The 72,089-nt window shown below is 44.3% G+C and overlaps 1 protein-coding gene across 1 annotated transcript; it reads left to right on the forward strand.

Moving 5' to 3' along the window:
- Positions 1-2,577: 2,577 nt before the first annotated feature.
- On the forward strand, positions 2,578-30,386 carry plaua (plasminogen activator, urokinase a). The gene is made up of 11 exons (XM_084165048.1): positions 2,578-2,684; positions 3,689-3,794; positions 3,985-4,045; positions 6,902-7,058; positions 15,689-15,786; positions 15,863-15,931; positions 16,138-16,312; positions 16,421-16,572; positions 16,692-16,832; positions 29,424-29,572; positions 29,920-30,386. The coding sequence occupies exons 2-11, from the start codon at positions 3,738-3,740 to the stop codon at positions 30,112-30,114; spliced, it is 1,254 nt and encodes a 417-aa protein (XP_084021174.1). The 5' UTR covers positions 2,578-2,684; positions 3,689-3,737; the 3' UTR covers positions 30,115-30,386.
- The last annotated feature ends 41,703 nt before the right edge of the window (positions 30,387-72,089 follow it).

The raw sequence follows: 72,089 nt of genomic DNA on the forward strand, positions 1-72,089 counted from the left end.
CCCAGGCTCATTTGCTAGAGAGCCAACTGGCACCCCCTCCACACACACACACAGTTTTAAAGGGCCAATTTGTAAAGGGGCATTCTGCATTTCAAACAACAACAAAGAGGTAAACAGCTTAGGGTTGGGGCTGGAGAATTCAAATTGTAAGGACTGACCATCCATAAGATGAAAATGATTGTTTTAAACATGTTTTGAAGCTATAGGACTACAGTGTTTGTAAAATGTAATTGTTTACAAACAGTGGAGTAAAACAATCGTGTATTTTGGGCTCTGATGGGGTTAAACAGTTGAGCAATGATCATGAGGCATTTCCCAGCTAGCAAATTTGGTTCCTTGGAAGTTGTGGGAACGTATATGTTTTGAGTTTGACATTGGTTGTGGGAACGAAACCGTATGTTTCCTGACCAGTAAAAGGTTTTATTTTATTTTTGAGAACAGGAGAGAATAATTTGCCTGTTCTGGGTACTTTTATTTTTAGGTTGCAGAGAGTTTCTGAGAACATTTTACTCTGGAAGCTTATTTTGGGTTAACTTGTTTTAACTCCAAGCACAGATAGGACACATGGAAATTAATTTCCTTAGGAATGAATCATGCAAACACATTTCTTTTTTACTGTGACACAGCATCAGTGAGATTCAAACCTACAATCTTCTGTTCTCTATCCATGGAATTAGTCCACTGCGCCACCAGGATGGAGCTAGCATGCCATGTTTTTTTACTAATTCAAAGCTTTTCATTTTATTCTATTCAAACAGACCCCATTTCAAAGGAAACAAGTACTCTTTAAGATCAGGTGTGGCCAATTAGTGGGCATGGCCAACACACCTGAACACGTGTAACAAGATAGAGGATCGACAGTTTTGTTGATGCTGAGAACTGAATGTATTTGTTTTTAAATAACATTCTTAGAATTTCTCTGAATATTATTAAAGTTTTCTTGTGGTTTTTATGGAAAGTTTTCTTAACGTTCTCGGAAGTACTGAAATTCACACAGAAGAACGTTGTTTCTGTCACCACTTACATTTTAGTCATTTAGCAGACACTCTTATCCAGAGCGACTTACAGTTAGTGAATGCATACGTTTTATTTTTTTGTACTACTCATTATTTATATATTTTTGATTAAATTTTTTCATACTGGCCCCCCATGGGAAACAAACCCACATCCCTGCCGGCCAAACCCTCCCCTACCTTGGACGACGCTGGACCAATTGTGCGCTGCCCATGGGTCTCCCGGTCGCGGCCAGCTGCGACAGAGCCTGGACTCGAACCAGGATCTCTAGTGGCACAGCTAGCACTGCGATGCAGTGCCTTAGACCACTGCGCCACTCGGGAGGCTGCCTCCCCTCCTTGTTCGGGCAGGTTTCGGTGTTCGTCGTCACCGGCTTACTAGCTACTGCCGCTCCCATTCTCATCACTCCACTTGTCTTGTCAATCACACACACCTGGTGCTCATCCCCTAATTAGTCTGTGTATAAGTGTTCCCTTGTCTTTGTGAGTGATTGTTCTATGTGGGAGGAGAATAGCTCGGTTGAGATACTCTCTCAGTTATTTTGCCAGGGTTGATTTTACCCTGTGTCATTACATTTATTGTATTTTCTGAGACTGTGTTTGGTCAGGGAGGATTGTTTCCCCTGTACCTGTTTCGATTGTCGTTGTAGGCGCATTGTATGTCTGGAAGGAATAAATCTGTATCCGGTTATTTTACTCCTGCACCTGACTCCGTCCATCATTCACCACAGTTTCTTAACGTTCTCTGAACTATTTGAGAAAATTCCCAATGTCAAACCAGTTGGAGAACATTCCTAGAACTTTTAGTAGTAATTAAATACCAAGAAAATACGTTATTTTTTTGTTTGTCAAGTTCCTTAAATGTGCTGAGAATGTTCCCAGAAAGTTGTGGGAAGGTTGTATGCAAAATAACCATAGGACAACCACACTCTCACCAAGCTCTAAGAAACATATGGTTCTCAGAACGTTATGTGCTAGCTGGGTTATAAGTTATATTCTTCAAAAATCAATGGCTATAAATCGTTTATTAAAAAAATCAAAACATCGATGTAGCAATCGCAGATTATACCTTTTAAGTTACTTTAGTTGATGTTGTCATACATTCAGGCAATACTAAACCCATGAGCCATCAACTATGTCCAGGTGTTATGGGTCAACTATGAAATTGAAAAACGGTTCTGTTGTACAATAATTGCAACTATTTGCTATGTCCACTGGTATCACTGCAGTTGAGTTCTGGCTGGTCAGAGAGAGTTGTAAGTGACTTCATAATTTCTGATTTGAGGGTATGTCGGTGATTTCCATATTAGGACTGCTTCCTGTTGTGTCTAGCGTTCCACAACTGTGAAAAGTGAGTGCGAGTGTCGTGTCAGCGAGGGTGAGTCATTGGTTGAGAGGCATTCCACCACACATATCATAAACCAGCTGTCTGTCATTCATTAACACCTCCCAACCCCAGCCACTCCCCCTGCTGGTTTACTAAAGGAGGGAGCCTTGAGAGGGATGGCCAGACAGAGACATAATCAGATCCTGAGACAAAAAGAGCTGCAGAACATAATTCAAATCACAGGATCCTTCAGATTGACATTTAGACAGAACTCTAGGGCACAGACAGGAGACAGGAGACAGTAGCCAGTAGCCAACAGAGTAAAAAGGACTGAGCTGTGGAAGGTAAGCAGCAGATCTACTCTGGGTTTTTGTGTGTGTGTGTACCACGGGTGGACGGCTCATAATAATAGCCGGATCCGTGGAAATGGAATGGCATCAAACACATGGAAACCATGTGTTTGATGTATTTCATACCGTTCCACTAATTCTGCTCCAGCCATTACCACGAGTGGCTGGAACTACAACAAAGCGGATGTAACTACACCGTCAGGGGCATATTTAAGAAATGTATGATGATTGATTGTACATTAACAATATACTTATGCTGCAGCAAAGGCATTAGGTAAAAGTAACTAACTGTAGCACTTAATTTCCATTAGTTTTATAAAGGAGTTATGGATGTGGTGGATTCATATGGTTTATGGAATATGTGATAATAAGGGTTATGGATTATAGATTCATGACAGGAGGAGTGTTGGTGAGTCAGAGTTTATATAATCTCAAAGATTGGGATTCAGTCTGTGATACCGTACTTTCACAGGAACACAAGTTATGCTGTTCTTTTACATTGATACTGTAGTTTCCCACAAACACAGATATGATGTGCAGACGTTCTGTGTTCACACACAGTGTAGATATGATGTTGTAATTCAGTACTTTCACAAAGAGATGAGCCTTTATCATGTGGTCTTGGTCTTGAGATCACTCGAGACGGTCTTGGTGTTGTCATGGTCTTGATACACTGAGTCTTGCCACCAATGTTCTGGTCTGGTTCTTGGTCTCGGCACATGGTCTCAGACTTAAAAAACTATGGTATTGTCTATCAACTCATGTGGTCAAAACATACCGCTGAGTACCATCTCTTGTTAGTTATGTGACTAAGTAGGAGTGACACAACACAAATGAGCCAGGGTACCATTTTAAATGTGGAGGCTGGATGGGCAATGTTTAGGGAGAAAATGCGTTATGAGAATCAAAACCTCCAAATAAGGGAACAGAGTGTTTATTTCGGAGTGCTGTGTAAAAGCAGATGTTTTATTTCTAATTTCTGCAAAATGTTTTTTTAGAACAGAAAGCCCATTATAAAGACCCATATAAGGAGAAGAGGAAGCAAAGATGAACCTGTCACTCATCTTGTCGCTAGTTGCAACTGTCATCTCCAGCGCTGAAACGGTAAGCAGGAAGAGGAAATTGTTATCATAACTTCCTGTTGCTGTATTCACCATATGGCGCGAGGGAAGTAGGAGGATGGGCAGGCTTTAGTTCCTGCCAAGCACTAACACACACACCTTAGGAGAAGCTCAGTCCTGAAACCTGATCCTCTCTTTTTGGCCCTCTTTCTGTATATTTTCTGTCTATCTAGGTGTCAGTAGGTAGTTGGCCCTCGGCCAAACTGTTCCAGGCTGCAGAGGAAGTACGCAAAGGTGAGTTTGTTATCCTAACTCCATCTCATAGACTAAAGCCTGAGGGTTTTATGATATATTCATATATGTTACTATATAATCTATATGACCACCTGCTCATCGAACATCTCATTCTTAAATCATGGGCATTAATATGGAGTTGGTACCCCCTTTGCTGCTATAACAGCCTCCACTCTTCTGGGAAGGCTTTCCACTAGATGTTGGAACATTGCTGCAGGGACTTGCATCCATTCAGCCACGAGCATTAGTGAGGTCAGGCACTGATGTTGGGCGATTAGGCCTGGCTCGCAGTCGGCATTTCAATTCATCCCAAAGGCGTTCGAAGGGGTTGTTGAGGTCAGGGCTCTGTGCAGGCCAGTCAAGTTCTTCCACACCGATCTCGACAAGCCATTTCTGTATGGACCTCGCTTTGTGCACGGGGGAATTGTCATGCTGAAACAGGAATGGGCCTTCCCCAAAACTGTTGCCACAAAGTTGGGAGCACAGAATTGCCTAGAATGTCATTGTATGCTGTAGCATTAAGATTTCCCTTCATTGGAACTAAGGGGCCTAGCCCGAACCATGAAAAACAGCCCCAGATCATTATTCCTCCTCCACCAAACTTTACAGTTGGCACTATGCCAAACCCAGATTCATCCGTTAGACTGCCAGATGATGAAGGGTGATTCATCACTCCAGAGAACACGTTTCACTGCTCCAGAGTCAAATGGAGGCGAGCTTTACAACACTCAAGCCGACACTTGGCATTGTTGCTCCAAGATGTTTCCAAACGTTTCAAAATAACAGCACTTACATCTCTAGCAGGGCAGACATTTTACGAACTGACTTGTCATCTTATGACGATGCCACGTTGAAAGTCACTGAGCTCTTCAGTAACGCCATTCTACTGCCAATGTTTGTTTATGGAGATTGCATGGCTGTGTGCTTGATTTTATACACCTGTCAGCAACGGGTGTGGCTGAAATAGCAGAATCCACTAATTTGATGGGGTGTCCACATACTTCTGTATACAGTGCCTTTGGAAAGTATTCAGACCCCTTGACTTTTTCCACATTTTGTTACGTTACAGCCTTATTCTAAAATTGATTAAATAAATATTTTCCTCAGCAATCTACACACAACACCCCATAATGACTAAACGAAAACAGGTTTTTAGAAATTGTAGCAAATGTATTACAAATAAAAAACAGATACCTTATTTACATAAGTATTCAGACCCTTTGCTATGAGACTCGAAGTTGCATTCTGTTTCGATTGATCATCCTTGGTGTTTTTACAACTTCATTGGAGTCCACCTGTGGTAAATTCAATTGACTGGACATGATTTAGAAAGGCACACACCAGTCTATATAAGGTCCCGCAGTTGACAGTGCATGTCAGAGCAAAAACCAAGCCATGATGTCGAAGACAGGATTGTGTCGAGGCACAGATCTGGGGAAGGGTACCAAAAAATGTCTGCATCATTGAAGGTCCCCAAGAACACAGTGGCCTCCATCATTCTTAAATGGAAGAAGTTTGGAACCACCAAGACTCTTCCTAGAGCTGGCCGCCCGGCCAAACTGAGCAATCGAAGGAGAAGGGCCTTGGTCAGGGAGGTGACCAAGAACCCAACGGTCACTTTGACAGAGCTCTAGAGATCCTCTGTGGAGATGGGAGAACCTTCCAGAAGGACAACCATCTCTGCAGCACTCCACCAATCAGGCCTTTATGGTAGAGTGGCCAGACGAAAGCCACTCCTCAGTAAAAGGCACATGACAGCCCGCTTGGAGTTTGCCAAAAGGCACCTAAAGACTCTCAGACCATGAGAAACAAGATTCTCCGGTCTGACGAAACCAAGATTGAACTCTATAGCCTGAATGCTAAACATCATGTCTGGAGGAAACCTGCCACCATCCCTACGGTGAAGCATGGTGGTGGCAGCATCATGCTGTGGGGATGTTTTTAGCGGCAGGGACTGGGGTACTAGTCAGGATCGAGGCAAAGATGAACGGAGCAAAGTACAGAGAGATCCTTGATGAAAACCTGCTCCAGAGCACTCAGGACCTCAGACTGGGGCAAAGGTTCACCTTCCAACAGGACAATGACCCTAAGCACACAGCCAAGACAACGCAGGAGTGGCTTCGGGACAAGTCTCTGAATGTCATTTAGTGGCCCAGCCAGAGCCTAGACTTGAACCTGAACGAACATCTCTGGAGAGACCTGAAAATAGCTGTGCAGCACTGCTCCCCATCCAACCTGACAGAGCTTGAGAGGATCTGCAGAGAAGAATGGGAGAAACTCCCCAAATACAGGTGTGCCAAGCTTGTAGCGTCATACCAAGAAGACTCAATGCTGTAGTCGCCGTCAAAGGTGCTTCAACACAGTACTGAGTAAAGGGTCTGAATACTTATGTAAATGTTATATTTACGTTTTAATTTGTTTATAAATTAGCAAAAATGTCAGAAACTTTTTTTGCTTTGTCATTATGGGGTATTGTGTGTAGATTGATGAAGGGAAAAAACAATTTAATCAATTTTAGAATAAGGCTGTAACGTAACAAAATGTGGAAAAAGTCAAGGGGTCTGAATATTTTCTGATTACTTAAAATCCTTGAAAGTTTAGAAAATTCCGGTAGTTTAAGAAATTTACCGCTAACATTCCCTCCCTTTGCAACCCTATTTTTAGGTAATGCGTTCATATGCTAGTTGGAACTAGGAAACTCAGAAATTTTCAATTTGCTATCTGGTTGTAGTCATACACGTGCCACGTTCAACGAATCAGCAAGTCAGAAATGTCAGAGTTTCCTAGTTCCGACTAGCATGTGAACGTGGCGTAAGCCTTATTTTCCCTCCTTCATCTTGTCAATCTGTTTTGCAGTGAGGTCATCGGGAGAGTGTCAGGTTGGAGATGGAGGAAGTTACAGGGGTTTGGAGGCGGTGTCAGACAGAGGTCGCAGGTGTCTCCACTGGAACCGCTTTGAGAGGATCGGAGCCCACACGCTCTTTCTGGGACTGGGAACACATAACTACTGCAGGTATGCACACACACGCACCTACCTAAGTACGTACGCACACACACACACACACATTTTAAATACTTTATTTGAATCCACAAATCACATTACAGTCGAGATGGATTCAAACATTTCAAAGGACAAGGATATCTGGACACTTATGGATACAGATAGCACCTTCGTCTCCAGACAGCAAGGCTGCCCATGACTGTTGACATGGAGCAGTACTTCGCTAGCTGCTTTGCCTTTGTCTTATTCAGGCCTGCAATCTGAAGGCCACAACGTATTGTCAGCCTATGTACAGTGGGGAAAAAAAGTATTTAGTCAGCCTCCAATTGTGCAAGTTCTCCCACTTAAAAAGATGAGAGAGGCCTGTAATTTTCATCATAGGTACACGTCAACTATGACAGACAAATTGAGGAAAAGAAATCCAGAAAATCACATTGTAGGATTTTTAATGAATTTATTTGCAAATTATGGTGGAAAATAAGTATTTGGTCACCTACAAACAAGCAAGATTTCTGGCTCTCACAGACCTGTAACTTCTTCTTTAAGAGGGTCCTCTGTCCTCCACTCGTTACCTGTATTAATGGCACCTGTTTGAACTTGTTATCAGTATAAAAGACACCTGTCCACAACCTCAAACAGTCACACTCCAAACTCCACTATGGCCAAGACCAAAGAGCTGTCAAAGGATACCAGAAACAAAATTGTAGACCTGCACCAGGCTGGGAAGACTGAATCTGCAATAGGTAAGCAGCTTGGTTTGAAGAAATCAACTGTGGGAGCAATTATTAAGAAATGGAAGACATACAAGACCACTGATAATATCCCTCGATCTAGTGCTCCACGCAAGATCTCACCCCGTGGGGTCAAAATGATCACAAGAACGGTGAGCAAAAATCCCAGAACCACACGGGGGGACCTAGTGAATGACCTGCAGAGAGCTGGGACCAAAGTAACAAAGCCTACCATCAGTAACACACTACGCCGCCAGGGACTCAAATCCTGCAGTGCAAGATGTGTCCCCCTGCTTAAGCCAGTACATGTCCAGGCCCGTCTGAAGTTTGCTAGAGTGCATTTGGATGATCCAGAAGAGGATTGGGAGAATGTCATATGGTCAGATGAAACCAAAATAGAACTTTTTGGTAAAAACTCAACTCGTCGTGTTTGGAGGACAAAGAATGCTGAGTTGCATCCAAAGAACACCATACCTACTGTGAAGCATGGGGGTGGAAACATCATGCTTTGGGGCTGTTTTTCTGCAAAGGGACCAGGACGACTGATCCGTGTAAAGGAAAGAATGAATGGGGCCATGTATCGTGAGATTTTGAGTGAAAACCTCCTTCCATCAGCAAGGGCATTGAAGATGAAACGTGGCTGGGTCTTTCAGCATGACAATGATCCCAAACACACCGCCCGGGCAACGAAGGAGTGGCTTCGTAAGAAGCATTTCAAGGTCCTGGAGTGGCCTAGCCAGTCTCCAGATCTCAACCCCATAGAAAATCTTTGGAGTTGAAAGTCCGTGTTGCCCAGCGACAGCCCCAAAACATCACTGCTCTAGAGGAGATCTGCATGGAGGAATGGGCCAAAATACCAGCAACAGTGTGTGAAAACCTTGTGAAGACTTACAGAAAACGTTTGACCTGTGTCATTGCCAACAAAGGGTATATAACAAAGTATTGAGAAACTTTTGTTATTGACCAAATACTTATTTTCCACCATAATTTGCAAATAAATTCATTAAAAATCCTACAATGTGATTTTCTGGAAAAAGAAATCTCATTTTGTCTGTCATAGTTGACGTGTACCTATGATGAAAATTACAGGCCTCTCTCATCTTTTTAAGTGGGAGAACTTGCACAATTGGTGGCTGACTAAATACTTTTTTTCCCCACTGTACATTGCCAAGACTTCTGAATATCAGCACCACAATCTTGCACTGATAACGGCGGCTGTTCAGATGTGACACAATGGGCTGGTATTTCAGTAACTAATCAGCAAAGGCCTGCTCCATGAAAGAGTTAAAAAAGCAACCCACTTCCAAAATGAGCACACACACACAAACACACACACACATAGGCATTGTTGTGCACTGTTGGCATATAGATACTGTAAATGCGCACATATTTTTTTCTGGCCTAAAAATGTATTTTGTTTTCATTCACTTGAGTTCCATATCATTTATTGTGGCAAAACCTAAGAAGAATGGTTTTGTTCTGTTCATAAATATGGATTCCCCCTTTGAAGAAAGTGTAGAATTGCAGGAAATTGTTTAAATGTTTTATTTTATGATTTCTTTTGCAACCCCGCTTTCAGAAAAAGTCAGGCGCCCATGCACACATACACATCTATCATGATCTTACTGTCACTAGGGAACAGGAGTCACATGATGTGAGTGTGCATGTGCATGCGTTTTGTCATAAGGAAGTATGAGTGTGTTGTGTTCTCATCGTTGTCTGAGCTGATAATAGAGATTTAGGAAATAACTTCAAACCACAATCTCTACATCCTCTTCTGTAATTAGTAATTTCCCTGGGAATAGTTCAATGTTTACACAAATACGCCCTCCTCCTCGGATGCAGCACAAATGGCACCCTATTCTCTACATAGTGCACTTCTTTTGACAAGAGCCATATGGGTCAAAAGAAGTGCACTATATAGGGAATAGGGTGCCATTTGGGATGCAACCCTCGTCTCTCTCCATCTCCCCTAATGGAACTTGTGACTCTGTGACCAGTGGCGGTTCTAGACACATTTTACTAGGGGGGCCAAGGAGGGGCCAGTGTTTAATCAGGGGGGCACACATAAAAAAACTGGCAACACATGATATTCAAAGATTATAAACTTTATTTTACTTTAAAATCATATTACATTTATTATAACACGTATTTTGTACAAGAGTGCAGATGCAAGAGAGATAGTGCCATAAAAATGAAAAAATAAATAAATAAAAAAAAATTAAAAAGTACAGGGTACAAATACAGGGTTCATATTCAATGTGAACAAAACTCCAGGATACAACAAAGGGTACAACAATGTGCCATTTCCTATTTATGGAAGCCCCACTACTGTGGACAGTTGATTCCACATTTTGTTTTAAGAAAGAAAACTTTCTGAGTGATTTATAAACAAAACACACTACCCTGTATCCATTTAGGTAAAATAAACCAAATCAGAAAAGAAATTCAATTCAAAGAGGCTTTACTAGCATGACCATATTGACATACAGTATTGCTAAAGCACATAAACAGGGAAACGTGTTACACATTAACATCCAGTAGTCCAATAGGATGCAGACAATAAACATTAAGTTAACATTCGTTTAAAAGCAACAATCATGTCAACACAATGTAGCAATATGAACAACACTGATGGATATCAGCAACAACATGAAAACAAGAATATTACAGGTGTCTGTGTGTGTGTGTGTGTGTGTGTCTGTGTCTTTGTGTACTTCACTGTCAGTTGATGAGCAGGTGTACAAAAAAAGGCTTTACAACATATATGGGCAAGTCCATTTAGGACAGCACATTTCCACCATAGTTCACATTAGGAAAAAATGACAGCATGAATGCTCACTAAACAAACATATACTACATATACCTTTTTATACACATTTTTTTCCAGTAATTTTTTAAGAGTGAAAGGGAAGTAAGCAATCGCTCATCATAGGATCATACATATTTCAGTTACAATATTAGTTACAATATTAGTGTTAGTTAGATCATCATGTCAAAGCTGGACCTGCAAAGTCTGAACGACACAAGTGTGCAATGATTGGAGTGATTTTGTTTCTTTTTTTTCTTGCTTTGCTTGTTTTCAAAAGGAAAAATCATAGTTGGTAAAAAATAAAATAAACTTTCGTTGAAAGGTATCACACTGTATAATTTACAAATATCTAAAGAGGTTTAGTGGATGCCATAAAACATCTGTGGAGCTTGAAGATTTGTAGTACATAGATGTTTGGCAGAGATAATTCAAAAGAATGAAATCATAAACTCTATCTATCTATCGAGAGAGAGAGAGAGAGAGAGAGAGAGAGAGAGAGAGAGAGAGAGAAGTGTTTCCTTAGAGCAGTACATGCAGCAATCACTTAATGGAGTGATGTCATAATGGGCCACAAAACTTTGGGGATGTGGATGGAAAGTTACAGGCAGGAGAGGGGAACCAACAGAAGCAGGTCTTGAGACATGAGTTTGCCCCTTTTTGAAAACCTCTTGAGAGAGGATTGGTGGGATATATATACATACATACAAACATACATACACTCTAGTAGTGTGTGGAACTACTGGTACTGTGAGGAAAAAAAGATAGATGATGTAAAATGAAAAATAAAACAAGCTTCAGCTTCTTAAGACACGGTGGGTTCATCTAAGTAGACACATGTAACTTCATGTGGACACCAGACTGTCTTTGTCTACACATCTAACTTCATATGGACCCCAGACCGTCTCTGTTTACACATGTAACTTCATATGGACACCAGACTCTTTGTCTACACATGTAACTTCATATGGGCACCAGACTGTCTCTGTCTACACATGTAACTTCATATGGACACCAGACTGTCTTTGTTTACACATTTAACTTCATATGGGCACCAGACTGTCTCTGTCTACACATGTAACTTCATATGGACACCAGACTGTCTTTGTTTACACATTTAACTTCATATGGGCACCAGACTGTCTCTGTCTACACATGTAACTTCATATGGACACCAGACTGTCTCTGTCTACACATGTAACTTCATATGGACACCAGACTCTTTGTCTACACACGTAACTTCATGTGGACACCAGACTAACTCCATTCATTTTACCGGTGGTATTGAGAACAGATAAACCCACCGTGTCTTAAGAAGCTCAAGCTTGTTGTTTTATTGTTCATTATATCTCTTTTTCCTCACAGCGGCACTCATACGCTACTAGCGTATATATCATATAGATACACTACAGCAACAGGATACGGCGGTTGTGCTGTCTGGCAAAACGGTCCACAAATACATCAAGATCCAGAGCCTTGGCCCTTCTGGACTCTATGCTCAGGACACCAAGATCACTGAGTCTCTCATCACTAGTGGTGGACCGCAGGAAGGTTTTTATCAGTTTCAGTGTGGAGAAACTGCGTTCGCAAGAGGCTGAGCTTACAGGAAGGGTTACAGCAATCTTGCACAGTCTAAAGAGCTCAAAGAAAACTTCCCTGTATGGCTCAATAAAACAAACCAGCTCAACTGTACTGCATGGCTTTTTGACTTCACCACTCTGTATTTTTCTGTCCAAAACTCTCTTAAATTGATGGAGCTCATGCCCTAAATCATCAATGTCTGCATTATACAAACGGCCAAATGAAAAAACATTGCTCTCCTTTAAAAAGGTATCACTCTGGGGACTGAGAGACTGTATGCTTCTCATGAGCTCACAGTTTGTATTGGAGAAACGTCTGTTCAACTCATTGAGCATGCTGTCAATTACAGGATAGAAAAATGATGTGAGAAACATCTTTGTCATGTTCTACCTCCCTCTGACCAACAGTGCTTAGCGTGCAGTAGCCACTGAGTCTAGAGCTCAGCATTTTCTGACGTTTCGCCACTGACCTTGTTGCAGAATCACACTGCTCACAAATATTCAATGCTTCATCCCACAACTCATCAAAGAAAGACTCCTGCCTGTGGTCTTTCAATGTCAGGACTAAAGCATTTACTAAGTCAACAGCACTTGACAGATCAACAGTTTGTGACTGTAACATGTCAGACAATAGCTTTGTCTCCCCAAACAACTTACGCAGAGTAACAAGATGCACAACAAATTCTAGGTCAATTTGAGCAAGAAGACCTCGGGCCTCAACAGTTCTTTCACCATGACGTTCTTGAGCAATCTCTTGCAGTAGTCGTTTAAGGGCAGGTAGAGTGTCCATGATATTACGTAGGGCTAGAAATCGGCATGACCAACGTGTGTCGCTTAAACGTTGCAGCTCTCTGGTTCTGCCATACATTTCTCTTTGGAGAGACAGCCATTTTGGGTGCACATATGAGGAAGAAGTAAACATATAAAGACTCTGTAACAAAGAAAAAAACTCCTCCGTTTCTGGGACACTTTTGACTACATCAACTAACACTAAATTCAGACAATGAGCACTACAATGGACGTAGAAGGCAAATTTAGCCTGTTCTTTGATCCTTGCCTGAACCCCTGAATGCTTACCGCTCATAACGGCAGCGCCATCGTACGCTTGGCCTACGAGGTTATTTTTGTAGTCCAGGCCATAACGTTCCAGTAAGTGTACTATTTTTCCAGTAAGCCCTGCTGCATCTAACCTCTCTGCAGATTCAAAATGGAGAAAACTCTCCTTAATGGCCCCATTGTAATAGTACCTGAGTGTGAAGGACATCTGTTCTTTTTTTGAAATATCCTTTGTTTCATCTGCCATGACGCTAAAAACCTCACTTTTCTTCACTTCTTCTATGATTTCAGACCGAACCATTTCTGCCAAACAACCCAAAACCTCATTCTGGATGATCTTGCTTGTGTACTTTGCATTGTGAATGGAAGTTAATCTTCTCTTAACAAGTTGGTCGTGGTTAGCAACTGTGTTAAGAATTTCCCTAAAGTTTCCTTTGTTAGTGGACCCTTCAGATTCATCATGTCCTCTTTGTGCTATGTTTTGTGTAGCTGTAAGCAACAGCACTTCCCCAACTGTTTTAATGTATGCCTGATTTTCTTGTACTTGTTTAGTGTGTTCTTTGTCAAGGAGATCTGTTAGTGTTGCGTCAGTTCTAACAGCTCTTTGATAATCCCTCCATGCGATCATTGCACACTTGTGTCGTTCAGACTTTGCATGTAGTGAAAACCCTGCATTTCTCATAGTTGCCTTTTTCCAGTTTGTAAAACCAGGTGTTGAAACAAAAACGGTGTCTGGGGCATTTGGTGTGCTAAAATGTCTACATGCATAGCAACATGTAGAGTCCGTCATTACAGAATACTCAAGCCATGGATGAGTAGTGTACCAGTTTGGTCTGAAGCTTCGTCTTCTGTCCCCCATCAGTGTGGTTGGGAATATCTTCAAGTTCGGCTGTACTGGTACGTCATACTTAGACTTGCTGATATCTGAAGAAGATGGACAGTAAACATAGGGCACAACTACAACATTTATTTACTGTATATCTGCATGTATTTCAAAATGTAGGCAAAGTATTTACTTAAAAAAAAAACAGAGCCATATTGACACAAAAAAGAATTAACAGCAGAAAGCAGCATTTTAAGGACACCCAGCAGGCCTACCATTACATTGTAATTGCATTGCTTTGCAAATAGTAAGAACCTTCCTCATCACAAACCTGATGGTGCAGTACTTGATCCACATGGATCCACTTGCTGTCCCTCTGGCTGTTCATCTCTCTGTCCCTGTATGCTTTCTTCTTCATGCTTCTCACCCTCTTCTTCATTCTCCTCGCCCTCTTCTTCATTCTCCTCACCCTCTTCTTCATCCTCCTCACCCTCTTCTTCATCCTCCTCACCCTCTGGAATTTCCCTCTCTTTGTCAGACCCCTCACTTTCATCACATGCTGGCTCTCCCTCTTCCTCAACTTTCTCAAAACCTCGATTTGTTTCTCTCACTTTTTTGTTTGCTGGGGCAAAAAATGACTTTATGTCCCTTCCTCGTTTCATGATAACTATTAGAAGAAGAAAAAACGTAGGGGCATGCATTACATTTTGTTACCTAACCATCCCTCCCTACTTAACACTGGCAGATAACCTGTTGATTACTTTACTAAAAATGTATTTGTTATCGCGATGCAACAGCCAAGACGGATGAAGTTACGTGGTTAACATCACAACATTGTGTAGACCTAGCAAGGATAGCCTACTAACATTTGGATATTTGCTTCTGCTTCGATGAGTTTGATTAGATATGATTACATTTCTAAACAAATCGAGACCAGACATTTAAAAACTTGATTTGATTTATGTGTGAGGAACAAAAGGAACATGTAGGCTATGTGCAAGAACAACAAGTCACTTATGATATTAAATCGTTTTTCTTACCTTCGACTCCTGCAAATCGTAGCTCCTCTCGCAAATAGTAGTTGCTGAGCTCTCATTCACCGAAGCAGCACCACACGTGGCAGGCAGGCAGATGGCAGGATACAGTTTTTGGGTGCGCCACTCTAATTTACCCGTGTAGAACGTTGCCGTGTAGAGCGTTGCATTAGTTCCGCTTTTGGCGCTCGCGTGTAAAATAGTTATAAATTCATAATTTTTTATTTGGTCAGCACGGGGGGGCCACAGGGGTGGCCAGGGACATTTCCAGGGAGGCACGGGCCTCCCCCGGCCTCCGTGTAAAACCGCCACTGTCTGTGACTAAACCCACCCCCCCTACTATATGGGTCAGCATCTTTATTGTTTTCACCCAGCCCTCTGCAGATAAAGGAGAGGATATGAGGAAAGGGTAATTGTTTAGACTACTGAAATGCACCCAGACATTTTAGACCCCTTTACATTATGGTTCTTCTCAAGGTTTGTTCCATTCAGGGAAGATTTTCCTTGACACTGTCATCTCTACCAGCCTTGCTTTTTGATGGTTAGGCCTAGATTGCTGTGAAGCATATAAAAAAAATATGAACACCATTTGATTTGATTGATTGACAGGAACCCAGACCAGAGCTTGCGGCCGTGGTGCAGAGTGAGGAGAGGCAGGAAGATCGTCAGAGAGTTCTGTGACATCCCTCAATGTAATCCAGAGACTGGTGAGACACACACACAAACAGTTCTACGATTTAGTGGGCTGTAGGTTCTCAGGTTCTCATAGCTCTGTCCAAACAGGTTCTCCTACTGGTTCCCCAGGCAGTTCTTCAGAACCTAGAGCTCCTCGCTCCCCGCAGATGGACACAGGTGGGTTCTCCTTGCCCTGACCTCTAACCCTAACACCTAACCCTGACCCTATTCTATTTTTTACATGAGATTTAGTGTTGAAATGAAGTACAGTATGGACTGATGGATCTGTATAGTTCAGTACTGCTGAGGAAAGGGAGGAGAGTAAGAGCAGCAACGATATTGGCAGTGAGCGTATGTGTCTGTTTGTGTCTGTGTGTGTGTAGAGTCCACTTGTGGAGAGAAAGACGTAAAACGTTTTAAGGTGGTGGGCGGTGCGGTGGCGTCCGTAGAGTCCCAGCCATGGATGGCGGCCATTTTCCATCACGATCATTTCCAGTGTGGAGGCTCCCTCATCGCCCCCTGTTGGGTCCTCACTGCTGCTCACTGCTTCCCCGACGGGTATGTGTGTGTATGTGTGTGTGTGTGTGTGTGTGTGTGTGTGTGTGTGTGTGTGTGTGTGTGTGTGTGTGTGTGTGTTAATGTGTGTATTTTCTGTGTGTGTCGCAGTGAGACCACGTCAACTCGGAGTGTGTCAGTGTATCTGGGGAAGAGCAGCATCAATGAGAGCAACAGCATCAGAGAGCAGAAATTCATAGTAGAACAGCTGATTTTACACCAGGACTATAGTAACAACGCTGGGAACTACAACAATGATATAGGTACAGATCTGTGTGTGTGTGTATGTATAAATCATGTGTATATTTTGCAACCTTGATAAAGCTAAGGAGCAGTGATGATGTGTGTATGTATAACATGTGAGTGCATGTGTGTGTTTCAGCCCTGCTGAAGCTGCGGAGCAAGGATGGTGTGTGTGCGGTGCGAAGCAAATCAGTGCGGACGGTGTGTCTGCCCCCTCCTCTCACCATGCTGCCCCCGGGGGCCATCTGTAGCATTGCAGGATACGGCAAGACGAGAGAAGGTACGACCTCTAACTCCTAACCTCTGACCCCTAACCATAACCCATATGGTTCCTCCCGAGTGGCGCAGTGGTCTAGCTGTGCCACTAGAGATCCTGGTTCAAATCCAGGCTCTGTTGTAGCCGGCCGCGGCCGGGAGACCCATGGGGTGGCGCACAATTGGCCCAGCATCGTCCAGGGTAGGGGAGGGAATGGCCGGCAGGGATGTAGCTCAGTTGGTAGAGCATGGCGTTTGCAATGCCAGGGTTGTGGATTCGATTCCCACGGGGGGCCAGTATGAAAAATCTAATGATGTTTGCACTTACTAACTGTAAGTCGCTCTGGATAAGAGCGTCTGCTAAATGACTAAAATGTAATTGTTTACTGATGGCTTTAGCTTATACAGTGCCTTGTAAAAGTATTCATCCCCTTCGGCGTTTTTCCTATTTTGTTGCATTTCAACTTGTAATTTTAATGGATTTTTATTTGGATTTCATGTAATGGACATACACAAAATAGTCCAAATTGGTGAAGTGAAATGAAAAAGTGGTGCGTGCATATGTATTCACTCCCTTTGCTATGAAGCCTGTAGATAAGATCTGGTGCAACCAATTACCTTCAGAAGTCACATAATTAGTTAAATAAAGTCCACCTGTGGGCCGCCCACCAAAACTCACAGACCAGGCAAGGAGGGCATTAATCAGAGAGGCAACAAAGAGACCAAAGATAACAATGATGGAGCTGCGAAGCTCCACAGCGGAGATTGCAGTATCTGTCCATAGGACCACTTTAAGCCGTACACTCCACAGAGCTGGGCTTTACGGAAGAGTGGCCAGAAAAAAGCCATTGCTTAAAGAAAAAATAAGCAAACACGTTTGGTGTTCACCAAAAGGCATATGGGAGACTCCCCAAACATATGGAAGAAGGTACTCAAAATTGAGCTTTTTGGCCATCAAGGAAAACGCTATGTCTGGTGCAAACCCAACACCTCTCATCACCCCGAGAACACCATCCCCACAGTGAAGCATGGTGGTGGCAGCATCATGCTGTTGGGATGTTTTTCATCGACAGGGACTGGGAAACTGGTCAGAATTGAAAGAATGATGGATGGCGCTAAATATTATAAATACAGGGAAAATCTTGAGGGAAATCTGTTTCAGTTTTCCAGAGATTTGAGACTGGGACGGAGGTTCACCTTCCAGCAGGACAATGACCCTAAGCATACTGCTAAAGCAACACTTAAGTGGTTTAAGGGGAAACATTTAAATGTCTTGGAATGGCCTAGTCAAAGCCCTTAATCCAATTGAGAATCTGTGGTATGACTTAAAGATTGCTGTACACCAGCGAAACCCATCCAACTTGAAGGAGCTGGTGCAGTTTTGCCTTGAAGAATAGGCAAAAATCATAGTGACTAGATGTGCCAAGCTTATAGAGACATACCCCAAGAGACTTGCAGCTGTAATTGCTGCAAAAGGGGACTCTACAAAGTGTTGACTTTGGGGGGTTGAATAGTTATGCACGCTCAAGTTTTCAGTTTTTTTGTCTTATTTCTTGTTTGTTTCACCAAAACAAAAATGTTGCATCTTCAAAGTGGTAGGCATGTTGTGAAAATCAAATTATACAAACCCCCCAAAAAAATCCATTTTAATTCCAGGTTGTAAGGCAACAAAATAGGAAAAATGCCAAGGGGGTGAATAGTTTCGCAAGCCACTGTAGTTCTTAGTTTTCCTTTATAGACTATGAAGACAATTGCGATTCAGTCAAAATTACAAATTTTATCAAGCCAAGTCAACTAAATTTGCAATATTAGTTGAGTTGACTTCGACTCACAAAATGTCAAACCTTATTAAATCAACTTGAATCAGCTAAGAACTACGTGTTTACTTAGAAATTCACAACCAGGAAGTCAAATCAACTGAAGCAACATAACAGTAGTGTTGACGGAAAATGTCAAATTCAGATTACTTCAATTTATCTTTGGGGGACGGAGCTCATTAGAATAATACCCAGCATGCTTTGCAACAGTTCATTTTTGTTACATTTACATTTTGGTAATTGTCTGGAAAAGTGGGGTGTGCCCGACTACACAAGCAGCAATGAGTAAACACACAACAGAGTTCAAGTTTCAGATGCTTTTACTTTAGCTTTTAGTGTCTCTGGCGCTCTAGTCCACAAGCCGTTATGGCAAGAGGGTGGTTAAAGACCTGTAGACTCTTGCGGCAGTGTGGCCTCACTGGCAGAGTCTGTAACTCTCCTTCTGAGGAGTCTGCGGAAGAAGAGAGAAACCAAGTGAAAGTGGGCACGCTGTGTCTTCTTAACTGCTCCACTTGAGTGAGGTCCAGCCTGCACTTCTTCTTCTTCAGGTTTTATTGGTGAATCACAACCAACTGAGTTTGAGGCCGGTCACAACCTATCTATACCACTATATTCTCTTAACTAACCCTGAATTCCGAATAAAATAATTCCCTACAAACGTCACTACTCCCATCACCCCCACCCAAAATACCACCCACTCCCCATTCCCCTCCAACCTCTCTGACCCTGTCAAACAGCCTCTCCCTTTCTACGTCATATATTTCACAAAATAATAATACACGTTCAACCGTTTCCTCTACCACACAGCCATTACACATTCCAGTTCCATGTTTCCCTATCAATTTCAAAAATGAATTAAATCATGTATGCCCTAATCTCATCCTACAAAACATAACCTAGTCCCTTCCGTTCCCGTTATATGACACCTGTACAGATTTCCTTGTACTATAAAAATGTCTGCCCTAACTACTTTCATCCCATTGTCTCTGCCAGCAATCTAACCCATTTTTCAGAATCAATGTTTTAATTTCACCTCTACCCAACTGCACCTGTATATCCACAATATTATTTTCCACTGCTCATTTTGCTATTATAGCTACTATATCATCAATACAATTTCTTTGTAAGCCCAACAACAGCATAATTATTTCTAACCATAATCCTGACGTTCTGACTTTCCAGATCTTAAACGACACAAAGATCAATATGTGGTCTTGTATAAAACCACAGTGGCACATTTCCTATTGCCACGGATGGCCCTATTACAATATCTCTTAGTCCATATTCATCAACACTTTTTCCAATCTCTTGGCCAAAACACCTCTTTTCATATCATTCAAATTCCCAGAAGTCTTCCAATACTGTTAGTATAGGATGATCTACCATACTACCCTTCAGTCTTGCCCAGTATGCCAGGGGTAGTTTAACTCTTCTAAGGGATAGTGGCATTTCTCCAGTATCTACTTGTAAAGCCTCAACCGATGTAGTTTAAGAAGCACCATCCTGAGTGCCCTCGCTTGCATCCGATCAAGGCGCAACAGCGATTTAAAAGCTGCAGAACCATATACAAAGCACCCATAATCTATGGACGATCTCATCAAAGTACGATAAATATTCAGTAAAGATTGCCTATCTGCCCCCCAATCATGCCCAACTATTGTCCTCATAAGACTTAATACTTTCTTACATTTAGTCTCAATACATGTAATATGATGTCTCCATGTAAGCTTTTCATCAAACCATAGCCCCAAATACTTAAATTATGTTACAATTTCCATCCGTTCTCCATATAATTGAACAATATTTTTGTTAGCGAACAACATGTGGCAAGATTTAGATAAAGATAACTAGAAACCCAATGATAAGGACCATTCCTCTACTGCTACAACTGCACCTTGCATTTTCTCTATTCCATAAGGAATATTCCTTCCCCTTTTCCAAATGGCACCATCATCTGCATATAACGCAGCCCCTATACCCTGTCCAATATCCCCAAAGATATCATCAACGTGAATAAGATAGGACTAATAGAACTACCCTGTGGAGTTCCATTTTTCACCTCATATTCTCTTGATAACTCCGATCCCACCCTTACCTAGAAAGTTTGGTCAAACAAGAACCATAATCCAGTTATACATTCTCCCACTAATACCCATTCCATTCAATTTAATCAGTAGACCTTCCCTTCACATTATATCAAATGCTTTTTCAATATCAAAATGTACTATTGACATCACTTCCTGCATTGCCAAAGCTTTGATCACCTAAGTACTAACTTTAACTAATGCATCAAGAGTAGTCCTTCCTTTTCTGAATCCACTCTGGTATGGACTTAATAGACCACTAAGTTCCAGATAATACATCAATCTTCCTACAATTAACTTTTCCATTAATTTACAGAAATGTGATGTAAGTGCAATAGGTCTATAACTAGCAGGACTGGATGAATCTTTACCAGGCTTCACAAAAGGCAAAACCACAGTACGTTTCCATCCTGATGGTAGCACTCCTGTCCTCCATATTTTGTTAAATAAACTCAAAATCTTTCCCAGAACTTCTGTAGGCAGATGCTTAAACATAATGTAGCATAATCGATCCTCACCTGGAGCAGTGCAACCACACCCCTCCAAAGCCCTTGTTATTTCAAAATATGGTGAATTCAGCATCCAGTGATTCTCCAGAATCACACTTCTTACGGTATACATCTTCATGCATTCTTAACTTTTCTTCCTTACATATTTTACATACATCACTTAGATTGTCAACTTTATGCACTGCTGCAAAAGCTCTTCCCAGATCGTCTGCTTTTTCTTTGTTTGAAACAGCCATAACATTTTCCTCAACTAACACAGGTATCTGTACTGTCTTTCCTTTCCCCATCATCCGCTTTAACATTTTCCACACATCCCCCAGTTGTTTCCCTTCCTATAGAAGAACAGAATTCCCACCATGCACCATTCTTTGCGTTCTTAATTACTTTCCTAGCCAACACTCTCTTTCTCTGAAAGACTATCATGCTATCAAATGTCAAATTATTCTTCAAACTTTTAAAAGTATTATCACGATCATTGATGGCCTTATTACAGTGAGGGAAAAAAAGTATTTGATCCCCTGCTGATTTTGTACGTTTGCCCACTGACAAAGAAATGATCAGTCTATAATTTTAATGGTAGTTTTATTTGAACAGTGAGAGATAGAATAACAACAACAAAATCCAGAAAAACGCATGTCAAACATGTTATAAATTGATTTGCATTTTAATGAGGGAAATAAGTACACTCTTAATGGGAGTGCTCCTAATCTCAGGTTGTTACCTGTATAAAAGACACCTGTCCACAGAAGCAATCAATTAATCAGATTCCAAACTCTCCACCATGGCCAAGACCAAAGAGCTCTCCAAGGATGTCAGGGACAAGATTGTAGACCTACACAAGGCTGAAATGGGCTACAAGACCATCGCCAAGCAGCTTGGTGAGAAGGTGACAAAAGTTGGTGCGATTATTCGCAAATGGAAGAAACACAAAAGAACTGTCAATCTCCCTTGGCCTGGGGCTCCATTCAAGATCTCACCTCGTGGAGTTGCAATGATCATGAGAACGGTGAGGAATCAGCCCAGAACTACACGGGAGGATCTTGTCAATGATCTCAAGGCAGCTGGGACCATAGTCACCAAGAAAACAATTGGTAACACACTACGCCGTGAAGGACTGAAATCCTGCAGCGCCCGCAAGGTCCCCCTGCTCAAGAAAGCACATATACAGGCCCGTCTGAAGTTTGCCAATGAACATCTGAATGATTCAGAGGAGAACTGGGTGAAAGTGTTGTGGTCAGATGAGACCAAAATCAAGCTCTTTGGCATCAACTCAACTCGCCGTGTTTGGAGGAGGAGGAATGCTGCCTATGACCCCAAGAACACCATCCCCACCGTCAAACATGGAGGTGGTAACATTATGCTTTGGGGGGTTTTTTCTGCTAAGGGGATAGGACAACTTCACAGCATCAAAGGGACGATGGACGGGGCCATGTACCGTCAAATCTTGGGTGAGAACCTCCTTCCCTCAGCCAGGGCATTGAAAATGGGTTGTGGATGGGTATTCCAGCATGACAATGACCCAAAACACACGGCCAAGGCAACAAAGGAGTGGCTCAAGAAGAAGCACATTAAGGTCCTGGAGTGGCCTAGCCAGTCTCCAGACCTTAATCCCATAGAAATTCTGTGGAGGGAGCTGAAGGTTCGAGTTGCCAAACGTCAGCCTCGAAACCTTAATGACTTGGAGAAGATCTGCAAATAGGAGTGGAACAAAATCCCTCCTGAGATGTGTGCAAACCTGGTGGCCAACTACAAGAAACGTCTGACCTCTGTGATTGCCAACAAGGGTTTTGCCACCAAGTACTAAGTCATGTTTTGCAGAGGGGTCAAATACTTATTTCCCTCATTAAAATGCAAATCAATTTATAACTTTTTTGACATGCATTTTTCTGGATTTTTTTGTTGTTATTCTGTCTCTCACTGTTCAAATAAACCTACCATTAAAATTATAGACTGATCATGTCTTTGTAAGTGGGCAAACTTACAAAATCAGCAGGGGATCAAATACTTTTTTCCCTCAATGTTTCAGTCCACCAACTATCTTTCGTCTATCATCCCCCCTCTTATTGGAATAGCCAATGAGGCAGCATCCAATATGACTGAATTCACAGATGCAGCACAGTCTTCTACCAACCCTTCCATTGACAATTTATGACTCTCCTTTTCACACAGTGTAAAAAAGTTCCCATTTTGCTTTGTCAAAGCACCAACTTGAAACCAGTTCCCTTTTCTGAAAACATACGTCAAGATCTATGTTGCACATGACTGGGAAATGATCACTGCCTACTGTGGATTCTATCTTCACATCCCACTCACATATACCAGCAATGGAGGAGGACACCAATGTAAGATCTAAACATGACAATGTACCTCTAGTCACATTTACCCGTGTCCCCCGACCATAATTTATACAAGCTAGTCCCCTCCGCTCCATAAAATCTTCAACCACTCTCATTGGCATCTGTTGTATTGCTGCCCCACAAGCTGTTATGCGCATTGAAATCTCCACACCATATTTCCTTATCACCTTTACTGGTTTTCACAACTATGTCTAATTCAGATACAGAGATGGGTTTACAAGGATTATAGTAATAGTAAAGATGGCGCCGACAGACATGTCAACTCTGCTTCTAGCTCCTAAGCAACTTTCCAGTATTTTGTTTTTTTTGTGTGTTAGTTCTTACATTATTAGCCCAGAACGTTTTTTGTGTTATTACATACAGCCGGAAATAACTTTTGGATATCAGACCGGTGGTAACTCACCAGCATTACGACCAGAAATACAACTTTCCTGAATTTGATCCTTTGTTTCGTACCCCCCAAGGGCAATTGAACTTATCCCAGAGGCTGCTCCAAGATGCCGCCGGCGGAGAAGATGTATTCGGAGTGGACTTCTAGTCTGACTCAGGAGGCATGCACACCATCCACCGCTTCTGAGTATATTACTCACTAATGTTCAGTCCCTGGACAATAAAGTAGACGAGCTCAGGGCGAGGATCTCCTTCCAGAGAGACATCAGGGACTGTAACATACTCTGTTTCACAGATTTCATGGCTCTCTCCGGATATACTGTCCCCGTCCATACAGCCAGCTGGGTTCTCAGTACATCGCGCAGACAGGAATAAAGAATTCTCCAGGAAGAAGAAAGGCGGTGGTGTATGTTTCATGATTAACTACTGTCCGTATTACCTCCCAAGAGAATTCTCTTCGGTTATAGTCACAGCCATGTATATTCCCCCTCAAGCCGATACCACGACGGCCCTCAAGGAACTACACTGGACTTTGGGCAAACTGGAAACCACATATCCTGAGGCCGCATTTATTGTAGCTGGGGATTTTAACATAGCAAATTTGAGGAAAACACTGCCTGTAGTACTCACACTTCAAAAACTCTCGACCATTGTTACTCTCCCTTCTGGGATGGATACAAGGCCCTCCCCGCCCTCCCTTCGGCAAATCAGATCACGACTCCATACTGCTCCTTCCTTCCTATAGGTAGAAACTCAAACAGGAAGTATACGTGCTAAAGTCTATTCAACGCTGGTCTGACCAATCGGAATCCATGCTTCAAGATTGTTTTCATCACGCGGAATGGGATATGTTCGTATACACAGACATGGTGACTGAGTTCATCAGGAAGTGTATAGGGGATGTTGTTCCCACTGTGACTATTAAAACCTACCCAAACCAAAAACTGTGGATAGATGGCAGCATCCGTTCAAAACTGAAAGTGCGAACCATCGCATTTAACCACAGCAAGGTGACTGGGAATATGGTCGAATACAAACAGTGTAGTTATTCCCTCCATAAGGCATTCAAACAGGCAAAATGTCAGTACAGAGACAAAGTGGAGTCACAATTCAACGGCTCAGACACGAGACATATGTGGCAGGGTATACAGACAATCACAGATTACATAGGGAAAACCAGCCACGTCGCAGACATCGACGTCTTGCTCCCGGACAAGCTAAACACCTTCTTCGCCCGCTTTGAGGATAACACAGTGCCACTAACGCGACCCACCCTCAAGGACTTTGGGCTCTAATTCTCCATGGCCGACGTGAGTAAGACATTTAAGCGTGTTAACCCTCGCAAGGCTGCTGGCCCAGACGGCATCCCTAGCCGCGTCCTCAGAGCATGCGCAGACCAGCTGGCTGGAGTGTTTACAGACATATTCAATCTCTCCCTTTCCCAGTCTGCTGTCCCCACTTGCTTCAAGATGTCCACCATTGTTCCTGTACCCAAGAAAGCAAAGGTAACTGAACTAAATGACTATCGCCCTGTAGCACTCACTTCTGTCATCATGAAGTGCTTTGAGAGGCTAGTTAAGGATCATCCACCTTACCTGACACCCTTGACCCACTTCAATTTGCATACCGCCCCAATAGATCCACAGACGATGCAATCGCCATCGCATTGCACACTGCTCTATCCCATCTGGACGAGGAATACCTATGTAAGAATGTTGTTCATTGACAATAGCTCAGCCTTCAACACCATAGTACCCTCCAAGCTCATCATTAAGCTCGGGGCCTTGGGTCTGTACCCCACCCTGTGAAACTGAGTTCTTGATTTCCTGACGGGCCGCCCCAAGGTGGACAAGGTAGGAAACAACACCTCCACTTCGCTGATCCTCAACACAGGGGCCCCACAAGGGTGCGTGTTCAGCCCCCTCCTGTACTCCCTGTTCACCCATGACTGCGTGGCCACGCACGCCTCCAACTCAATCATCAAGTTTGCAGACGATACAACAGTAGTATGCTAGATTACCAACAATAACGAGAGCCTACAGGGAGGTGGTGAGAGCCCTGGCGGAGTGTCCCTCCAGGACACCTTCAGCACCCAATGTCACAGGAAGGCCAAAAAGATGATCAAGGACATCAACCACACGAGCCACGGCCTGTTCACTCCGCTATCATCCAGAAGGCGAGGTCAGTACAGGTGCATCAAAGCTTCTATCTCAAGGCCATCCGACTGTTAAAAAGCCATCACTAGCCATCTGCCACCCGGTTACTCACAGTGGTGGAAAAAATACCCAATTGTCATACTTGAGTAAAAGTAAAGATACCTTAATACTGTACTCCTGAGTGGCGCAGTGGTCTAAGGCACTGCATCGCAGTGCTAACTGTGCCACTAGAGATGCCCTGTAGCACTCACTTCTGTCATCATGAAGTGCTTTGAGAGGCTAGTTTTTTTTATGTACCAACACCCAGACATATTTTACAAATGAAGCATTTGTGTTTAGTGAGTCCGCCAGATCATAGGCAGTAGGGATGACCAGGGTTGTTCTCTTGATAAGAACTTTCGTGTGTCGAATCCAGGCTCTGTCGCCGCCGGCCGCGACCGGGAGACTCATGGGCGGCGCACAATTGGCCCAGCGTCGTCCAGGGTAGGGGAGGTTAATGGCCGGCAGGGATGTAGCTCAGTTGATAGAGCATGGCGTTTGCAATGCCAGGGTTGTGGGTTCGATTCCCACGGGGGGCCAGTATAAAAAAAAAAATGTATTCACTAACTGTAAGTCGCTCTGGATAAGAGCGTCTGCTAAATGACTAAAATGTAAATGTTAATAGGAAATGACTCAAGTAAAAGTGAAAGTCACCCAGTAAAGTACTACTTGAGTAAAAGTCAAAAAGTATTTTGTTTTAAATATCAAAAGTAAATGTAATCGCTAAAATATACTTAAGTATCAAAGGTAAAAGTAAAAGTATAAATCATTTCAAATTCCTTATATTAAGCAAACCAGACGGCACCATTTTTTTTTTTTTTTTTTATGTACCAACACCCAGACATATTTTACAAATGAAGCATTTGTGTTTAGTGAGTCCGCCAGATCATAGGCAGTAGGGATGACCAGGGTTGTTCTCTTGATAAGAACTTTTGTGTGTCAGGATAAATGTATGGAGTAAAAAGTACATTATTTTCTTTAGGAATGTAGTGTAGTAAAAGTTCTCAAAAATATAAATAGTAAAGTAAAGTACAGATACCCCAAAAAACGACTTGAGTAGTATTTTAAAGTATTTTTAGTTAAGTACTTTACACAACTGGTTACTCAACCCTGCACCTTAGAGGCTGCAGCCCTATGTACATAGACATGGAATCAGTTTCACTAATTTCATATGTATATACTGTATTCTACTGTATTTTAGTCAATGCCACTCCGACATTGCTCGTCTTAATATTTATACATTCTTTTACTTTTAGATTTGTGTGTATTGTTGTGAATTGTTAGATACTACTGCACTTGTTGGAGCTAGGAACACAAGCATTTCGCTACACCAACAATAACATCTGCTAAATATGTGTATGTGACCAATAACATTTGATTTTGATATTACCCCCTTCTCTACACATCTCCACTGCCACACATTCATGTTCTTTAAAACCATTAATCGCTCTATGTGCTACACCTACTTTAAAAAATGTAGTACACCCACCACCCGAACCCTCTATTCTATCACTTCCGCGATAAACCCAGGTATAATATAATCCAATTGAGGTTTAAGCCATGTTTCTTGTATAAACACCACACCCGGTAAAACATCTAAATGATGTATACACTTCATAAATATTTGTCCATTGGCTATCAAACCCTAGCGTCCCATTGAACAACAAGTACACCATAATACTATTTATCATTATTTGAATTTTGGTTCAGCATCCGATGTATCATTTCTACCGTAACTTCAGAAATCCCCAGAATATCTTTGGCTGCCTTCACTACTTATTTTATTTGTGCAGTCCTGCTCTTATGTGTAGCAGTTGCCCTACACATGAAGGCCAAAAAGTCTACACGATATACTACCATGGATTCTCTCTGTAATCGAGAATTTCTGCTCGCATATCACATTAACGATTGTCTGAGGTTCCACAGGCCTCCTCGGAGCGGCCACTATGTGCCGATTGTTGTATCTGGAGTATTTTGAACACTAGGTTTGTTTTTCACTTTCCGAACAGCCTCAGCATAGGATACGTTGTTTGTAATTTTGTTCCTCTGCGCTTCCATGGCTTTCTGTTGTACTTCACATCCTCCATATGCTGCACTATGTTCTCCATCAAAGTTACATTTAACTTAAACATCGGGCCCACATTTTCCATACTCGTGATCCCCACCACACTTTGCACATCTCATTATACCTTTGCATACATTTGCAAAATGCCCCATCCGTTGGCACTTAAAGCACCGAAGTGGATGGGGCACATACTCTCTAACGGGATAATTGAGTTATCCTAGCTGCACCATTTTCGGCAGGTTCCCCTGAAATTATAACAGTACAGTTGTAGTGTAACAATACAGTTGTAGTGTCCACCCGACTGCCACTCTTGTTGCTTTTCATCCTTTTCACGTCAATAACTTTTCCTCCTTTCAGGGAATCCTTAACTTCTTCCATGGTAATTCCCAATGGCATCCCAGCAATTACGCCTCTCATTTTAGACATAGCACCGGGAATGTGACATTTCACCCAAACCCCATGTATTGAGTTAAACTTCAAAACTTTCTCCTGCTGAATTTGACTTTTTGCGATCAGGACCTTCCCATAACCCAGCGGTTTGGCATCCTTAATCACCCCAATCTCTTACCTAATTGCTTTTGTTAAATGCAATGGATGTAAGTACTTATTTGCTGGTTCTGAGAACACTACCATAACTTTATACTCCAACCTCTTTGTCTAGAGTAGTCCTGCGCTTTACAGGTCTACACTCAACACTACTCATTGTTTCTCCAGCAGTATTCATCCCTCCATCACCCTCATTGTGATTTCTCTCACTCCTGTTCCTCCTATTTACAACAGGTGCAAATAGATGATCATCACTGGTTTTATCAACATTATCAATATCAATTACCCTAATGCTACCATCCGAACTAATTTGTCAAAACAACTTGAGTAGCTTTGTTAGGACAACTAAAATCATCAGTTGAAGGACACTGATTTGACTAAAAGTACAGTATCAAGTTCACTCAACAAGTTATTAAATCCAAATTTGTCAGTTCCACTTACTTTACTAGGTTTAAGTAACTTTAGATTAAGTTAACTCAACATGAAATCTAGATTTTACTTGGCATAACATTTTAAAGCAGCCAGGTCACAAATGTTTTTTAAGTTTACTCAATAAATATTTTTTTACAGTGTAAGTTTAACATCTTAAATATGTTGTAACAATATGGAATAATATTTTGTGTGTTGCTAACTGTACATTTGTTTGTGTTTAGGAGCGTGGCAGTACTCGCAGTACCTCCGCGAGGCAAAGGTGGCGCTGATGTCCCAAAGTGTCTGTAAGCGCGAGGAATACTATGGAAACCTTATCACAAACAACATGTTCTGTGCCGGGAGTCCTGACTGGAAAACTGACTCCTGCCAGGTACGTGTTTGTGTTTGTGTTGTGTGTGTGTGTGTGTGTGTGTGTGTGTGTGTGTGTGTGTGTGTGTGTGTGTGTGTGTGTGTGTGTGTGTGTGTGTGTGTGTGTGCGCGCGTGTGTGTGCAGCGGATGAGTCTGGTTCATGGTTGCTCAAGGTCTCGTGATGAGGTAGCCCTGCCTGTGACTTCATAATCAGTGTCAGCCCCAGCCAGAGAATTTCCTCTTGGTCTAATGGTTAAGACATTGGTTCCTCCCGTGGGGGACCCGGGTTGATATCCTGTGTGTTTGTTTGTGTGCGTTTGTGTGTGCACTTTATAAAGTGTATGTTAACAGTTCTCTCCTGTCTGCAGGGTGACTCTGGCGGTCCGTTGGTGTGTGAAGTGTTGGGCCGTGTGTTTGTGTTCGGTGTGGTGAGCTGGGGGGATGGGTGTGCTCGCAAGAACAAACCGGGGGTCTACACCCGCATCACCAACTACAACACCTGGATCTCACAGAAAACGGGGCTCCCCGCCTACACCACAGGGGCCATGTACCCCCAGAAATAACCCCCAACATCTGATCCCTGACCCTTCAATGCAGGGGCTATGTTGCTTTAGAAATAAAGCTGTTGTAAGCGGAGTTAGCTCGCTCTGGCCAAAAGTAGGGCCCCATATAGTGAATAGGGTGCCTTTTAGTTTTGCACTATAATAGGGTGCAATTTCAGGAGGGCCAGAGCGAGCTAACTCCGCTTACAACAGCTTCCTGTGATGGTGCATTCAGACATTTGCAGCTTAATCCAAGCTGCTTTCACAGCTGAACAAGACCTAGAGAACATACAGGTAATTGTTTAGTGTAAATATAAAAGTTATACTGTATTTAACTGCTATATTATCAAACTACTACATATCTACAATATCAGGATAAGACCTAAGGAATATACAGGTCATTTTTTTACATGTTATCTCCGTACCCAGAACCAAATCTCACGTGCAGTCTGTTACGAGAGACTGTGTTTAATGTTAATGTTAAACTGTGTTTCCACTGCTTAGCTGACTTCATTGTTTGTGAATACGATGATACTGACCTGTCAAGTTACTTTTGCAATGTCAGGTTTATGTGGTCCTCTGTAGCTCAGCTGGTAGAGCACGGCGCTTGTAACGCCAAGGTAGTGGGTTCGATCCCCTGGACCACCCATACACAAAACATTTATGCACGCATGACTGTAAGTCGCTTTGGATAAAAGCATCTGCTAAATGGCATATTATTATTATTTAACTTTTATATTTTTCATAGTGATTTTTATTTAATTTTTTTATTTAAAATAAATTATCATATTTTATTTTGGTATGAATTGTTTGAATTCTGTCATGTCGGTTTGAGATGTATTTTGAGGTTAGAAATATTTTATGCCATTTTTGTTAAATGTATGATTTTGGAGTGAATGTTCTGCTAGGAGCGGGCTCCTCTCTATATATCACTCCAATGTTCTATTGTAAATATGATGTTCATTCATAATACACAAAAATTACAGACTTAACGTTTCTGTTGATTTAATATTGGGCATTCAGGCACCTGTGTTAGTTGACCAAGTTTTCACGATGTATACTGTAGCTGAGTTGTAATGGTCAGATGGTCTATTGCTGCATTGGTCAGATGGTCTAATGTGATATCGGAAACGTGGAAATTCGGGACAAAAAAACCGCCAGAAAGTGCACACTGGTCATAACTGAGATTGCGACATCGAAACAGTTCATAATAAACTTCTATGTGTTAATTATGAGTGGGAAACTTGGATTGCATGTAGGGTGACCACATGTCCCGTATTGTGCGGGACAGTCACGCATTTTGGCCCTTTGTCCCGCAATCAAACAATCATGTCCCGCATTTTATCAACAAATTCAAATGCCACTCATTTAGAAAAAAAGGTTGATTTGCCCCGCAACACTGTTTTTTATAACGTTGATGATTCACTTTCTTTCACTTATAAATATCCACACTCACTGTTATGATGAGTTTCTGGTATCGAGAAGTTCAGGATGCAAGAGAGTATTCGACACTCAGCTGGAGAGTTGATTCATCTTTATTTATTGGTTACAGTACTGGATTCAATATGACAAGCGGTACGTGCGTAGCCTCTTGTCATATGAATGACTTCCATAGAAAATCTCTCAGTTTATATAATGCTCTCCGAGCTACTTCTGTCCAACATCTGCCAACCATTATTGAGTGTCACTTATCTCCTACAATAGTATCCCCATACATGGTATCATGTGGCACCCTAGACAGGCCATTCCATCACGTACACCTTCTAAGATTAGCCCAAGTGGCCCCCAATCTATCTTGGCACACCGACCCTCTGTCACTCACCTGTGACCTCGATAACACATGGTTTGTCCTTGTCCTCTCTCCCACATGCAGCTCAGGAGTTTACAAACATCAATAATCTTGTATCAAACAGTCGTCATATCATTCCACCCTTTTCATTATTTTGATGTTGTAAGTGAAATTCAACAGATATAACATTAATTGAACCAAACAAACCAAACATACAAATTAATTCCTAACCTCTTGACATCATTCCAGAAAATACATTGATTCATGACACTTTGTAAGTTACACGTAGACCACAATATTGACTGAGGTAGTCTTGTTTCCACATTTCCACTCCTGTCTTTCTCTAATATATTTCTCATAGCTTTAGTTAATTTCTCATAACCTTCCTATTCTGATGGCCAGTATGTACAGCATGCATCCCCCCTATAATCGCATACATTCCCCCTTTATCTACTGTAATAGCATCCAATGATATGCGATTATCAATTGCATAGTGTCCAATGAGTGACATTTCAGGCCCAATTGCTTGAAAATCAAAGATTGTTAATAGGTAAAATGTTCAACTCTGTTCAACCCTGACTCTGTTCCCCTAATATACCTGAGGAGAGATACAAAGAATAACACTATGGTTTCAGTCCCTGTTAAATCAGTACAGCCTTGGACTAGTTAGGATTGAGGAATTCAACCAAAGGTCAGATCAGATGGAAATAGCATAAACATTCCTATGTCACAAATACCAAACACCATGATAGGAACCAGTTAAGCTCTTGCCTAGCAACATAGATAGGTACTACTATAAACACCCATATCAATACCTCCCAATACTTCAAATGTATATAGTGACTAATATGTAAATAAGGTAACTTAATAATCAACATGTTCATGATATCAGTTACAATCCTCACATTAACTTACATGTTTCAAACAGTAAGATTAAAAAATGTATTCTCGAAATGCATCACATAAGTGTTTCCTAAGACATTAAATTAATGTATCGCTGTTTTAACCACAATATCTATATAAGACAGTTGTCTCGCAATTGTACCAGCAATACCCTTCATTCTGAAAATAGTTTCACCATCTTTAGTTACTAATACAGTGAGGGAAAAACGTATTTGATCCCCTGCTGATTTTGTACATTTGCACACTGACAAAGAAATGATCAGTCTATAATTTTAATGGTAGGTTTATTTGAACAGTGAGAGACAGAATAACAACAACAAAATCCAGAAAAACGCATGTACATTTTTTATAAATTGATTTGCATTTTAATGAGGGAAAAAAGTATTTGACCCCCTCTCAATCAGAAAGATTTCTGGCTCCCAGGTGTCTTTTATACAGGTAACGAACTGAGATTAGGAGCACACTCTTAAAGGGAGTGCTCCTAATCTCAGCTTGTTACCTGTATAAAAGACACCTGTCCACAGAAGCAATCAATCGATCAGATTCCAAACTCTCCACCATGGCCAAGACTAAAGAGCTCTCCAAGGATGTCAGGGACAAGATTGTAGACCTACACAAGGCTGGAATGGGCTACAAGACCATCGCCAAGCAGCTTGGTGAGAAGGTTGACAACAGTTGGTGCGATTATTCGCAAATGGAAGAAACACAAAAGACCTGTCAAACTCCCTCTGGCTGGGGCTCCATTCAAGATCTCACCTCGTGGAGTTGCAATGATCATGAGAATGGTGAGGAATCAGCCCAGAACTACACGGGAGGATCTAGTCAATGATCTCAAGGCAGTTGGGACCATAGTCACCAAGAAAACAATTGGTAACACACTACACCGTAAAGGACTGAAATCCTGCAGCGCCCGCAAGGTCCCCCTGCTCAAGAAATCACATACAGTGGGGAGAACAAGTATTTGATACACTGCCGATTTTGCAGGTTTTCCTACTTACAAAGCATGTAGAGGTCTGTGATTTTTATCATAGGTACACTTCAACTGTGAGAGAGAAAATCCAGAAAATCACATTGTATGATTTTTAAGTAATTAATTTGCATTTTATTGCATGACATAAGTATTTGATCACCTACCAACCAGTAAGAATTACGACTCTCACAGAGCTGTTAGTTTATCTTTAAGAAGCCCTCCTGTTCTCCACTCATTACCTGTATTAACTGCACCTGTTTGAACTCGTTACCTGTATAAAAGACACCTGTCCACACACTCAGTCAAACAGACTCCAACCTCTCCACAATGGCCAAGACCAGAGAGCTGTGTAAGGACATCAGGGATAAAATTGTAGACCTGCACAAGGCTGGGATGGGCTACAGGACAATAAGCAAGCAGCTTGGTGAGAAGGCAACAACTGTTGGTGCAATTATTAGAAAATGGAAGAAGTTCAAGATGACGGTCATTCACCCTCGGTCTGGGGCTCCATGCAAGATCTCACCTCGTGGGGCATCAATGATCATGAGTGTTACGGATACAGGTATCCTGTGTCTTTTTGTGTTTTTCCTCTCCTTCTGCCCTAATCACAGGTGTCCTCTATGTTCCTGATTGGTGGTCGTTGGAGTGTCTGCTGATTGCTGAGGTGGACCAATCAGTGGACATTCCTCTGCATTGCACCACCTGTTTCTGGTTTTACAATCACACATCCCATTGGTTAAAAGCCGGTCAGTTGTGTTTGTTGTTAGAGACTATTTCCGTATGCGAGTATGGATACTGTGGTGTCCTGTGTACTCACTCATTTGCTGGTTACTCTGTTTGGTAACTTTGGGAGACTATTTCCGTATGTGAGTATGGATACTGTGGTGTCCTGTGTTTTGTGTACTCACTCATTTGCTGGTTACTCTGTTTGGTAACTTTGTTGTGTGTTTCTGGGAAAAGGGGAATTTAAGCAAGTTGCCCTTGGGCATACATTACCCGTAGGAATAAAACTGTCTATAAACACTAGTTAGACCTGAGCGGACCACCCACTGTATTTTTGTATGATTAGCAGTAGCTTAGCGGTTCTTGAGGCAGGCAAGATCAGTTTAGGTTTTTTTTACACTATTGTTTCATTTCTTGGGTCCTGCTCAGCCCTTTTTCCCAAACCTTTACCGTGTGTTCAAAAATAAACCTTTTATGTTTGACGGTAGTTTATGGTTGTCGTGTAGTTTTTGTTCTCATTTGCATGAATTATGTTACGGGTCTCTTCTCCATCCACCCTAGACGTTTAAAGCCAGGGGGTTCGTAACAATGAGGAAGGTGAGGGATCAGCCCAGAACTACACAGCAGGACCTGGTCAATGACCTGAAGAGAGCTGGGACCACAGTCTCAAAGAAAACCATTAGTAACACACTACGCCGTCATGGATTAATACAGGAACGTCTTAAACGCCTCTGATGTTCATCTTCAGCCGGTTCAGAGGTTGTTTCTTTTTTAGGTTCACATCTTTCTAGGCCAAATTATCCCTGCTATGCATTAAGGCACCATCTGTATTTACCTCAAGAGAAGACAGAACATAACAGTTTAATTGAGTTTATTCCTAATCCAATAAATCTATATAAGCATTGACTATACGACAAATTATTATGTTTTACCAATTACTCTTAATACCAATTTCTATTATGTAAACCCTCCAAATACAGAGAAATGAATGGTGTGACAGTCAGGTGATTCTTGAAATTCTGGAAGATCTTGAAGTTCTTCGATGTTCTTGTAGGTCTGTCCCTCCGCCGAGGGAATCAGCCAGAACACGTAGCTCATCAGTAGCATTCCCCTTGCCATCGTCTCCCATCACCTGATCCTTGTCAGCTCCAGTATCCTCAGCTCCCTCATCTCTAGGTTGTCGGTTTCCTCGTAGTAGTCTGTTGCATTGGTTTAAATGATACCAGGTCGATCTCCCCTCTATCCATACATCTGTTGGTGTAGACTGGGTGACGATGTATGGTCCTTTTAGCTCTGACCCTTCTTCCGTCACTAGGGTCTAGGATCATGCACAGTCCTTCTCCATATATCAACATCGCTCTGTGGAGTGTGTCCTTCTGGCAGCATACCAATAGGGAAGTTGAGAGTCCCTGCTGCAAAGACAAACAGACACAAAAGAAAACAATGCTCCGCCGTGGCGGTGCCATCTTCCTCCTCTGAGTTGGAACACTCCTACAGTGGAACACATAGATGCAGGTATCTCTCTCTGCTACTTTCCCCTCCATCGAGGTAGCCAGCAACACCTAGTACTGACCTCCCCACCTAGGTTTTGTCCAAGGCGCATACAATGCCCAGATTCTCCTGTTAGGTTTGGCAGAGAAGCCTTCACCCGTGGGAAGAAAGTCTTAGGCACATTGTTAGGTGCAACACCGTATGCTACTATACCCTGTCTTCTCATCAGTCAGGAGAATCCTTGATATTAGGAAGTGCACCTGCTTGCAGCTTGTTATAGGTCACTAGTTTCATAGACAGGCCTCCTCTACGGCACATCCTACCTTATACCACAAATACACTTTCACCTAAAAAATTTAATCTAACCCATAACACATTAATTACTACTGCTCATATTCTTAATACAATTTGCATATTTACCAAAAAGCCTCATGCGATCAGTACTTCCCCCCCTTTGGACACATGACTCACATTGTGATTCATGCGTTCAAAAAACCCAAAACAACAACATTGCCTGTTAGACCAAAATAAGAAATTAAATTAAAATGACACCCTTTGATAATACCTTAACTCAATTGTATCCCATTAAGTAATTCAAGTAATATCAAAATTGACTAGCGCCAGGTGTTCATCGTTCAGGACTAGCTCTTTCACTCTGACATTATTATGGTCCAAATCATAAATATGACCTTTGCCAAATTATAAACTTCTTCATAATTATCAGTATTATAAATTACCCTCAACTCGGTATAATAAATTACCTTAAATTCCTCATCCCATACCTCTTGGCTTTCCAGTGTGGGTGATCAATTCACACAAGAAAGTCAGGACAGAGTTAAGAGGTCATTCAAACCCTTCAAAGAAGTGTTCCATTCTATAGTATAAACTCATCATTAACAACAGTCAAAACATTTCATAAATGTTTTGTATCCCCAGTGTACAGTAAATCCTCATTACATTTATTCTCAAAATAAATCACGTGTTTACCCAAAACTCACTCATAAAACAAAAACTTCAGAAAGTTCCATGTGTGTTCCTTTAAGACTTATCATCTTTGACCCGTTAAAACCCCCTAAAATCAAAATAACAACCCTATATAACCATTGTAATAGGTGGGTTGTGTGTGGTTATTTGAAAAACCCTATTTGAAAACAACAAACAAAAATAGCCAGACCTAATTATTAGCCTGCCGAATTTTACTAACTGCTCCCCCTAGCCCACAGACTTTGGAAACATCCCAATGAGCGATAAGGAAATCCCCCTTTTCCTGGAAGAGAAAGTATACATTTCGTTAACATTCAATTATAATCAGCAATCCAAAAATATTAATTACACACAAAACATGATGCAGATATACCCTGTCCTACCTCACATCAATAATTGTTTGTTTCAATCTAATTCCTCATTACTACTCCAGACGAAGATTACATAAAATCTCTCAAAAGATGAAAACCACTCAAGGTTCTCAGTTTACAATTAATATTTTTAAATGATTACTCTTTATACCTCATTGTTTTTCATTCTCACAATGACTATCAAATCTCAAAATCGGCTTCATTTTATCCCATATCAAATCATCATGGTATCGTTACTGGATGACTTTCCCCTTTGATTGTTCCTGTCACCCCTCTGAATGTAATATTTGAGACATTCACAAATATAATCAATTACTACACGTAAAGAATCAATGATATTGGATTCTAAGCATCTATTAAAAAGTTGTTGGAGATGTGATCTCCTACGTCTTCTTTAACATACCTACTGTAGGGTACTTCCACCACTCCTATAACAAATAATTATACTCAAAACTCATCAGATAATACCACGTTTCACTAATTTGACTACACCTTCTAATATAAACCTCTAACCGCTTTCCGGTAATGTAATCATCTCCACTTGTTGTATTGATGTTTTAAAATATAAAACCTTATTGTTTAATAAATGTAGAACTTATACAAATGTGTACTTCTCCCTCAGCATAATAGTAAAAACTACCTCCCATTGTGCAACTTACCAGAAACAGATTATTGTTTTTAGACTTGATTAACTGTCTGCATAACTCACTGGTGGTTAAACAAACTATAGAATTTAATAATAATAATAAAAAATTGTCAAAGACTGTTCCATATTCAACTATTCAGATATCTGCTCCACATTACCCTCTGCTCCACATTACCCTTTACATCCCGATATAGTCCAGCGAGCACTACTCTCTTTCACCCGCTTACTAAATCATGGCATTAGTAAATTATATCCACAAGCCACTACGACTTAATAACATATTTTCATTGACCTTACTAGAAATAATTATTTTAATACCAGTCTACTCAAACAATCCAATGCAACATTTCTCATCTCCCATTTTAGTCATTTAGCAGACGCTCTTATCCAGAGCGACTTACAGTTTTAGTGAGTGCATACATTTTTTTTTCTTTTTCATACTGGCCCCCCGTGGGAATCGAACCCACAACCCTGGCGTTGCAAATGCCATGCTCTACCAACTGAGCTACACGGGACTAACATACTTTCCTTTTCAAACAATCCAATTCGACATTTCTCATCTCCCAATTAACCTACTTTCCTTTTAATACAGAAAACCCTCTACAATCTCTATTATCCTCTACCGCTGTCTTTCCATCCAACGGTACTTTAGCAGGTGACAAATTATTTTGAAGTTATAGTCAAAACATCTATTCACAGGGATGCCACTTTAATTACTATGTTATCCAATGCCGCCATGGGTTGGTAGGACAATCTCTTTCATATAATCTTATCAATTCAACCAGGGATTCAGGTCAACAGCATCAATGTAACAATTTTGCTTCCTTCCCTACATGGTCTTGAACCAGGGACCCTCTAAACACATTAACAACAGTTACCCTCAAAGCACCATTACTTGTCGTTCAACAAAAGGCGCGACCTTGCAGAGCAAGGCAAACAACTCCTTCAAGGTCTCAGAGCAAGTTACGTCACCAATCTAAACGCATATATTGAATTTATATCCAGATTATCAATATCCAATTTATTGATAGACATTACACCACCATTCTCAATCGTTTAATCTAGCAAACCCTTAGGCAATGCAAACAATTACCTCGAAATCGTCTCGCTATTCCTGTTAAATAATGGTCATTCAATTTTAACCAAGCACGCTGATAAATCTTCCATTCTACATCACCAAACCAAAAACTTTGTAGTATCTGTCTAAGCAACACATACCAACAATTGAATTACACTCAGAAACCCAGATTTTACTCTATGCCATTGAAATAACAAAGAAATCCCACAAAATTACATTGGTTTATCGTCTTACCATCTGATACAAAATGAAATTCCCTCACTTCATCATGTTGTGGAAATTAATCACTATACTTTATTAAAAATCAAAGTTCTTACAGAGTTTTTGTTGAATCAAGATTTACTTTATTGAATTTCAATAAAAGGAAGCTGGTCTGCAGAGTAGCCCCCCCTCTCCCTCTCTCTCTCCATCTTATATAGTGCCCTCCACACACCCTAGCTTTAAAATCCCTCCCTCTTCAGTTTCCCGCTCTTTTATTGCTCCGTCAACTCCCTTTGTCTATAGTGGCGGCTAAATTAGACTTTCATTCAGTTCAGAATCAATAGTAATACACTCAATCAATCCATTATCTTGCAAAAACACTCATGTTTAGTTTAAACTCTGTTCAACCCTCCTCAACTTCTCCTTAAAACATACTCCCAGCGGAACCAAAAAAAATTAACAGACTGCAGTTTCAAGGACACTGACCTTCCTGTCATTGGATCCTCACCGGTTCTCTAACCTTCAGGAAACCTCGTCAAAGTTAAGCCTCTCCTTTAAACATCCTACTTTTCCCCTACATTCTAAAATAACCCACGTTCTCCATACCACTCCTTGATATTATATGATGGGCATTGATGTACGGAACCACAATGTAATGCTATATCAAAGCTTATTATCCAAACTTATATCAACTTATCATGCACATTCATATAATTTATTATGCACCCTTTCAGATTAAAATTACTTTCTGCTCTTTGTTCATAAAATAGCCTATGTTGATCCATATACCTCGATGCCATCTGGTGAACAAAAAATGGTTGCATCGAGTTTACTTAAAAGGTCTCTTCCCATAGTAGTTGTAGCGTTTATGTCACGCCCTGGCTCTGGGGACTCTGAAATGTTGAGCCAGGGTGTGTATTTTCTGTGTTATGTTTAGGTGTCTGTTTGAGTTTCTAGATCGTGTTGATCTATGTTGGCCAGGGTGGTTCCCAATCAGAGACAGCTGTAGCACGTTGTCTCTGATTGGGGACCATACTTAGGCAGCCTGTTTGGCACTAGTCGTTGTGGGATCTTGATCCGTAAGGTTTGTGTGTATAACCTAGGACTTCACGTATCGTTCTTTTGTTGTTTTGTTCGTGTGTTCAGTACTAATAAAGTATGTACGCTTATCATGCTGCGCCTTGGTCCGCCTCCGTTAACGATCGTGACAGAAGATCCCACCCCCAGAGGACCAAGCAGCGTGCCCAGGAGGAGAAGTTGGCGATGTCCCAGGTGGGCGAATGGTGGTCATGGGAGGACATATTCGCGGGCAGAGGGCCATGGGCAAAAGTAAATGCCCAGGCAGGAGAGGAGAAATGGCGCCAACCGTGCCGACGACGGACACGCGAGAGGCAACCCCAAGACATTTTTTTGGGGGGGCACACGGCGTGGACGACGGGGCTGCTGGAGGCAGCTACAGGACGAATCGGCGGACTAGGAGAGGGGGGCACCAGGTTTGGGGGGCTGGAAGGGTGGTTGGCGGAGCCTAGAGGTAGAGCAGAGCCAACTCCCCGTACTCAGGCTAGGCAGCGTGAGACTGGGCAGGTTCCGTGTTATGCGGAGCCAAGTACTGTGCCGCGAGTGTTCTGGCACAGTCCTGTGATAGCACCACGCACGTGTCGTGCTAAGGTGGGCATGCAGCCAGGACGGAGTGTGCCGGCTCAACGCTCGTGGCCTCCAGTACCCCTCCTCGGTCCCGGATATCCTGCGCCAGTGCCAAGTGCTGTAGTGCCAGATTGTGTGGAAATAGGCATTCAGCCAGGACGGGTTGTGTCAGCTCTCCGCTCCAGACCTCCAGTCCGTCTCCACAGTCCGGTCCGGCCTGTTCCTGCTCCCCGCACCAAGCCTGTGGTGCGCGTCGCCAGCCCGGTCCGGCCTGTTCCTGCTCCCCGCACCAAGCCTGTGGTGCGCGTCGCCAGCCCAGTCCGGCCTGTCCCTGCTCCCCGCACCAAGCCTGTGGTGCGCGTCGCCAGCCCGGTCCGGCCTGTTCCTGCTCCCCGCACCAAGCCAGTGGTGCGCGTCGCCAGCCCGGTCCGGCCTGTTCCTGCTCCCCGCACCAAGCCTGTGGTGCGCGTCGCTAGCCCGGTCCGGCCTGTTCCTGCTCCCCGCACCAAGCCAGTGGTGTGCGTCGCCAGCCCGGTCCGGCCCGTTCCTGCTCCCCGCACTAAGCCAGTGGTGCGCGTCGTCAGTCCGGCACGGCCCGTGCCTGTTCCACCGGACCTGGGGCGCAACGGGGAGGTAGAGAGAGAGTGGTGGTCACGCCCGGAGCCGGATCCGCCTCCGAGGCGGAATGCCCACCCGGCCCCTACCCTCTTCTGTTTGTGTGGCGCGGTCGCAGTCCGCGCCTTTGGGGGGGAGGTACTGTCACGCCCTGGCTCTGGGGACTCTGAAATGTTGAGCCAGGGTGTGTATTTTCTGTGTTATGTTTAGGTGTCTGTTTGAGTTTCTAGATCGTGTTGATCTATGTTGGCCAGGGTGGTTCCCAATCAGAGACAGCTGTAGCTCGTTGTCTCTGATTGAGGACCATACTTAGGCAGCCTGTTTGGCACTAGTCGTTGTGGGATCTTGATCCGTAAGGTTTGTGTGTATAACCTAGGACTTCACGTATCGTTCTTTTGTTGTTTTGTTTGTGTGTTCAATACTAATAAAGTATGTACGCTTATCACGCTGCGCCTTAGTCCGCCTCCGTTAACGATCGTGACAGTTTACTATAAATAAATGTTGAAAATTAATATCCTCCAAATCAATTTGTAATGGGAGAGATATAGGATCAATTTGCGGAGTTCCACTAATTCTGATAGACTGGACCTTCTGATTACTTAAAGGACACCTTCAATCTTGTTGAATAGATCACCCGGCTTCTCCTCTCTAGATTTATTCTGGGAATTAGGGTACGGTTGGGCAGGAGTCCAATTTCCCTCTCTCTATCTCCCTCGATTATTGTCGTTCTCCTGCTTCAACGAAAAATTCCATATTTATATTTGCTAATCTATTGTTTAAATCGGCATTTTGGTTTTGTTTAATTATTGTAAATCTCATTTTATATTCATTTTCCACACACTCTCTAGTATATCTAATTTTTTCAATGTTTATTCGTCCTGTATGACCTCTAAACCTTCTTTCTGCCATTTCTAAAGCTCTACCAAACCAAACCTGCATTCCTCGTGCCACTGTTTGACCTCAAAGTTATCTGTTTTAGCTATAGGAAACATGTATGTTGACCTGAGTTTAGGAATAGCCCATGTGGACTGACTCGTTTCATAAAATAGATTATGTTGCTCCATTGCCAAATTACTTAATGTCCTAACTGACTTTTCCTCCTTCCTAATGATATTTACTGGCCATTGTGCACTCATTAAATCCCATGCTTTATACACATCTTTCATATAAACTAAATCCCATTTCGGGTTGCTTATGGCTGTATTTTCAATTATATACTTTTGCGCTACTTGTAATTTATCCCTTTTAAAACTACCATCTTGAGGATAGTCATTATCTGTCCATGCTGACCTATCACTAAGATATGGAAAAACCCTAATTTAATTAACATCCATTTGCACATTGTCTGATTTTCACTACTTTTACAAGAGACTTGTTCTAAATGCGGCTTTGCCTGTAATAATTTCGTAATTTCCTTTCTCTCTCTTCGAGGTAAATGAAGCTCTGATTTACTCTCAATGGTGAATGTTTTTCCAGATACCAGTCTACTAAGCTGGCCATCCATTACTTCTATTAGTTCATGCAATATTAGTAATCAAATACTTGAATCAAATCCCCAACTTGATCTTTACTAAAATTGTGTTTGCCTATTTTGTCATTGGTGCCAGGATTCAACAAGCTAAATTGTATCTGCTCTGATTCTTTACGCAGTATGAGTTATTGTTTTCTCCCTCTCCTGACTGTTTTGAGTAACTTCACAAAGAAAAAACATGAAAAAACATTCAAATGCCTCTCCTGTGAAGTAGTGATGTGCGAAATAAGCCTAGTTTCTTGCAACGGGTCACATGTTATGAATTCCAATTTGTTGTGGCTAATGTTAGCTAGGCTAGGGGTTAGGGTTAAGGTTAGGTATAACTTTGGGATTTTGGCAAGGAGGTACTCGACAAAGCTCAGTGGGAAAACGTTGTGATGGACTACTTTCTGGAAGATGATCGTGCCATGCTGACTCTCTCTGACTCTGAAAATTAATCAGACAATGAGGAAATCCCTGATTTAGGTAAAAACATTTTAATTGAACCAGACATTGTAGACTATTCTGATGACAATGGTGGGGAAGAAACAGTGCCGTTGTCACGGAAGAAGTTGACTGAATTTTGAAATCAGTGGAATGCCCGGTGGAAGCAGAGAGTCCAAAAAGAGAACACAGAAAGAAGGCTGTTGTATAAAACACCTGTCTCTGGATTCAAACTAAGGGCAACCATGGCATCCATGACAGCGGGAGAAGCGTTCATCCATGTATACGGGTAAGAGTCTAGCTACATTTTCAGATATTATACATTTCTAATTTTGTCAGAAAGTCGTTTTCATTGCAAGTTAAAGCGTACTGTTAGCTAGCAAGCTACCATTAGCTGGCTGGTTCGCTAGCTAACGTTACGTGTATGATCTGTATAGGAGCTCTAGAAAGAGGCCCGAGTTCCCGAGTTGGAATTCCGAGTTGGATGACCGTTCAAATCTAAACAAAAGACTCCACTATACAAGTAACCATTTCACTGTACCATTTACACCTTCTGTATCCTGTGCATGTGACAAATATAGTGTGTGTTTACCAGAGTCTGTAATGTGAAGAACAACATGACCTGCACCAAAGTCAGATTAGGATATAGGCCAAGGACTAGATACATTTTATTTTTACTACTACTTTTTGCTACTACTTTCACCACTTTTAGTCTTGAAATCTTTGGATGTTTACTACACTGTCAATCCTTAAAGAGATGTGTGGGGCTAAGGCTTAAGAGGGTGTGAACGATGCTGAATGGGTGTAGACAAAGAAGAGCTCTCACGTGTCATTTTCTCAAAAGTGGGGTTACAAGTTTATCAACTTTCAAAACAGAATTACTTCCTCATTGTTCCTCAACTGCAGTCTATGATATACCATTTTCTAGCTCGGAGTCTCTACTTTTATCCAATGTAAAAAAACACAATTTCAAATTTTGCCTCATACGACCGAAACAGGTGGTGGGTCACTTATCATATGTTTTGCAAATGCGTAACATTTAATACGAATTTAAATGTATAACATATCATACGAAATGGATGATGGACATCCACAAATAAATACATACTATACGAAACGTAACATATCATACTAATTGGAGTGTCCCGGATTTACCATTACTATGTTATGTTCAGGTTGGACCAGAGGGTATCTTACCTCCATCTAACTATTCTGTCTCTCACTGAAAAAGCCCTCACATTAAATTGCTTCCAATGTGCGGGCAGTTTCTATCAACGTATTTGGCGTACAGTGATGAGAGCTGCATTCACTCCTAACTATGTGAATTTACTGTATTTATGGGACACTGGGAGGAGAACTTCATTTATGATGTCCACAAAAACCAATTTTTCCAGACTGTCGCCCTTTGGAAAAGAGACATAGATGACATCCTACTGGTATAGAACAGTACTGACGCTTCCCACTGGGCAAAAACTGGTTTGAATCAATGTTGTTTCTACATCATTTCAACAACAGAAAAATGTAATGTGATGACGTTGAATCAACATCGAAAACTGATTGGATTTGCAAAAAGTCATCAACGTAAGTGAATTAAAAAAAAAATTCACCCAACTTTTATCCTAAATCAAATGTTATGGTGACATTTTTTGTTGATTTCATGTTGAATTCATGTTGGTAGACAACTCAACCAAATGTAAACAAAAAATAGACGTTGAACTGACGTCTGTACCCAGTGGGTCTCCTCTCAGAGTTCATTTCTTATATTAACTTATCTGACCCCAATCTCCAATTCACAGCAGAGAGAAGAGGAAAACAAAATAGAAAATAAATCTTACAAAGTTGTGAACTCTGTGTGATGCGTGATTTGAAGGAGACAGGCGCGGGAGGGTAAATCACAGTATACAGAGTTTATTCCATAATCCAGCGTACCCAGTCCAGTGCGCAAAACAGGCAGAACACTTAAACAAACATGCACACAGGGACAATACCCCGGCAATAAAAAATACTGAGCTCAACCGAGCTACCAATCCTCACAATGAACAATCACCCACAAGGACAAGGGGGCAGAGGGAACACTAAAACACAGACCAATGAGAGGATAAGAGACAAGACAAATGGAATGATGATATATGGAGCGGCAGCGGCTAGTAAGCCGGTGACGACGAACGCCAAAGCCTGCCCGAACAAGGAGGGGAGGCAGCTTCGGAGAAAGTCGTGAAAGTACCCCCCCCCCCCCCTTGACGCGCAGCTCCAGCAGAGTGCCAACCCCGGCCTCGGGGACGGCCAGGAGGACGCAGAGCAGGGCGAGCCAGATGGCAACGGTGGAAATCCCGCAACAGGGAGGGATCGAGGATATCCCTCACCGGGACCCAGCACCATTCCTCCGGACCGTACCCCTCCCACTCCACGAGGTACTGAAGGCCCCCCACCCAATGCCTCGAATCCAGGATGGAACGGATGGAGTACGCCGGTCCCCCTCGATGTCCAGAGGCGGCAGAGGGACTTCCCGCACCTCAGACTCCTGGAGCAGACCAGCCACCACCGGCCTGAGGAGAGACACATTAAACGAGGGGTTAATACGGTAATTATGGGGGAGTAATAACCTATAGGTAACCTCATTGATTCTCCTCAGGACTTTGAACGGCCCAACACACCGTGGGCTCAGCTTCCAGCAGGGCAGGCAGAGGGGCAGATTCCGGGTCGAGAGCTAGACCCGATCACCCGGTACGAAGACCGGGGCCTCACTGCGGTGGCGGTCAGTGTTGGCCTTCTGACGCCGCACGGCGTGTTGGAAGTGGACGTGGGCAACGTCCCACATCTCCTCTGCATGCCGAAACCAGTCATCTACCGCAGGAGCCTCGGTCTGGCTCTGGTGCCACAGTGCCAGAACCGGTTGGTAACCTAAAACACATTGGAATGGCGTTAGGTTAGTGGAGGAGTGACAGAGAGAGTTCTGGGCATATTCGGCCCATGGCAAGAACACCGACCACTCCCCGGGCCGGTCCTGGCAGTAGGACCGCAGGAACCTAACCACATCCTGATTTACCCGTTCCACCTGCCCAATAGACTCGGGGTGGAAACCAAAGGTCATGCTGACCGAGACCCCCAGATGTTCCATGAACGCCTTCCAGACCTTGGATGTGAACTGGGGACCCAGGTCAGACACTATATCCTCTGGTACCCCATAGTGCCGGAAGACCAGTGTAAACAGGGCCTCCGCAGTTTGCAGGGCCGTGGGGAGACCGGGCAGAGGAAGGAGGTCGCAGGCCTTGGAAAAGCGGTCCACAACGACCAGGATGGTGGTGTTACCTTGGGAGAGGTGAAGATCGGTAAGGAAATCAACACTCAGGTGAGACCATGGTCGTTGTGGAACTGGTAAAGGTTGTAACTTACCCGCTGGGAGGTGCCTAGGTGCCTTACTCTGGGCGCACACCGAGCAGGAGGAGACATACACCCTCACGTCCTTAGCCAAGTTAGGCCACCAGTATTTTCCGGTCAGGCAGCGCACTGTACGACCGATACCTGGGTAAACAGAGGAGGGTGACGTGTGTGCCCAGTAGATCAGACGGTCATGGTTAAGAGCAGGCACGTACTGCAGCCCAGCTGAGGTGGAGATGGCTCTGTGCGTAACGCCTGCTCTATATCCGCGTCCATCGCCCATACTACCGGCGCCACAACGCAGGAGGCTAGGAGAATGGGGTTATTGTCTCTGGGCCTCTCCTCTGTGTCATACAGCCGTGACAATGCGTCTGCCTTCACGTTCTTCGTACCCGGGATGTATGATAGTGTGAAATCAAACCGGGTGAAGAATAGGGCACACCTGGCCTGGCGAGGATTCAGCCTCCTCGCTGCCCGGATGTACTCCAGGTTATGGTGGTCCGTCCAGACGAGGAAAGGGTGTTTCGCCCCTTCGAGCCGATGCCTCCACACGGTCAGGGCTCGGACAACAGCCAACAGCTCCCGATCACCAACGTCGTAGTTCTGCTCCGCCGGGCTGAGCTTCTTAGAGAAGAAGGCACAGGTGCAGAGCTTGGGTGGCGTGCCCAAGCGTTGAGATAGGACAGCACCTATCCCTACCTCGGACGCATCCACCTCCACTACGAACGGTAGTGATCGATCGAGGTGGGCCAGTACCGGGGCTGAGGTGAACAGACCCCTCATGTTACTGAAGGCCCTGTCAGCCTCAGCAGACCAGCAGAGCCGGGACGGCCCACCCTTCAACAGAGATGTAATGGGAGCTGCGACCTTGCCAAAGCCCCGGATAAACCTCTGATAGTAGTTGGCGAAGCCAATAAAGCGCTGCACCTCCTTGACTGTGGTTGAAGTCGGCCAATTACGCACGGCTGAAATGCAATCTCCCTCCATCTCCACACTTGAGGTGGTAATGCGGTATCCGAGGAAGGAGAGGGACTGCTGGAAAAATAGACACTTTACTGCCTTGGCATAAAGGTAATTCTCCAACAGTCGGGCCAGCACTTTGCGAACCAGGGACACATGCTCAGCGCGTGTAGTGGAATACACCAGAATGTCATCGATGTAGACCACTACACCGCGACCAAGCATGTCCCGAAACACCTCATTCACAAAGGACTGGAAGACGGATGGAGAATTCATCAAACCGTAGGGCATCACCAGGTATTCATAATGCCCCGTGGTTGTGCTGAATGCTGTCTTCCACTCACCCCCCTCTCGGACACGCACCAGGTTGTACGCACTCCGGAGATCTAATTTGGTGAAGCAGCGCGCCCCATGCATTGATTCGATCACTGAAGGAATGAGGGGGAGAGGATAACTAAATCGTATCGCCTCCTTGATCAGAGATCGATAATCAATGCAAGGGCACAGACCGCTGTCTTTCTTCTTCACAAAAAAGAAACTAGAGGAGGCGGGTGAAGTGGGGGGACGTATAAACCCCTGGCTCAGGGACTCGGTGAAGTATGTTTCCATAGCCTCCGTTTCAGCCTGTGACAGGGGATACACATGACTCCTGGGAGACACAGCGTCTACCCGGAGGTTTATCGCGCAATCCCCCATCTGATGAGGTGGTATATTGGTCGACTGCGTTTTGGAAAACGTGTGCACCAAATCAAGGTATTCGGGGGGAATGCGCACGGTGGAGGTAGTGTCTGGACTTTCCACCGTGGTTGCACCAACGGAAACACAGAGACAATATCCTGACACTCTCGCGACCACCCTGTGAGAACCCTCTGCGGCCATGAGAATGTGGGGTTGTGGAGTGCTAACCAAGGGATACCTAGTACCACAGGGAAAGCAGGAGACTCAGTAATAAAAAACGTGACTTGCTCGCTATGAGTCTTGTGGGTAACCATGGTGACTGGTGCGGTAACTTCCCTAACAAACCCGGACCCTAATGGTCGACTGTCAAGTGCTCTGATGGGAAGTGAAATGGATAGGGGAACCAATGAAATGCCTAGACTGTGTGAGAATGCCCTGTCCATAAAGTTCCGACTAGCGCCTTACACTGGGGAACTACAATGTGATCAGGAAAGTGGATGGGTAAGGTACAGTGCGCAGCAGAGGGCTCTGAACAAGTGTGGGTGTTCGATACCTGGGGTGATGCGAGAGTGCCCTGCCTGCCGCCTCCAGACCCAAAAGAATGCTGACGACATCGTGCGGTGTAATGTCCCTTCGTGCCACCAGAGTGACACTGGCGCTGTCGTCCTCCGCTCTCTCGGATCGCGGCTCCACCCAGCTCCATCAGCTCGTGATCCGAGTCGGCCGGGGTTGGAACGGGCAGACCCCCTCCAGGACGTCCTCTGGCTGCCAGCAGGTTGTCCAAACAGATGGCCATGTCCACCAGTTGCATGAAGGACAACATGGTGTCCCGGCAGGCTAGCTCCCTTCGGACATCCTCCCGCAGATGGCACCAGAAGTGGTCGATAAGGGCCCGTTCGTTCCACCCGGACCCAGCTGCTAGAGTCCGAAACTTAAGGCAAAGTCCTGCGCAGTCCTCGTCCCCTGCCTCAGGGGGACCAGCCGCTCGCCCGCCTCTCGACCTTCGGGCGGGTGATCGAAGACAGCCCGAAAGAGGCGAGCGAACTCCCCGTAGTTGTCCATTGCGGCTCTTTCTTCATTCCAGACCGCTCTGGCCCACTCCAGGGCTTTCCCTGAGAGGCAGGAGATGAGGGCTGACACCTTCTCCCGCTCCGATGGGGCTGGGCTGATGCTGGAGAAGTAGAGCTCCAGTTGGAGGAGGAATCCTTGGCAGAGAGCAGCTGTCCCGTCAAACTCCCGTGGTCGGGATATATGGATCCCTCTGGGTGCTGGGGTGTGGGTCGCTGGATCCGGTTGCCCAGCTGGTCTCGACAGATCGGGTCCTCTCCTCTCCAGGCGTTGGACGACCTGGAGAACCCGATCCATCGCTTCTCCCAAGCTGGCTAGCATTGTTGAATGCTCCTGGACCCGTGCCATGGCTCCAGGCATGCGCTCCTCTCCCGCTGACTCCATAGCTGGTGGGTGATTCTGTGATGCGTGATTTGAAGGAGTCAGATGCAGGAGGGTAAATCACAGTATACAGAGTTTATTCCGTAATCCAGCGTAACCAGTCCAGTGCGCAAAACAGGCGCACTGGAACAAACATGCACACGGGGATAATACCCCGGCAATACAAAATACTGAGCTCAACCGAGCTACTAATCCTCACAATGAACAATCACCCACAAGGACAAGGGGGCAGAGGGAACATTTAAACACGTACTAATGTGGGGAATATGAACCAGGTGTGTGTAATTGACAAGACAAGACAAATGGAATGATGAGATATGGAGCGGCAGTGGCTAGAAGGCCGGTGTCGACGAACGCCGAAGCCTGCCCGAACAAGGAGGGAGGCAGCTTCAGAGGACGTCGTGACACTCTGCAAATAACATTTCCACTCCGAGAATGAGAACGGTAAATTACTGCAGTTAATACATGCATTAACAGAAATGAATTTAACCAAATGACAGGGATTAACTGTAAATGTCCTGTTTTACAAACGGTAGGTTACCACATGGGCATTCATAAAAGTGCATTGCGGGCCGACACTGTATAGCCTAGGCTACTATTGTACTTTGTGGGGATAGGACGGCGGCAATTTGTTTGGTCTCCCCTAGGTCTCCGCCAGGTTGGAGATGATTGGCGCATTTTCCATTTGATACAACATTAGCACATTATAGGCCTCAGTGCCAGAACAACCTTGTCTACTGCTGTTGAATAATTAATCAATAGTCAGACACATCCAACCTTTTTTAAAAGAAGACAGATTTATTTATTTAATAGCAAACAATGAAAATATGCATTGTATTAAAGAAAGTCCACACATCAAACTACTTTTTTACTGAAGTGTCATAGCCTATAGGGCTCTACGTCCCCACGCATCATCAGTTGGAAAGAAGAGTTTATCTACATGAAAATAAAGTTAATAATAAAATTTAAATAAATCCTAAAATGAATGTAGGCCTATTTAAACGTTTTTTTAATGGTTATTTTATTTTCATGATGGTCTTCATCCATAATCGTCAGTTACACGGTTATTCAATTACTGACACAGCCCTACAACCAATGGCTCTATCGAGCAAGGACAACCATATCTACACGCACAAAAACATATAGTGCGATCAGTATACACAGAGCATTCGCGAAATGCCACAAAGCAGGACTACATTTATTTTCAGATCTCTCCCCCCTAATGTTTGAGTGTCCAGTTTTCGAATTAGTTAGGGTAACATTCTATCTATGTTAGCAAAAATCCTCTGAGAACCTTTTTAGCATTTTTTGGTGTTAAAGTTAGGAGAACATTCCCTTAATGTCAAGCACAACTTATCTAGAACGTGGTTACAATGTTCTCAGAATATACAACAATGTTCTTGACGTGTTTTATGGGACATTGCAAGAACATTCATTATACTTAAATCCGAACTGGTTCTCAAGCAAATTAGTAAGATTGTCTCACCCAATGTTCAAGAAAGGCCTTTTTCCCTTTATTCAGATTACAACCTCTCACTTTCAGTTATTTGAAAAGGAAATAATCTCCCAAATGTCACTATTTCTAAAACAAGCCATAGAAAGTTGGTTGCAATTTCAATTTAATCCTCCAGAAACGACAGAACAAATAACGCAACAAATATTGTGGTTAAATTCAAATATACTAATTGACAAAAAACCTTTATTTTTTGACAGAATGTTTAAAAAAGGTATAATCTTCGTAAATGATATCATCGGTAGGACTGGTGGAGTTATGTCACACATGCAGCTAACAAAAACATATGGAAATGTCTGCTCTACCCAAAATTACAACCAAATAATTGCGGCCTTACCGCAAAAGTGGAAGAGGAAAGTGGAAGGGGGAGAAAGTAAGGAACTTGTCTGTCGGCCTTGCATTAAAGAACATAATTGGTTAAGGAAAACTGTGATAAATAAAAAAGTGTATCAGTTTCACTTAAGGACCAAAGGATTGACAGCCGTCCCATATAGATTGCAAAATAGTTGGGAAGAGATCTTTGACGTACCTATCCCATGGCATAGTGTTTATGAACTGACACGCAAAACGACACCAGATTCAAAAATTAGAATCTTTCAATTTAAATTATTATATAAAATTCTTGCTACCAATAGAATGTTATTTATATGGGGGATACAATCTTCCCAGCTCTGCAGATTTTGCTGTGAAGAGACAGAATCATTAGATCATTTGTTTTGGTTCTGTCCATTTGTAGCTTGTTTTTGGACACAGGTCCAGGAATGGCTAAAGGATTGCAATATTTACCTGGAACTAACCTTGCAGATAGCATTACTGGGTGATCTGAAAAGTCATAGTCAATCAATCAATAATATAATAATACTTTTAGCAAAAATGTTTATTTTTAATTCACAATCTGTAGAAGCAATGAGAATAGAAAGGTTCAGAACTTTTGTAAAACATCACAGTACGGTTGAAATATATATGGCAAATAGAAATCCTATATGGATGGTGTTAAGAGATAGATGGGAGGTATTGAATAGAGTTGAAGGATGGGACTAATAACAAATAACAACGAATAATAACAAAGATAGCTAATAATGTAGGCATACTGTGTCCATAATAAGTATATAGGACATCATGAAAATGATCGGAGAGGTTGAGAGTAGAAGAAGTTCAGGAGCAAAAAAAAAAAAAAAAAATATATATATATATATATATATATATATATATATAATATAATTATTGTAAAATTAACTCTGTCCATAAGGTGTAGATAGTAAGTATAGACCGGAAGTAGAGGCCTGGGCATTGTTGTTCACTAATTTACTCCAAGTAGGGAAAGGATGGTGGGGTTGAAAAGTAATAAAGGGGAGTATATATATAAAATAAAAAAAACATGGGGGATTGGAAGTGATGCAGACAATTACATTGATAGAAGATACAATCTATCTGCAATATTAAGCTGATCCATCCCCCCCCCCCAAAAAAAATAAACAAATATTTTAAAAATATATAAAATTAAAAAATAAAAATAACATTAATGTGTCCAGTTTTCTGAGGGTTAGGAGAATATCACATCAACGTCACATTAAGTACACGCGGAACATGGTTACCATGTTCTCAGAATATAAGATATTAATGTTCTAGACACGTTTCATGGGAACTTTGCAATAATATTTCTGTGTATCAGTTGTCAGGACGTTGCCTGATGGTCCCAAAGAAACGTTCTCCCAAAAAAGGTTTTATTACATATCACGCCTTGTTACTGTTGCCAAGCCCATCAAAGCCCTGATTGGTGAACTACTGATCCATTCACAGCTCTTCTTGTCTGTTGGCAAGGTTAGGGATACTCACACAGTCTTTTTAACATACAGTGTTTTCAAGTTACATATTTGACACACATGATTACATTGTGCATGTTCATTTATACAGTAATTATTATTCAACTTGGGATTTGAACTCACAACCTCTTGTATTTTCAGCTGTTTGAAACTGGTGTACAAAACTGAAAGCAAAAGATGCAAAAACTAAACTTAAGAATGTGAAGCATAGAAATATGCACATAGAACAGCTCTACCGCGTCTTAGACTTGGTTTGAATGAGAATGACATATCTATAACTCACATTTCTATGTACATTTGGTCAGTCTTCCAAACAGTTACATATTGTAGCTTTAAGGGATTTCTGTATAGTTGGCTAATGTTGGTGGGGCATATTAACATTTTAAATGATACTCCTGAATCACTATGATCAATAAAACCATTTTTGCGTGTACTTTTAACAGAGCTGAGATTGACTTCAAAATGCATTCACTCTATTGCTTACACATATCAAGTTGTTTCATATTGACACAAATGCCTAGGGAGGAGGGGTTAGGGTTTTTTCTGGACAGGGCCTAACTATTCTGGACCAATAAGCACATTCCCTAAAGATATCCCTTATTGGGACAGTGGTTAGGATGTTCGAGACCCGCTAAGGGAGTCACCCTACTCTCACATTCTTAGCAATAGCCACTCAGCGGCCAGTTTATTAGGTACACCAACCTGTACACAAAAATAGATCACTCCTACAGACAGTGAGTCAAGTGGTTGCTTGCTATATAAAGCAGGCAGACAGGCATCGGGGCATTCAGTTACTGTTCGATTGAACGTTAGAATGGGCAAAACGATTGACCTAAGCGACTTTGAGTGTGGTATTAGGGCTGTGGCGGTCATGACATTTTGTCAGCCAGTTATTCATGCGAAAGACTGCCGATCTCACAGTAAGTGACCGTTAATTAATATCAACACATTTAGCATCTCCAGGCCTCCACTCTTACAAGCCGCATACAAGCCGCTGATGCACGCCTTTGGAACATCTATATTTTAAAAAAAGTATAATAAATCAATTTAATATACACCATCACAATAAAGCCATTATTTACTTTAGGCAGGTTTAAAGAAACATTATTCGGAACAGAATATGATTTGGCCTACTGTATGTTATCTGGCTATGCTCCATGCCATAGGCTATAGGTTTGTTCATTTAGCAGACAAGATATGCTTATAAGTCCCGTGCCATTATTTATATTATATAATTTTATAGTAATGAGAACATAATTGAACTTAGAAAGGATATTTTTCCCATTCCAGAGCGAGTGCGCATATGAAGTGGCTACAGTGCATTCGGAAAGTATTAAGACCCCTTGACTTTTTCCACATTTTTTTACGTTACAGCCTTATTCTAAAAGGGATGGAGAAAAAACATCCTCATCAATCTACACACAACACCCCATAATGACAAAGCAAAAACAGGTTTTTAGAAATGTTAGCAAATGTATTACAAATAAAAACCGGAAATATTACATTTACATAAGTATTCAGACCCTTTACTCAGTACTTTGTTGAAGCACCTTTGGCATCGATTACAGCCTCAAGTCTTCTTAGGAATGACGCTACAAGCTTGGCACACCTGTATTTGGGGAGTTTCTCCCATTCTTCTCTGCAGATCCTCTCAAGCTCTGTCAGGTTGGATGGGGAGCAGTGCTGCACGGCTATTTTCAGGTCTCTTCAGAGATGTTTCATCGGGTTGAAGTCCGGGCTCTGGCTGGGCCACTCAAGGACATTCAGAGACCTGTCCCGAAGCCACTCCTGCGTTGTCTTGGCTGTGTACTTAGGGTCGTTGTCCTGTTGGAAGGTGAACCTTCGCCCCAGTCTGAGGTCCTGAGCACTCTGGAGCAGGTTTTCATCAAGGAACTCTCTGTACTTTGCTCCGTTCATCTTTCCCTCAATCCTGACTAGTCTCCCAGTCCCTGCCGCTGAAAAACGTACCCACAACATGATGCTGCCACCACCATGCTTCATCCCCACAGCATGACACTTGGCATTAAGGCCAAAGAGTTCAATCTTGGTTTCATCAGAACAGAGAATCTTGTTTCTCATGGTCTGTCATGTGCCTTTTACTGAGGAGTGGCTTCCGTCTGGACACTCTACTATAAAGGCCTGATTGGTGGAGTGCTGCAGAGATGGTTGTCCTTCTGGAAGGTTCTCCCATCTCCACAGAGGAACTCTGGAGCTCTGTCAGTCACCATCGGGTTCTTGGTCACCTCCCTGACCAAGGCCCTTCTCCCCCGATTGCTCAGTTTGGCCGGGTGGCCAGCTGTATGAAGAGTCTTGGTGGATCCAAACTTCTTCCATTTAAGAATGATTGAGGCCACTTTGTTCTTGGGGACCGTCAATGCTGCAGAAATGTTTTGGTACCCTTCCCTACATCAATGCCTCGACACAATCTTGTCTCGGAGCTCTACAGACAATTCGTTTGACCTTATGGCTTGGTTTTTGCTCTGACATGCACCGTCAACTGTGGGACCTTATATAGACAGGTGTGTGCCTTTCCAAATCATGTCCAATCAATTGAATTTACCACAGGTGGACTCCGATCAAGTTGTAGAAACATCTCAAGGATGATCAATGGAAACAGGATGCACCTGAGCTCAATTTCGAGTCTCATAGCAAAGTGTCTGAATACTTATGTAAATAAGGTATTTCAGTTTTGTTTTTTTCAAAAATTTGCTAAATTTCAAAACACCTGTTTTCGCTTCGTTATTATGGGGTATTGTGTGTAGATTGATGAGGGAAAAAAAACTATTTTATCCATTTTAGAAAAAGGCTGTAATGTAACAAAATGTGGAAAATGTCAAGGGGTCTGAATACTTTCTGAATGCACTGTATGTTGAGCGTAAAAGTGATAATTTGAAACAGGTCATATACAGTGGGGGAAAAAAGTATTTAGTCAGCCACCAATTGTGCAAGTTCTCCCACTTAAAAAGATGAGAGAGGCCTGTAATTTTCATCATAGGTACACGTCAACTATGACAGACAAAATGAAAAAGAATTTTTCAGAAAATCACATTGTGGCATTTTTAATGAATTTATTTGCAAATTATGGTGGAAAATAAGTATTTGGTCAATAACAAAAGTTTCTCAATACTTTGTTATATACCCTTTGTTGGCAATGACACAGGTCAAACATTTTCTGTAAGTCTTCACAAGGTTTTCACACACTGTTGCTGGTATTTTGGCCCATTCCTCCATGCAGATCTCCTCTAGAGCAGTGATGTTTTGGGGCTGTCGCTGGGCAACACAGACTTTCAACTCCCTCCAAAGATTTTCTATGGAGTTGAGATCTAAAAACTGGCTAGGCCACTCCAGGACCTTGAAATGCTTCTTACGAAGCCACTCCTTCGTTGCCTGGGCGGTGTGTTTGGGATCATTGTCATATTGAAAGACCCAGCCACGTTTCATCTTCAATGCCCTTGCTGATGGAAGGAGGTTTTCACTCAAAATCTCACGATACATGGCCCCATTCATTCTTTCCTTTACACGGATCAGTCGTCCTGGTCCCTTTGCAGAAAAACAGCCCCAAAGCATGATGTTTCCACAAAAGTTCTATTTTGGTTTCATCTGACCATATGACATTCTCCCAATCCTCTTCTGGATCATCCAAATGCACTCTAGCAAACTTCAGACGGGCCTGGACATGTACTGGCTTAAGCAGGGGGACATGTCTGGCACTGCAGGATTTGAGTCCCTGGCGGCGTAGTGTGTTACTGATGGTAGGCTTTGTTACTTTGGTCCCAGCTCTCTGCAGGTCATTCACTAGGTCCCCCCGCGTGGTTCTGGGATTTTTGCTCACCGTTCTTGTGATCATTTTGACCCCACGGGGTGAGATCTTGCGTGGAGCCCCAGATCAAGGGAGATTATCAGTGGTCTTGTATGTCTTCCATTTCCTAATAATTGCTCCCACAGTTGATTTCTTCAAACCAAGCTGCTTACCTATTGCAGATTCAGTCTTCCTAGCCTGGTGCAGGTCTACAATTTTGTTTCTGGTGTCCTTTGACAGCTCTTTGGTCTTGGCCATAGTGGAGTTTGGATTGTGACTGTTTGAGGTTTTGGACAGGTGTCTTTTATACTGATAACAAGTTCAAACAGGTGCCATTAATACAGGTAACGAGTGGAGGACAGAGGACCCTCTTAAAGAAGAAGTTACAGGTCTGTGAGAGCCAGAAATCTTGCTTGTTTGTAGGTGACTAAATACTTATTTTCCCCACTGTATGCTAGATTTAGAGTTATTTGCCAACTTTAGTTGTAAATGATACAAACATTTGAATGTCTTAGAAATCAAAACATACTGTATACGGGCTGCATGATGCGACTACAGTGAGGGAAAAAAAGTATTTGATCCCCTGCTGATTTTTTAAATTTACCCACTGACAAAGAAATGATCAGTCTATAATTTTAATGGTAGGTTTATTTGAACAGTGAGAGACAGAATAACAACAACAAAATCCAGAAAAACGAATGTCAAAAATGTTATAAAATGATTTTGCATTTTAATGAGGGAAATAAATATTTGACCCCCTCTCAATCAGAAAGATTTCTGGCTCCCAGGTGTCTTTTATACAGGTAACGAGCTGAGATTAGGAGCACACTCTTAAAGGGAGTGCTCCTAATCTCAGATTGTTACCTGTATAAAAGACACCTGTCCACAGAAGCAATCAATCAACCAGATTCCAAACTCTCCACCATGGCCAAGACCAAAGAGCTCTCAAAGGATGTCAGGGACAAGATTGTAGACCTACACAAGTCTGGAATGGGCTGCAAGACCATCGCCAAGCAGCTTGGTGAGAAGGTGACAACAGTTGGTGCGATTATTCGAAATGGAAGAAACACAAAATAACTGTTAATCTCCCTCTGCCTGGGGCTCCATGCAAGATCTCACCTTGTGGAGTTGCAATGATCATGAGAACGGTGAGGAATCAGCCCAGAACTACACGGGAGGATCTTGTCAATGATCTCAAGGCAGCTGGGACCGTAGTCACCAAGAAAACAATTGGTAACACACTACGCCGTGAAGGACTGAAATCCTGCAGCGCCCGCAATTTCCCCCTGCTCAAGAAAGCACATATACAGGCCCGTCTGAAGTTTGCCAATGAACATCTGAATGATTCAGAGGAGAACTGGGTGAAAGTGTTGTGGTCAGTTGAGACCAAAATCGAGCTCTTTGGCATCAACTCAACTCGCCGTGTTTGGAGGAGGAGGAATGCTGCCTATGACTCCAAGAACAACATCCCCACCGTCAAACATGGAGGTGGAAACATTATGCTTTGGGGGTGTTTTTCTGCTAAGGGGACAGGACAACTTCACCGCATCAAAGGGACGATGGACGGGGCCATGTACTGTCAAATCTTGGGTGAGAACCTCCTTCCCTCAGCCAGGGCATTGAAAATGGGTCGTGTATGGGTATTCCAGCATGACAATTACCCAAAACACACGGCCAAGGCAACAAAGGAGTGGCTCAAGAAGAAGCACATTAAGGTCCTGGAGTGGCCTAGCCAGTCTCCAGACCTTAATCCCATAGAAAATCTGTGGAGGGAGCTGAAGGTTCGAGTTGCCAAACGTCAGCCTCGAAACCTTAATGACTTGGAGAAGATCTGCAAAGAGGAGTGGGACAAAATCCATCCTGAGATGTGTGCATACCTGGTGGCCAACTACAAGAAACGTCTGACCTCTGTGATTGCCAACAAGGGTTTTGCCACCAAGTACTAAGTCATGTTTTGCAGAGGGGTCAAATACTTATTTCCCTCATTAAAATGCAAATCAATTTATAACATTTTTGACATGCGTTTTTCTGGATTTGTTTGTTGTCATTCTGTCTCTCACTGTTCAAATAAACCTACCATTACAATTATAGACTGATCATGTCTTTGTCAGTGGGCCAACGTACAAAATCAGCAGGGGATCAAATACTTGTTTCCCTCACTGTATAGGCTATTGATTGTTTGAGAAATTTGCAACCAAAGCTTGTGCTCTGTTCCTTGTCTCAGGCTGCACACACTGTTCTCTCATCAAATGATCATGTTTTCACCCAACAGACTTTACTCAATTCAATCTTGTCTTTACTAAAACGTAAAATTAGTTTCAATTTAGAATGCTCCATTATCAAATGGGCAGGAACAGAGACAGGGGAAAAAAGACGTAATCTGCATGCACTTGAAAAGCGAATAGGGGCCACTTTCCTGCCGATTAGTTTTTTCAATTATGCTTGGTAGGCTACTCCGGGTTATTTCACTCCATGCATCAATCACTGTTTGAGGAGTCATTGGCAGCAGAGAACTGGAAGGAATGGCGGCCAAAGGAGGTGTTGGCTTTGGGGATGACCAGTGAGATATACCTGCTGGAGCGCATACTACGGGTGGGTGTTGCTATGGTGACCAATGAGCTAAGGTAAGGCGGGGATTTGCCTAGCAGTGATTTATAGATGACCTGGAGCCAGTGGGTTTGGCGACGAATATGTAGTGAGGACCATCCAACGAGCGTACAGGTCACAGTGGTGGGTAGTATATGGGGCTTTGGTGACAAAACGGATGGCACTGTGATAGACTACATCCAATTTGCTGAGTAGAGTGTTGGAGGCTATTTTGTAAATGACATCGCCGAAGTCAAGGATCGGTAGGATAGTCAGTTTAACGAGGGCATGTTTGGCAGCATGAGTGAAGGAGGCTTTGTTGCGAAATAGGAAGCCGATTCTAGATTTAACTTTGGATTGGAGATGCTTAATGTGAGTCTGGAAGGAGAGTTTACAGTCTAACCAGACTATGCATAAACTCTAATATGCCTATGGGTGTTTTGAATTAATCATCACGCTGTCCATTTCGTTATGTTAGGCTTTGAAACAACATCCACAATGACCATGTTTTCCACTCAGTTTCAACCTGTTGTTGAACTTCTTTCTTCAAATTGATCAATCACAGTGAGGTGAGTTTTAAAAACATGACACTGTTTTAATGATGTGATTTTCGATTGCATTTGCATTGACGTCAGAGTGGTTAAAGGGACAATAGAGCCCAGAGTACCAGGCCAATAGCGACCTGATGGTTATTAGCGAGTTGGGTACTACCATGTCCAGAGAGCATAAGAGGAGATTACCGTGACTCAGCGGTCACGTGGAATTTTACTGCGGTTGGGACTCATGACTGTCGGTGTGGCGGTAATACGGTCACTGCAACAACCCTAGGTATGATTGTCAGTGCCAGGCGGGTCGGATCCAGTGTCTCAGAAACGGCCGCCGTCCTGGGCTTTTCACGCACGACAGTGTCTAGGGTGTACCGAGAATGGTGCGACAAATAAAAAACATCCAGTCAGCGGCAGTCCTGTGGGCAAAAACAGCTCGTTGATGAGAGAGGTCGAAGGAGAATGGCAAGAATCATGCAAGCTAACAAATGGGCCACAAACAGACAAATAATGGCGCAGTACAACATGTGCAGAACGGCATCTCGGAACCCACAACTCGTTGATCCTTGTCATGGATGGGCTATTGCAGCAGACGACCACACCGGGTTCCACTCCTATCAGCTAAAACCAAGAAGAAGCAGCTCCAGTGGGCAAGCGATCACTAACACTGGACAATTGAGGAGTGGAACAGGAATCCTGGTTCCTGTTGCGTCATGCTGATGTGTCAACGGTACGGGCTAGTGGCGGTGGTGTACTGGTGTGGGGAATGTTTTCCTGGCACACGTTAGGTCCCTTGATACCAATTGAGCAACGAACATTTCCGACACCTTGTAGAATCCATGTCCCGAAGAATTAAGGCTGTTCTGGAGGCAAGGGTGGTCCGAACCGGTATTAGATGGGTGTACCTAATAAGTCGGCCACTGAGTGTATGTGATATTATGTATTTTATACAGGATCAGTTAATGTTAGATATTATGAGCTGCATAGGAGTTGGAGGATGAGGACATTCCATGTTTTTATTTCTGTCACTGGTGGGTGCCAGAAGGTATGCGGGGCAAGGAGGTCTAGGGGGCCCACTTGTGTTAATCTTAGAATGAGCACGTGATGGAATATCCTTATTAGGGTGCAAGCTGACTGGGTTGCAAGATAATACTATTGTTGTTGGGAGTGACACTCAATAATAGTTGGCAACTGTTGGATGGAATTAGCTTGCAAAGCCGTATATAAACTGAGAGATTTTGTATGCCTATCATTCAGATAATGAGGGGCAACTTACTTTCATTATGCTGAATCTGGTACTGTAATATTAAATACTTGGTACCAACTCTCCATCTAAGTGTTTAACTATTCTCTTGCACCCTGAATTACTTGATACCAGAGAAAATCATCACAACAACAGTTGCAACACACCTATCTGATCTAATTTAAAATGTGTTTCTCATTGAAAGATGGGAATCGGTAGAATTCTAGAGCATCTCAAAGAGAACTCTCAATTGTCTTTTTGAAATCCACACCACATATACCATGTAGAACAAACGTGTCTGAGGAATCACATCAGCTCTCATCAATGCATTTCTATCTGTAACATTCTTAATTCAAAGAAAGCAGCTGTGTTGTAACCTCGCTTAACCTTTTCCTTGAGGAAATGCTCCCATTATTTTGAGTTAATCAAGGAGAAAGAGAACAACATTGTAGTCAAACGCAAACTCTGCAAAGGCAGCGTCGATCTCTTCGTCCAGAAACACCACATCAAACCTGAAAAAGCATCTGGAGGTCATGCACAAAGGCACAAAGCTGGTAGCCAAAGTTTCAGAAATGCTTGATGCATTATGATAATAAACAAAGATTCATAAATAATATTTCCAAGTGTTCTAACAAAATTAGTAAACAATGGAAATGTCTGACAACTGCAATTCAAAACGGCAATAATGACATTAACATATGTCAGGAGTGCTGTATGTGGAAGTTGCGGGAATCAGGCGCAGGACACAGAAGCTTCGTTAAACAGTCTTTAGTAGATCAATACGAGCAAAAGTGCCCGGAGACGAGCGATACGCACACAGGCGTAAACAAACAGGAAAAATACTAACGCGCACAACAAGTGCGAAACCCTCTCCTAAAACACAAGGAGGGAAAACCAAAACAGACACGAAGACAGGAAGCTCAATAACACACAACACATGACTAACAAAACGAGAACTTATAGGACACATAATCAACGCTAACTAACCACAGGTGTACAACAATCAGACAAAAGCAAACGAACATAGAAACATACAACGGTGGCAGCTATTACTCCGGGGAAGACGACCGCCGAAACCTGCCCGAGCAAGGAGGAGGAGCAGCCTCGGCAGATTCCGTGACAGTACCCCCCCCTTGACCCGCGGCTCCAGCCGTGCGCCGACCCCGGCCTCGGGGACAACCAGGAGGACGCGGTGCAGGGCGCGTAGGGTGACTACGGTGGAACTCAGTCAGGAGAGACGGGTCTAGGATGTCCCTCTTCTCAGGCCAGCTACCACCGGCCTGAGAAGAGACACATGGAACGAGGGGTTAATATTCTTATACTCAATAGGTAGTAGTAACCTGTAACACACCTCGTTCAATCTCCTCAGGACTTTAAAGGGCCCTACAAACCGCCGACCCAGCTTCCGGCAGGGCAGGCGGAGGGGCAGGTTTCTGGTCGAGAGCCAGACTCGATCTCCAGGTGCGTACACCGGCCCCTCACTGCGGTGGAGATCGGCGCTCGCTTTTTGTCGACGGATGGCCCGCTGCAGATGGACGTGTGCAGCGTTCCACGTCTCCTCCGAGCGCCTTACCCACTCATCCACCGCAGGGGCCTCGATCTGGCTCTGATGCCACGGTGCCAGAACCGGCTGGTAACCTAACACACATTGGAAAGGGGTTAGGTTAGTGGAGGAGTGGCGAAGAGAATTCTGGGCCATCTCTGCCCAGGGAATATACCTCGCCCACTCCTCCGGCCGGCCCTGGCAATACGACCTCAGAAACCTACCCACATCCTGGTTCACACGTTCTACCTGCACATTACTCTCCGGATGGTACCCCGAGGTAAGGCTCACCGAGACCCCCAGGCGCTCCATGAACGCTCTCCAGACTCGGGAGGTGAACTGGGGACCTCGATCAGACACTATATCCTCGGGTACCCCGTAATGCCGGAAGACGTGGGTGAATAGTGCCTCAGCGGTCTGCAAGGCAGTGGGAAGACCAGGCATTGGGAGAAGACGACAGGCTTTAGAGAACCGATCCACAACGACCAGTATGGTGGTATTCCCCTGAGAGGGGGGAAGGTCGGTAACAAAGTCCACCGAGAGGTGAGACCAGGGTCGTTGTGGAACGGGCAGGGGTTGTAACTTACCCCTGGGCAGATGTCTGGGCGCCTTACACTGGGCGCACACCGAACAGGAGGAGACATAAACCCTCACATCCCTGGCTAACGTTGGCCACCAGTACTTAGCGCTAAGGCAGTGCACTGTCCGGCCAATACCTGGATGTCCAGAGGAGGGTGACGTGTGAGCCCAATAAATAAGTCGATCCCGAACCTCGAGCGGAACGTACGTCTGACCCACCGGACACTGTGGAGGGCTAGGGTCGGTACGCAACGCCCGCTCGATTTCAGCATCGACCTCCCACACTACCGGTGCCACTAGACAAGACTCCGGCAGTATGGAAGTGGGCTCAACGGACCTCTCCTCTGTGTCATACCGCCGGGACAGGGCGTCTACCTTACCGTTCTGGGACCCAGGGATGTACGTGATTTTAAATACAAACCGGGTTAGAAACATGTTCCACCGAGCCTGGCGAGGGTTCAGTCTCCTAGCTGCCCGAATGTACTCCAGGTTACGGTGGTCAGTCAAAATTAGAAAAGGGTGTTGAGCCCCCTCAAGCCAATGTCTCCACACCTTTAGGGCTTGAACCACGGCTAACAGCTCCCTGTCTCCTACGTCATAATTCCGCTCCGCCGGGCTGAGCTTTTAAGAATAGAAAGCACAGGGGCGGAGTTTAGGTGGCGTGCCGGACCGTTGTGATAGCACGGCCCCTATACCGGCCTCAGACGCGTCTACCTCTACCTGAAATGGTAAGGCGGGATCCGGATGCGCAAGCACTGGAGCCGAGGTAAACAGGGCCTTCAGTCTCCCAAATGCCCTGTCCGCCTCCGCTGACCACTGCAATCGCACCGGACCCCCCTTCAGAAGAGACGTTATGGGAGCTGCCACCTGTCCAAAACCCCGGATAAACCTCCGGTAGTAATTCGCAAAACCCAAGAACTGCTGCACCTCTTTCACGGTGGTTGGGGTTTGCCAATTACGCACGGCTGACACCCGGTCAACCTCCATCTTCACCCCTGACGCGGATAACTGATAACCCAGAAAGGAGACCGACTCCTGGAAAAACAGACATTTCTCTGCCTTGACATACAGGTCGTGCTCCAACAGCCTACCCAACACACGACGTACCAGGGCTACATGCTCGTCTCGGGTAGGCGAGTAAACCAGGATGTCATCTATGTACACGACCACACCCTGCCACTGCATGTCCCTGAAAATCTCATCCACGAAGGATTGGAAGACTGAAGGAGCATTCATCAACCCGTATGGCATGACGAGATACTCGTAATGACCCGAGGTGGTACTAAATGCCGTTTTCCATTCATCGCCCTCCCTAATGCGCACCAAGTTATATGCGCTCCTGAGATCCAGTTTCGTGAAGAAACAGGCTCCGTGCAAAGACTCTGTCATGGTCGCAATCAGAGGTAGTGGATACCTGTACTTCACAGTGATCTGATTGAGACTACGGTAATCTATGCACGGGCGCAACCCTCCATCGTTTTTCTTCACAAAAAAGAAGCTTGAGGACGCAGGAGAAGTGGAGGGCCGTATGTATCCTTGTCTTAGAGATTCGGCTATGTAAGTTTCCATAGCCCTCTTCTCCTCTTGGGACAGAGGATACACATGGCTCCGCGGAAGCGCTGCTCCTGCCTGGAGGTCTATCGCACAATCCCCCTGTCTATGAGGAGGCAAACGCGTCGCCCTCGATTTACTAAACACAAGTGCCAAATCCTCATACTCAGTGGGAATGCGCAGTGAGGACACCTGGTTTGGACTCTCCACCGAGGTCGCCCCCACGGAAACACCCAAACATCTCCTCTCACACTGGGCAGACCACTCCTTAAGAGCCCTCTCTTGCCACGAAATAGAAGGATCATGGGTACTCAACCAGGGAATTCCCAGCACCACCGGATACGCAGGAGAGTCGATAAGATATAGCTGGATAGTCTCCTCATGACCCCCCTGCGTACACATCCTAAGTGGCGCTGTGACTTCCCTGATCAACCCCGATCCCAACGGACGGCTATCTAGGGCATGAACAGGAAATGGGATGTCAACAGGAAGTAGGGGAATCCCTAATTCTAAACAAAATTTACGATCAACTAAATTCCCAGCTGTGCCTGAATCTACTAGCGCCTTATGCTGGGAATGAGGTGCAACCTGTGGAAATCGCACAGGTATACAGAAGTGCACAACAGAGAGCTCTTGGTAAGTGGGACGCCTACTCACCTGGAAGGACTCCCCAGTGCAGGGCCTGCCGTCCTCTCCCCTAGGAGACCCTCCCCAACACCTGGCCGCGGTGTGTCCTCCACGGCCACAGTTGGTGCAGGGGATGGCCCGCCTCGTGCTCCTTCCCCTCTTCTCTCTAGCGCCAGCACCCCCGAGCTCCATAGGGCTCGGCTCGGAGGTGCTGGAGGGTGGAATGGACGAACCCCACTCGGAACGTCCGCGGGTGGCCAGCAGGGTGTCCAGCCGGATGGACATGTCCACCAACTGGTCGAACGTGAGACTGGTATCCCTGCAGGCCAGCTCTCGACGGACGTCCTCCCGAAGACTACAACGATAATGATCGATGAGGGCCCGCTCATTCCACCCTGCGTCAGCCGCTAGAGTCCGGAACTCCAGTGCAAATTCCTGGGCGCTCCTCCTCCTCTGCCGGAGGTAGAATAGACGCTCCCCCGCCGCTTTCCCCTCAGGTGGATGGTCGAACACAGCCATGAAGCGGCGGGAGAACTCCGCGTATGTGATCGTGGCGGCGTCTATCCTCCTCCATTCGGCGTTGGCCCACTCCAACGCCTTGCCGGTGAGACAGGAGATGAGGGCGGAAACGCTCTCGTGTCCCGAGGGCAGCGGTACCATCATACGCCCTCGGGAGCGAGAGCCGAATCCCACTGGGTTCCGGAGCTTGGATGGGCGGACTGGCCGATGGTGATGGCAAGGTAGGGGGAGAGGTGGGTGCCCCTCTGTTCTCCCATCGGTGCAGAGTGTTTATTACGTCCTGAAGGGCGGTCCCGATGCGGTTGATCTGGTCGTTCTGCTCGCGGACGCGCTCCTCCAGGGACTCGGCTGCTAGTGCTGCTCCTGCTGATTCCATCTTGGTGTGTTATTCTGTCAGGAGTGCTGTATGTGGAAGGTGCGGGAATCAGGCGCAGGACACAGAAGCTTCGATAAACAGTCTTTAGTAGATCAATACGAGCAAAAGTGCCCGGAGACGAGCGATACGCACACAGGCGTAAACAAACAGGAAAAATACTAACGCGCACAACAAGTGCGAAACCCTCTCCTAAAACACAAGGAGGGAAAACCAAAACAGACACGAAGACAGGAAGCTCAATAACACACAACACATGACTAACAAAACGAGAACTTATAGGACACATAATCAACGCTAACTAACCACAGGTGACAACAATCAGACAAATGCAAACGAACATAGAAACATACAACGGTGGCAGCTAGTACTCCGGGGAAGACGACCGCCGAAACCTGCCCGAGCAAGGAGGAGGAGCAGCCTCGGCAGATTCCGTGACAATATATTGCTAAGAATATGAGAGTAGGGTGACTCCCCTAGTGGGTCTCCAACCCAGGCCACCAGCACCAATGACAAACGCCCCAATAACTGTCCCAATAAGGGATATCTCTAGGGCATGTGCTTATTAGACCAGTATAGTTAGGCCCTGTCCAGAAGAAACCATAAACCCTTCTTCCTAGGCACTTGTGTAGATCTGAAACAATGTTATACAGTGGGGAGAACAAGTACTTGATACACTGCCGATTTTGCAGGTTTTCCTACTTACAAAGCATGTAGAGGTCTGTAATTTTTATCATAGGTACACTTCAACTGTGAGAGACTGAATCTAAAACATAAATCCAGAAAATCACATTGTATGATTTTTAAGTAATTAATTTGCATTTTATTGCATGACATAAGTATTTGATACATCAGAAAAGCAGAACTTAATATTTGGTACAGAAACCTTTGTTTGCAATTACAGTGATCATACGTTTCCTGTAGTTCTTGCCCAGGTTTGCACATATTGCAGCAGGGATTTTGGCCCACTCCTCCATACAGACCTTCTCCAGATCCTTCAGGTTTCGGGGCTATCGCTGGGCAATACGGACTTTCAGCTCCCTCCAAAGATGTTCTTTTTGGTTCAAGTCTGGAGACTGGCTAGGCCACTCCAGGACCTTGAGATGCTTCTTACGGAGCCACTCCTTAGTTGCCCTGGCTGTGTGTTTCGGGTCGTTGTCATGCTGGAAGACCCAGCCACGACCCATCTTCAGTGCTCTTACTGAGGGAAGGAGGTTGTTGGCAAAGATCTCGTGATACATGGCCCCATCCATCCTCCCCTCAATACGGTGCAATCGTCCTGTCTCCTTTTCAGAAAAGCATCCCCAAAGAATGATGTTTCCACCTCCATGCTTCACAGTTGGGATGGTGTTCTTGGGGTTGTACTCATCCTTCTTCTTCCTCCAAACACGGCGAGTGGAGTTTAGACCAAAAAACTCTATTTTTGTCTCATCAGACCACATGACCTTCTCCCATTCCTCCTCTGGATCATCCAGATGGTCATTGGCAAACTTCAGTGTGGCCTGGACATGCGCTGGCTTGAGCAGAGGGACCTTGCGTGCGCTGCAGGATTTTAATCCATGACGGCGTAGTGTGTTACTAATGGTTTTCTTTGAGACTGTGGTCCCAGCTCTCTTCAGGTCATTGACCAGGTCCTGCCGTGTAGTTCTGGTCTGATCCCTCAGCTTCCTCATGATCATTGATGCCCCACGAGGTGAGATCTTGCATTGAGCCCCAGACCGAGGGTGATTGACCTTCATCTTGAACTTCTTCCATTTTCTAATAATTGCGCCAACAGTTGTTGCCTTCTCACCAAGCTGCTTGCCTATTGTCCTGTAGCCCATCCCAGCCTTGTGCAGGTCTACAATTTTATCCCTGATGTCCTTACACAGCTCTCTGGTCTTAGCCATTGTGGAGAGGTTGGAGTCAGTTTGATTGAGTGTGTGGACAGGTGTATTTTATACAGGTAACGAGTTCAAACAGGTGCAGTTAATACAGGTATTGAGTGGAGAACAGGAGGGCTTCTTAAAGAAAAACTAACAGGTCTGTGAGAGCCGGAATTCTTACTGGTTGGTAGGTGATCAAATACTTATGTCATGCAATAAAATGCAAATTAATTACTTAAAAATCATACAATGTGATTTTCTGGATTTTTGTTTTAGATTCCGTCTCTCACAGTTGAAGTGTACCTATGATAAAAATTACAGACCTCTACATGCTTTGTAAGTAGGAAAACCTGCAAAATCGGCAGTGTATCAAATACTTGTTCTCCCCACTGTAGGTGTAAGCAATACAATGAATGCACTTTGAATGAAATCTCAGCTCTGTTAAAAGTACACTCAAGGGGCCTCCCGAGTGGCGCAGCGGTCTAAGGCACTGCATCACAGTGCTTGAAGCGTCACTACAGCCCCGGGTTCGATCCCAGGCTGGCTATGACCGGGAGACCCATGAGGCGGCACACAATCGGCCCAGCATCATCCGGGATAGGGGAGGGTTTGGCCGGACGGGTTTTCCTTGTACCATCGCGCTCTAGCAACTCCTTGTGGCAGGCCGGGCGCCTGCACGCTGACTTCGTTCGCCAGCTGGATGGTGTTTCCTCCGAAACATTGGTGCGGCTGACTTCCGGGTTAAGCGAGCAGTGTGTCAAGAAGCAGTGCGGTTTGGCAGGGTCGTGTTTCGGAGGTCGCATGGCTCTCGACCTTCGCCTCTCCCGAGTCCGTAGGGGAGTTGCAGCGATGGGACAGGACTGTAACTACCAATTGGGGAGGAAAAAGTACGCAAGAAAATATCATAGTGATTCAGCAGTTAAAACAGGTTAATATGCCCCACGAACATTAGACAACAATACAGAAAGCCAGAGGCGTCATGCCCATAGGGGGCACAGGGGCACGTGCCCCCTCAGAAAGTTTAAAATATATACAGCTCTGGAAAAAATTAAGAGACCACTGCAAAATTATCATTTTCTCTGGTTTTACTATTTATAGGTATGTGTTTGGGTAAAAATAATTTTTTTGTTTTATTCTATAAACTACTGACAACATTTCTCCCAAATTCCAAATAAAAAGATTGTCATTTAGAGCATTTATTTGCAGAAAATGACAACTGGTCAAAATAACAAAAAAAGATGCAGTGTTGTCAGACCTCGAATAATGCGAATAAAATAAGTTAATGTTCATTTTTAAACAACACAATACTCATGTTTTAACTTAGGAAGAGTTCAGAAATCAATATTTGGTGGAATAACCCTGATTTTCAATCACAGTTTTCATGTGTCTTGGCATGCTCTCCACCAGTCTTTCAAATTGATGTTGGGTGACTTTATGCCACTCCTGGCACAAAAAATTCAAGCAGCTCGGCTTTGTTTGATGGCTTGTGACCATCCATCTTCCTCTTGATCACATTCCAGAAGTTTTCAATGGGGTTCAGGTCTGGAGATTGGGCTGGCCATGACAGGGTCTTGATCTGGTGGTCCTCCATCCACACCTTGATTGACCTGGCTGTGTGGCATGGCGCATTGTCCTGCTGGAAAAACCAATCCTCAGAGTTGGGAACAATGTCAGAGCAAAAGGAAGGATGTTTTCTTCCAGGACAACCTTATACGTGGCTTGATTCATGCATCCTTCACAAAGACAAATCTCCCCGATTCCAGCCTTGCTGAAGCACCCCCAGATCATCACTGATCCTCCACCAAATTTCACAGTGGGTGCGAGGCACTGTGGCTTGTAGGCCTCTCCAGTTCTCCGTCTAACCATTAGACGACCAGGTGTTGGGCAAAGCTGTCACGATCGTTGGTTAGAGAGGACCAAGGCGCAGCGTGTTGAGCGAACATACTTTAATAGTACAGTGCAAACACGAATACAAAACAATAAACGATACGTAACGTCCTCAGACAATGACTGACAAGGAACAAAAACCCACAACACTAAGGTGAACACTGACAGTTTAAATATGGCTCCCAATCAGAGATAACGAGCCGACAGCTGACACTCGTTACCACTGATTGGGAGTCACACGACCAAACAAGGAAACACAACCAAATACAACACAACCAATACCAAACACAACCAAATGAACACACCCTGGCTCAAAATACACAGTCCCGGAGCCAGAGCGTGACAGTACCCCCCCCTAAAGGCGCGGACTCCGACCGCGCCTACACCCCAAATAGGGGAGGGCTGGGTGGGTGTTGCTCCTCGGAGGCGGCTCCGGCTCCGGGCTTGACCACCACCCTTCTTCAATCCCCCCGTAGCGCCCCCGGTCCGATCTGACCCAGCTGGTAGGATCTGGACTGACGACGCGCACCCCTGGCTTGGCGCGTGAGGCAGGAACGGACCGGACCTGGCTGACGATACGCACCCTAGGCTTGATGCGTGGAGCCGGAACGGGCCTCACCAGGCTGACGACTCGCATCCCTGGCTTGGTGCGAGTAGCAGGAATGGGCTGGATCAGGCTGACGGCTCGCACCCTTGGCTTGGTGCGAGTAGCAGGGACGAGCTGAACCAGGCTGACGACTCGCACCCTTGGCTTGGTGCGAGTAGCAGGAACGGGCTGGACCAGGCCGACGACTCATACCCCTGGCTTGGTGCGAGTAGCAGGAACGGGCTGGACCAGGCTGACGACTCGCACCCTTGGCTTGGTGCGAGTAGCAGGAACAGGCCGGGTCGGGCTGGCGACGCACACCGTAGGCTTTGTGCGTGGAGCAGGAACAGGCCGGGCTGGGCTGGCGACGCACACCGTAGGCTTTGTGCGTGGAGCAGGGACAGGCCGGGCTGGGCTGGCGACGCACACCGTAGGCTTTGTGCGTGGAGCAGGGACAGGCCGGGCTGGGCTGGCGACGCACACCGTAGGCTTTGTGCGTAGAGCAGGAACCGGCCGGGCTGGGCTGGCGACGCACACCGTAGGCTTTGTGCGTGGAGCAGGAACAGGCCGGGCTGGGCTGGCGACGCGCACCACAGACTCGGTGCGGAGCGCAGGAACGGGCCGGGCTGGGCTGTCGACGCACACCGTAGGTTTGGTGCGGGGAGCAGGAATAGACCGGACCGTACTGGGGACACACACCACTGGCTCTACACCGGGATCTGGAACGGGCCGGACCGGACTGGCAACACCCGCCAGTACCTCTCGCCGTGCCTCTACTCCTTCCATCCCCTCTTCTACCAGTGGCCCCCGTAACCTGGCGGCCTCCTCTGCAACCCCGCTGGACCGCTCCATAGCGGCCTCCTGCTGCCCCGATGTCGTGAGCCCCCCCCTAAAAAATTTCTGGGGGTCTCTCCTCCCCGTGGACCAGGCCTCCAACATTCTCTCCCACCTCTCGCTCCTCTGTCTCCAACCCTCTTCACTCAGCTCCTCAATTGGCTTGACCCAGTCGAAGCTGCCACGGAGATCAATTAGCGATGGCTCCTGGACACGCTGCTTGGTCTGGTCTTGGTGGGTTTTTCTGTCACGATCGTTGGTTAGAGAGGACCAAGGCGCAGCGTGTTGA

Source organism: Coregonus lavaretus (assembly GCF_964263955.1).
Source record: "Coregonus lavaretus genome assembly, chromosome: 1".
Lineage (NCBI taxonomy): Eukaryota > Metazoa > Chordata > Actinopteri > Salmoniformes > Salmonidae > Coregonus > Coregonus lavaretus.

Bases quoted from the DNA above. Each gene is read 5' to 3' on its own strand.
- plaua (XM_084165048.1), top strand. From the start codon at position 3,738: ATGAACCTGTCACTCATCTTGTCGCTAGTTGCAACTGTCATCTCCAGC. The intron at 16,573-16,691 runs GTACAGATCTGT...TGTGTGTTTCAG, and splicing joins GAACTACAACAATGATATAG to CCCTGCTGAAGCTGCGGAGC. The intron at 29,573-29,919 runs GTACGTGTTTGT...TCCTGTCTGCAG, and splicing joins GGAAAACTGACTCCTGCCAG to GGTGACTCTGGCGGTCCGTT.